At 39.0% G+C, this 72,089-nt stretch overlaps 3 protein-coding genes and 2 pseudogenes across 3 annotated transcripts in view; 3 read left to right on the top strand and 2 right to left on the bottom strand.

The window, feature by feature from the left end:
• Window positions 1-12,923, bottom strand: part of LOC139949946 (ATP-dependent RNA helicase DDX54-like) — a 19,034-nt gene extending 6,111 nt beyond the window's left edge. The window contains exons 1-12 of the mRNA XM_071948533.1: window positions 12,615-12,923; window positions 11,978-12,104; window positions 11,348-11,418; window positions 9,146-9,334; window positions 8,261-8,448; window positions 7,552-7,735; window positions 6,575-6,706; window positions 5,391-5,601; window positions 4,091-4,222; window positions 2,238-2,459; window positions 1,505-1,578; window positions 409-588 (exon numbers count right to left, since the gene is read on the bottom strand). Coding sequence (XP_071804634.1) covers window positions 409-588; window positions 1,505-1,578; window positions 2,238-2,459; window positions 4,091-4,222; window positions 5,391-5,601; window positions 6,575-6,706; window positions 7,552-7,735; window positions 8,261-8,448; window positions 9,146-9,334; window positions 11,348-11,418; window positions 11,978-12,104; window positions 12,615-12,767 — 1,863 coding nt within the window. The 5' untranslated portion in view covers window positions 12,768-12,923. The remainder of the gene's footprint in view (window positions 1-408; window positions 589-1,504; window positions 1,579-2,237; window positions 2,460-4,090; window positions 4,223-5,390; window positions 5,602-6,574; window positions 6,707-7,551; window positions 7,736-8,260; window positions 8,449-9,145; window positions 9,335-11,347; window positions 11,419-11,977; window positions 12,105-12,614) is intronic.
• Window positions 12,924-17,707: 4,784 nt separating this feature from the next.
• LOC139949727 (uncharacterized) lies at window positions 17,708-29,823 on the bottom strand. Its single transcript, XM_071948232.1, has 7 exons — window positions 29,669-29,823; window positions 27,401-27,718; window positions 26,548-26,607; window positions 25,348-25,491; window positions 24,632-24,763; window positions 23,332-23,404; window positions 17,708-22,407 (listed from the first exon to the last, which is right to left on the bottom strand). Exons 2-7 carry the CDS (start codon window positions 27,695-27,697, stop codon window positions 22,220-22,222), a joined length of 894 nt encoding a protein of 297 aa, XP_071804333.1. The 5' UTR covers window positions 27,698-27,718; window positions 29,669-29,823; the 3' UTR covers window positions 17,708-22,219.
• A 5,482-nt stretch (window positions 29,824-35,305) lies between these two features.
• On the top strand, window positions 35,306-41,454 carry LOC139950144 (uncharacterized; annotated as a pseudogene).
• Window positions 41,455-48,272: 6,818 nt separating this feature from the next.
• Window positions 48,273-53,108, top strand: LOC139950145 (uncharacterized). The gene is made up of 3 exons (XM_071948771.1): window positions 48,273-48,645; window positions 50,318-50,500; window positions 52,831-53,108. The coding sequence occupies exons 1-3, from the start codon at window positions 48,273-48,275 to the stop codon at window positions 53,106-53,108; spliced, it is 834 nt and encodes a 277-aa protein (XP_071804872.1).
• Window positions 53,109-61,438: 8,330 nt separating this feature from the next.
• On the top strand, window positions 61,439-63,102 carry LOC139950146 (uncharacterized; annotated as a pseudogene).
• The last annotated feature ends 8,987 nt before the right edge of the window (window positions 63,103-72,089 follow it).

Here is a 72,089-nt window from a genome sequence, read left to right on the forward strand (position 1 = left end):
TTTTCCCGCCTTCCTGCATCAGCAAGCTAATTCGCATCAACAATACTTTTAAGCAGTATGCAGAATCAGAGTCCAGCTTTCTCCAGAAGTAAATCAAAGAATATTGATCGAAACGTACAGTTGAAACCAACGGTTGTTCAGAACCGTTTTCAGAACCACCTTCTCATACAGAGATAGTCATGGTGTTACCGCAAACCTTTCCATATCGTTTTTCCACCGCGCAAAGTTTCAAATCCTACACTGTACTTGTAATAATTTAGTTTCAAAGAACTCGGAAAAGTACTGAGTATACAGTGCTCACACACATCGGTGTAAAAACCAAAATCATTAGATATGACTTGTTCACACTTTCAAACTTTTTCTTCAAACTTTTATTTTGCAGCAAAATGACAAAATGTAGTATTTTACCTCAATGTCTTTATCTGTACTCTGAACCTCCGGTAATCTTGATTCTCCTGTAGCCCCTCCGTCAGTCTTTGGAACCGACACAACCCGGTTCTTCTTAACGATTTCTCCATGGTAACGCCGCTTTGATTTCATGATCTGGTGGGCGAGGCTTTTTGTGGATGTAGCGATTTCAAAGATTGTCTGCAGGGTGATGGAAAACAATGAAAACACATAAGGCAATATACATGGAAATCTTGTGTGTTACATACGTGTAAAAATCTCTTTTGGGAGATAACATTACTAGAAAAATAAGCATCACTCAATGGTCCTGCCAGCCTTTAACATATCAAGAATTTAAACAAATTTGAGAACTCGTGTAATAGATTTTAAATTTGCATCAGGATAAAGAATATTCTGGTTTGACCCTTTCACTGATGTGCATTAGCACTGTGTTCTAAACACTTTGCCGAGTTCTATGAAAAATAATTTGAACCCAACCAATTAATAACCCGCCCATTGCAAGGGTTGTGGGCTCGCATCACACTCGAGTAATATGCAATGTGATTTCTTTTTTCACAGAACTTGGGAAAGTACTGAGTATACAGTGCTAACACAAATCACACATGTATTGGTAAAACCAAAATTAAAGTTAGAGACACTGGAGACTATTGGTAATTGTCAAAGGTTAGTCTTCTCACTTAGCGTATCTCAACATATGCATCAAAAAACAAACCTGTGAAAATTTGAGCTCAATTGGTGGTCCAAGTTGCAAGATAATAATGAAAGAAATAACACCCTTGTCACATTAGGTTGTGTGCTTTTAGATGCAATTTGATTACGAGACCTTATCTAACTCTGAGGTCTCAAAATCTACATTCATGGAAAATTACTTCTTTCTCGAAAACTATGTCAATTCAGAGGGAGCCGTTTCTCACAATGCTTTATACTACCAATCTCTCCCCATTACTCGTTATCAAGTAAGGTTTTGTGCTAATAATTATTTTGAGTAATTACCAATAGTGTCCACTGCCTTTAAACATTGGTAAGAAGTAATAATTAAAAAATTTTTTTTTTTTTTACATCTATCAAGAAATATTCCACAAAATGTAGAACTTACCGTCTTAGGTTTGTAGTTCTTGATATTATCTACAAGCTGCACTCTTTTATTTTCCTGCTTGTTGTCCTTAATGTCTGAGAATAAAGTAAAAACATCATAAGAGTGAAAATATCTATTTCTCCCGTTTGGATTTATTACTAACTTTTTCGGTGTCATAATGTCGTACATGTACAATTTTGTTCTAACACAGAGTGAGGATTCTGTATCAAAACTCATTCACTGGGAACCAAAGAATGGACACAGGAAACAAGGTAGACCAAAGTTCACCAATGACCAACTTTGATTTTTGACGAAAGACCATGGACAGCAAATGCAGGACAAAACCCTATGGAGAGCCATCACAGCCATGTTTAAACTCTGCCCAGAGAAAATCCAACCAGCTCTGGCTAGTCTATTCACCCTTTCTCTGAGCACTGGACGATTACACCTCGGATGGAAGAAAGCAAACATTGTATCGATCTTCAAAAAGGGTAATAAAAAGGAACTTAACAATTATCATCCAGTTGCACTGACGTCGATTATCTCTAAATTACTTGAGAGCATCGTCTGAGAAAGTCTCCAGGATCACATGAATAATTACAGTTTATGGACCAACTCGCAATATGGTTTTCAACTTGGTCTTTCATGTGACACCCTCCTTCTAAACTGCACAACAGAATGGCTCCAAACCTTGGACAAGACTCACTAATGGTATTTCCGGACATCTCTAAGCATGGACCAAATCAAAACTTACCCAGAATAGGATGGTATCCAATTCCCATGATGCCCATCTCCTTGACTCGTTTCAGGCTGGCTGTGGATGGGTTGGGTCTGGTCTTGAGGTAGTGTTTAGCGGCATTGTTACAGGCCTTCTGGAGCCCCTCTAGTTCCACTGACTGGTTGTGATAATGAGCAACGAGTTCCCCTTCCTCGTCGATGATGCTCTGAGGGACACGCCCAATCAATCCGTCCTCATCTACAAGAGTGGATCAAAAGATTGATAAGTTTTTCGCTAACAACTATTTTGAGTCATAATATTACCAATATTGTTGAATGTTGGAATGTAACCTCAACATGACGCACTGAAGATGGGAGCAGTCTATGGAGGACGAGTAGAGTGTTACACTATTAATAATCCGTACGCAGAACCGTTCTGATGTGATTGCGTGCAGTTTTCGAAAACGCTGTTTTCAAAAAGCTACAGATGGTGCAAGATCCAACTGTCCAAAGCTTTGTTTTGCTTTTTTCAGGCTGATTGAAGATCCTGGGTTCAACAGATCCCTGTTCTGGGCCCACTTTCATAGATCTGCTTAAAGACACTAGACAGCTTTGGTAATTTTTAAAGACCAGTCTTCTCACATCGTGTATCTCAACATACATATGCATAAAATAACAATCTGGTGAAAAATTTCAACTCAATTGGTCGACATTTTAATCTCGCAACTTTGTCGACCAATTGAGTTGAAATTTTTCACAGGATTGTTATTTTATGCGAGATTAAAATGGAAGGAAAAACACCTTTGTCACACAACGTTATCTTTCATGCTTGATTTTGATACCGCGTACACGAGATCTCAAAATCAATTCAAATGTTTTACTGAGAAATTATTTCTTTCTCAAAAACTACATTACTTCAGAGGGAGCCGTTTCCACAATGTTTTATACTATCAACAGCTCTCCATTGTTCGTTACCCAGTAAGTTTTAGTGCTGACAATTGTTATGAATAATTACCAATAGTGTCCATTGCCTTTAAAGGGTTTAGGCTCTTTTTGTAGGACACAAAACAAAAAGTCCACAGATTTACATTAAACTTACATGGTTTGAAGATAATGATGGTAGAAAGCTTCCCTGAAAATATTACCTGCTGAGGAGCTTTAATTTTAAGCATGTACAACAAATTAAGGTGACTCTACTGAAAACACTGCTTTGTGATTTTATTTTGTTTTCTTTGAAAAAACTTGAAGACCAATGAAGCTGAAGCTTCCACAGGTAAATTGAATTACATACATTTTCATTACCAGTGAGTAGAGATTGAGGTGAGCAGCCCAAAACTAGGTCTACAAAATGTACAAAAACCGTTTAAAAGATGCTAGATCCAACAGACGCCTGTACTGGGCCTTGTGCTTCCTGTACAAGTTTCCATTTCATAGCGCTGCTAACCATAAGCACACAAAAATGGTTTGCAAAACAAATAAAGTTCTTGTAAATAAAAAAAATTAGTTTTTGGGGTTGAACAAAGAATTGACTAGAGTGGGATTCGAACCAACGACCTCCGGATTAACGTGCCGGCGCTCTACCAACTGAGCTATCTAGCCCTATATTGGCGGTGTCCCTATTTTGTCACAATATCCTTGTTCGGGGGTGCCAGTCAGAAGCCATACAACCGTTAACTGCCGTGTAGCCAGGGATCACACCCAAATTACGATACAACCTGGGAAGCGGCAGCTAGGGGATCACCTTAAGGGGATGCCGGCACGTTAATCCGGAGGTCGTTGGTTCGAATCCCACTCTAGTCAATTCTTTGTTCAACCCCAAAAATCATTTACAAATTTACCCAGTCAGTTTCCCTTGTGGTTTATATTGATAAAAAAAATTAAGAGACCAACCCTCTGTTTCGTGGGGCGAACCCAACTTGAGACTTCTTCCAAGAAAGAGATGAAGATCTAGTAAGTAAGGCAGCTCATCTGGACCAATCAGTGAGTAGGATTTACCGCTCCTTCCTGCTCTAGCCACACGACCTTGAAAAACACACAAAACAATGACGTTATATGAATGTTAGTTTGTATCGGGTATCAAAAATATACATATAGAATTTGAAACTTTGCATGGTGGAAATACGATACAGAAAGGTTTGTGGTAACACCATGTAATGACTATCTCTAAATGAGTTGGGGTGGTTCTGAAAAAAAACCGTTGGTTTCAACACGACGTTCCGATCAGTATTCTCTGATCGTCTTCTAGAGAAAGCTGAATATAATTTGTTTTATACCCATACAATGATGTGTGTTAAGTGCTATTATATATTCCTGTGTTCTGTGAACAAAAAATCCACGGGCAAACCACTCGGGTGGGACTTGGAAACCAAGATCTTTGCATTGCTAGAACTCGGAGCTAGCCCGTTGCCTAGAAGCAGCTCGAATTTTTAGTGCTAACACTGTGAATAATATAGGGTGCGTTCGTTTAGCTTCCCTGGGTCAACACCGGTGTGTGGCGTTTTTTTTTCCAGGACGAACGTGGGTAATTATCTGCACACGTTCGTCCTGGAAAAAGAAAACACCACACACCGGGGTCGACCCAGGGAAGCTAATCCAACGCACCCAATAATAATAATATATGCCAATGGTGAAGAGGGGGGGGGGGAGGTACATTGTATTTGTGAAGTATATCAAAGTCGCATACAGAGTAAGGAAGAGGGGGAATGAGTGCAGTCAACTAAAGTCACCCAGAGGTGTATAAATGCAGTTGACAAAAGTATGTTAAGGAAGAGCGGGTATGAGTGCAGTAACATATAAATTATTACTACTACAAATCTGTGATACGATGTCTTTGCACCAAAGATTATAGAGCGCCGAAGGCCCAAGATGAGGAACTGAAGCTATATCCATGTTGGAATGTGAAATTCGCATGGGCGCCATTTCAGCAAGTGAATGTTTTGTTTCCTATTGATAGGAATGGTCATTGTCTGCACTGATCTGCACTGATCTATTGTTGTGTCAAAAGAATTACTTGCCGAAATGGCACCAGTGGGATTTCACATTTCAGCCCGAGTTCTGCATCTTGCTCCTTCGGTGCTCTATAATCTTTACTTTGCACCACCGAAAACACTGGGCTACAAAGATATCTGCCAGCACCCCCCCCCCCCACCCCCCTCTCCAACAAAAAATAATAACAATAACCTTGACTTACCAACTCGATGAACGTACAGCTTTGGCTTGCCAGGGAAATTGTAATTGATAACATTGTCCAGCATTGGAATGTCTATACCACGGGCAGCCACGTCTGTCACCAGCATGACTTTGGTCTTCTTGTGGGTAAACTTGGCCACGTTGATCTTTCTTGCAGTGTGATCCAAGTCACTGTAGGTGTACGTGCAGTTAATACCGGCCATTGTAAGGATCTGAGGTGGAAATGAAAGGAATGATTTTTTTTATCGATGAATTTCTGCAAATTTATTTTAAAAACTAAACTGAAATCAACCAGCACAAATCAGTCATCATAAATAAATTGGAGAGTTTATGCATTCTGATTTATCAAAATGTGATTACACATGTTGTAATAAATCACCATTGAACTTTTATTAAAACTTGATGAAGACCAGTTGAATAACACTAAATACATGTAGTATGCTACCCCTGAGCTAATAAGAACTTCAGGAACACATCAGTGGCTGATTGTTTACAAGGGGGAGGGGGAAAGGGGGGAAGGGGGACAAGGGGGCGTTAAAGTTGCCTAAACTTCTAGAAACTGGGAAAAAAAAAAAAAAAAAGGCAAAACAATTTTCTCCATACATTGTGGTTGTTTAACTGTTTTGTACCATTTTCTAAGGTACACCCATGAGTTATAGAGAAGCAACTATAGTAATGTGCCAGCTGAGCAACACAAATAATAGTAATAAAAATAATAATTTGGGGGGCTAATCGTCCCTACTCGCAGCTAGAGCTGAATTGCGAAGGATGCGGCTACAACGTGTTCGAGAAGCAGGCATGCAAGGGCGCATTCAGCTGCCAGCCACATCAACCCATTATGGCCACGGAGCACAGCCAAGATCGAAAGTGTTTGATTTTTTCCTGAGGGAGGGAAACCGGATGGTCTGGAAAACCCTCGTGGCACAGCAGAAAACCAACGCACAACTCAACTCACATATGGCCCCGACCGGGAATCGAAACGGGGTCACCTTGGTGAGAGGCGAGCGCTTTACGCACAAGCCAACCGTGCCACCCAAAATACATGTACCGTGAACGAAGAATCGAACCCACACTCGCACTGCTCTTCAGCGCTCGGTCAATACACATCACTACCAATAGGAGGGCTAGTTTGGCCGTGTTATTCTCATTTAGTTCAGTGTTTTGGGACGTACGGTGAGTCCTCACCTCTTTTACATATTCCACGTGGTGTTTGGTTGCCATAAAGACGACGGTCAGATCGTCCGGCTTGACCACCTCCCGTAGAAGGTGCAGCAGGACGGCTATCTTATCAGACTGTCTCAGGAAGAAGAAGGAACTCTGAAAGGAATAAGATGAGATAATGTTAAATCAACAGTTTAATCATAACATGCACATGTATTATGGTGACATATTCCAACATCGTTTCTCATGGCGCAGTACGGTAATAATATTAATAAACAGCATTTAAATACTCTCTACTTACTAAATTAAGTTACAGCGCTTACAAAAAACAATAATACAAGAAATTAAATAAAAATAAATAAAAAACTAACTGAATAAAGTGAAATAAAAGCCACTTGTAATGTCATTAATTGATTAATGTTAAAATAGGTAAGTTTTGATAATTTTCTTGAATTTGTCAGTTGATTTTGCATTTTTGATTGGAAGTGGTAAACTGTTCCACTCCTTTGCTGCAGTGACTGTGAAACTTCTATCACCAGCCTTGTTATGGGTGTGTGGGACAGTCAGGTGGAATGGGTTGGAGCTGGACCGTAGGTTAGGTCTTGAAGAGACATAATGTAGAACGCAAGACTGCATGCAATCTGGTGACTGGTTGTGAAATGATTTGTAAACAAAAATTAATAACTTTTATTGAATTCGCTTAGAGATGGGTAGCCAATGCAGTGAGCAGCAAAGGGGTGGAATCCTGTCTACGGTGTATTCGGTAAGCTCTTGTAAATGGGTGAGATTTGAGTGATGTCTTAAAAGTCGTTGTGTAATAAGCTTGCCTCTCATAGTTTGTTTGTGCTTAATTGCACAGGAAGATAAGTCCAACTCATCAACAGGATTTAACTATATAAAAAAATCCAAAGCTCTAGGTTCTAGCCAGACCAAACCCATTATTTTTAAGTCGGGTTCGGACGCTTTGAGAACTAGTTTGGTGTGACCCAGCCTTTACCTACCTTGAGTTGATCTGATATCTTGGTCTCGACGTCCAGTCGTATGAGGGTAGGGTCGTTCAGTCCAGCTTTGGCAAACTCAACGAGAGATTTGGGCAGCGTCGCTGAGAAGAGTAGCGTCTGACGATGCTGCGGCAGAGAGTGTAGAATCTCACGGAGCTGCTCGGCGAAACCCATCTCGAAAAGTCTGCAAGATGCAAAGAGAAACTATTATAAAAGACTTGAAATAATCAGGGAGAGAAAATTCAATTTCAATAGTCTCTTCCGCAGAAATAGGTTCATCTGAAAAACTGTCTTGGACAAGGAAGTAATATTTGTACTTTCGGAACATTTTCTGGCGAGTTGACTAACTAATTGAAACCATTCAACTGCAAGGTTTGTGGAAGTTTGAGATATATCGACTAATCTAGGTCACAAGAAAAAAGTGAAAAAACGATACACTTTTTGCATGAAATCAATAATAATAAAAAATAAATAAAACCCTCACTGAGCGATAAACTCCAAATGGGAAATTAGTTTTATTGATTTCTCACCAATTATGACATTTCAGACAGAAATATATCAAGGGATGGTTTCTACTATCGTTAAGTTGGACCGTGTAAGTTCTAGGTAAATCTGTTATCTTAGCAGTTCTTTTTTTAATACCAATTCCGTAATTTTCCTTTTAAAAATGCTCAGACAGTAGAAGGGGTAACAAAGGTCTTCTCCTTACCTGTCTGCTTCGTCAAACACCACATACTCAATGTACTTCAACCTCATCTCCATCTCAACCAAGACGTGGAGCAGACGTCCCGGCGTCGCGATGATGATGTCAGGGTTCTCGTGTAACGCTGCAAACTGATCGTCAAGTTTGTCCCCACCGAGGATTACTTCCGCCTTTAGGGATGTGAAACGACCGAGCTGGCAAGAGTCAAGAAAACAACAACCATAAATTGACTTTACTTTTGGTACTGAAACCAAGGATACATTATAAATGACCTTACTTCCTGTGGCTGAAAAAAAGAAGAAATAAAATCATATATTTCCCTGACTCACTTGAATTTACAAAAAAACTTGAAACCCTTTAATACCATGTTTTTGTATATTATATTTTTGGTAATGGAACAAGTATTACGTCATCAATGAACTTCTTTAGCTCGCAAGCCTGAGGAAATCTGTCGACAGGGTGCTTACTACTGTATGCTCTTCCATGGTATGTGTTTTTGGTTCTTTTAATTGCACCGCCCCTCCTAGCACCCGCAACCTACGCCTTAATAGAGTAAAGTATCTTGCTCAAGGACACAAGTGTCACAACCATGACTCAAACCCACACTCTGCTGATCAGAAAGCACCAGAGCTCAAGTCCGGTGCCCTTAGCCGCTCAGCCACGACAACCCACAGTTGCATAACAGATGAAAGTTACCTCTTTTGAAAACATCAGTGTCTGAAGTTTTCTGGTTTCTTTTTAAATGTGCACCACTCATCCTAGCACCTGGAATCTACGCCTTACTGTCCCTTCCAATCTAAACTCTGCTAATCAGAAATACCAGAGCTCAAGTCCGGTGCTCTTAATTGCTCAACCACAACGAGCCACAATTTTGTGACAGATTAAACTTACCTCTTTTGAGAACTTCAATGTCTGAAGCGCCAGCTCTCTGGTTGGAGAGAGGATGAGGGCTCTCGCTCCAGACTTGGCTGATCTCTGTTGGAGTCTCTCGAACATGGGGAGGAGGAAAGCCGCCGTTTTACCGCTGCCTGTCCTTGCCATGGCAACGACATCTTTACCCTCCATGATTATGGGGATACACTGAAATATTCAACAATGAAGTGATGTCAATTGAATTGTACCCAACTTAAAGGGAAGGTATGTGTTTGGTTATGTTTGCAGCCTTCCTTTTTTTGTCAATTTCTTTGTTCAGGAGGATGCCATTCAGTAGTTATACAACCTGTAACTGCGACATATGTAGCCAGGGATCACACTTCATTTGGTATTAAACCTGGGAACAGGCAGGAGAGGAATCACCTTAATAATAATATCGAAGTCTTACATAGAGCACATATCTAACAACAAGGTACTCAAGGCGCTGAGTATATATACATTACACTTTCAGAAAGGTACATGTAGGTTATTGCAGTGATGAATTCTGAGACCCAATTATGTAGCTCCTCATACGGGTTTACAAGGTGCTACGTTGCATACAGCAGCCACAGCCAGGAACACCGGGGCGAACCCCTTCTCTTTTCAATAAGTGCACTAGGTTCTTTTACATACATGCCCTACACAACACATGGGACCAACGGCTTTACGTCCCATCCGAAGGACGAAGCAATGGTTGTGTCTTGCTTATAGCATTTGGGTACTTTTTGTAACACAAAACACAATGCCCACAGATTTGCATCAAACTAACATTGTTTGAAGATAATGATAGTAGAAAGCATACCTTAAAATATTAGTTGCCGAGGTGCTGTAGTTTTTGAGAAATGAGTAAAACTATGTCATGAAAATGCGTTTTTATATGCTAAAATAACTTTCGTTTCAACTTATAAACCAAAAGGGAAAGTTACTGGGTGAATGTTAATTGATTTGGGTTTGACTAAAGACAAATTGGCAAAAGTGAGAATTAAACCTGCCACCTGCAGTTAATGTGCAAACACTCTACCATGTCTACAGTACAAGCTGAGCTAACCCTAATGTTTGTGGTCTCCCTATTTTGTCAATATCTTTGTTTGGGATTGCCAGTCAGAAGCCATTCAACCTGTAACTGCCGAGTAGCCAGGGATCAACCCAAGGGATCAACCTAGGATGCGGCAAGAGAGAGTTCACCATAAGGAATGAACTTTTTATTTGAAGTGTCAAGTAATAAACCAGAAGGGAAACTGGCTGAGTAAATATGAATTAATTTGGGTTGAACAAAGACAAATTTAGTAGAATTGTGATTGAACCTGTGACCTGCAGATTAATGGGTCCGTGCTCCACTAACTGAGCTACATGTATCTTGCCCAAATGTTGGCGGTCTACCTATTTGGTCAACATCTTTGTTCAGGGGTTGCCAGTCAGAAGCATTACAACCTGTAACTGCCCTTCATCAGCCAGGAATAACAACAACGTTTACGATACAACCTGGGAAGGCAGTGAACACTATTGCGAGTAATTTAAAGTACAAATTTTTAATAAAAATAATCAAAATAGTTTTTAGCATAAAAACTTGGTTAATTTGGTAACGCGCATGGAGAGCTGTTGATGGTATAAAACATCGTGAGAAACAACTCCCTCTGAAGTAACATAGTTTTTGAGAATTTGTTATTTCTCAGTAAACGAGCATCTGAAAGCAAACAACTCCGTGTGACAAGGGTGTTTTTTCCTTTTTTCACAGGTTTGTTATTTTGTGCATTTGTTGAGATACACCAAGTGAGAATACTGATCTTTGACAACATTACCAAAGGTGTCCAGTGTCCTTAAAGGATTTGGGTACTTTTTCAAAATGTCCATAGATTTACATTAAACCTACATTGTACAGGGTTTGAAGATAGTGATAGTGGAAAGCTTCCCTTCAAATGTTACTTACTGAGGTGCTGTAGTTTTCGAGAAATGAGTAAAACAATGTCATGAAAATACGTTTGTAAATGCTTACAATAATTTTGGTCTCATGAGACCAAAATTATTTTCATGACATTGTTTTACTCATTTCCCAAAAACTACAGCACCTCAGCACGTAATATTGTCAGGGAAGCTTTCTACTATCATTATCTTCAACCTGTGTAAGTTTAGTGTAAATCTGTGGACATTGTGTTTTATGTACTACAAAAAGTACATACTAACCTTTCTCTGGATCGGTGTTGGAATCTTGTAACCCTTCTTCATTATTCCGTTAAACACTGGATGACATAAACCTGCAAGGACACAATAGCTCAAAATATAAAAACTTGACATATTATTAGAAAATACAAATAAGGTCGTATCCAAATTGGCAGCTACACATGCACAGCTACGACTATGACTGTTTCTGAGGGCTATTACTAAGGACGTCCTGTAATTCAAAGCATAACAATGCCCCAATCCAGCCGTAGACGTAGCCACCAATTCAGACACAACCTTAAGTTGGTCTTTGAAGAAAAACAGGTGATGACAGGCTATCTGAAATTACAATTACAAAAAAGAACTTTCAACTGATTTTGGCGGGTTGGTGGCTGTTTCGGCGAACAAACAGTACATGTATACAATTACATGAAGTTGGTACTCGCTGTCACCTTGCCAAACATGTATGAACTCAACCGTCTTGGGCAAATATACAGGGAGCATTTGCTTCTGTGTTCTCAGCTGAAACTTTCACAAAATATAACTTTTACTGTCAATGTCATCTTTCTTTATAATTTTGCCTAAAAATCTGCATTATGTTGTAAAAAAAATAAAAATCTATGACCCTGTAATATTTTATGTGAAATGTCTCACCCATCGACTGGAAACCTCCAGATTTCTTCTTCTTCCTGTTCATCTGTTTGACGAGTTCTCTTGTATCGGGCTCTGCATCTGAAGTGTAGCCGTCCAGCTTAGGAAAACCAACAGACACTCTTCCAGGCTGTCGGGGGGGGGGGGGGGGGGTGGGGAGAGCATGAATTTAATTTCTTAGTTTAATAGTTGGAATTATTTTATATAAATAATTTACTGTAAAAACAGCCATGGTGATTACTCCTAGAACTATTTCGGTTTCGTCTGATATCATCCCCTGTAACGGGAGACGACATGTCGCTGCAAATGTTCAACTGAATGCGAATTATTTAAACTAATAAAAGGCCTAACGTAATAATATAGTTGTGTTGCAAATTTGTGATAAATTCAAGATCGCATTCACTTCTGCAGGAAGTATAAACCGGGTTCGCATGTTATGTATATTTATTATGGTAAAAGAAGTAATGGATAACTTTCCGTATGGCGCCACCACTTTTTCACTCATTTTTACAAAAAGTGATATATCATTGTCAATCAGGTAAATTAGATACTATATTATTTTATTTCGAATGAAAAAGTGGTGGCGCCATACGGAAACTTTTCCGAAGTAATAGTAATACTTGTGGTATCCTAATTTTACCTGTCTTTCTGTGGGAGCCACTGTATCTGTTTCCATATCAGACTCCATTCCGGATTCCATTCCACTGTCGTCAATTTGTTTGGGTTTTGAGTCTTTCTTTCCACTCCCTGTATATCGCCTGGCAGCCCTTCCTTTATTCTTATTTTTGCCCATGACGAACAGAAATACTTGGTGCTTTACTTGTTATAATTGCAAATAAACGATTACATACGGTTCATTATCAATAAAGCTGAAATCTACGGCAGTTTTTCAGTCGATATATGATGAGTGACTGCGTTTCCATTCATCCACATGGCACACACACAGCATGCACGACCAGGCTGAAGGGCGCCACCAATTGGTTCAAAATAACCAATGTCACTTTTTGTTTGTAGCGCACCCCCATTGAAACCCAGAATAATGAGGGAAGATCATTTTAAAGTGATTGGAGGCCTATCCAAAAATACCCTCAAAATAGTTATAACTAATTGTCTGTCTTATGCAATAAAGATGCAAATGTGCAGTAACATCTTACCCTCAGTTTTCTGTTTTTATATTTGTTGGGGGAGCTCTGGGGTACACATGGAATTAAAATAAATTGAAGTGAGAGAGAAGAACTTTGAAATTTGATTAGTCCCAATGTTCTTAGAGCCAAATGAGAAGCGAGAAGAGAATACATTCCAGGGAAAACCCATGCAGTCAAGTAGGAGACTGAAAACCCAATCCACTATAGTGTCCATCAGAGTGGGATTCGACGTCCCAGAGGTGGAAGGCGAGGAATTCGAGAACCACTACACCAACCTGACATGTTGCCCAACTACAGTATCAAGTCCTTTGCTTGTACGTCGTGCAAGGGAGAACCAAACAAAGCCTAGCTCACAAAAATATCCAAAAATTAATTATCTTGCACTAAAAAACACCAAGATAAATATTGGACCCCATTCATTTCAACAATCCCTTAAAATGTTAACACTCAATTTTGATTGACATAAATTTCTTTTAGCATAATGCTTTTGTTTTGAAAGGGCAATATGGAACGCCAAAGAGGCATTTAATCATCGGTGATGGTCGTTTGCAACCGGTGATCAAATTAATGTTGACTGACTTGTCAAACATTTTTAGAAGAGTACCATTTTATAACTATGTAAGGGGGAACGCAACAAACATCAAATTAATTAGCTCTTTGTAAAAAAATAATAATAATATTAACAAATCGGTAGGAGAGGGTGGGTTAGGGTATCTTTAGGCCTTTTCACACGAGGAAATTAAGGGGGGGGGGGCTCTTTGATATGCTAGTATGCAGCTCATGAATATTATGTATATCTTTCGTCAGACATCAGACAACACAGGATGTGAAGTAAATGAATTATTCATTTTGACGTCCAATCACGCACTTCTCTTATCACAACCTTTGGACCCTATCATGCTCACTGAGCGTCCGTGGTGGTGGTGTGATGTAAACATGTCTCGTCTTTCGCGGGCATTATGGTGATGAGTTGACCTTGGGAACTCTTCGCTTATTATAGTAATGAGGTCAGTGACACATTTTACGCACAAGTATCACCGATGATTATTTGCCTCTTTGGCGTTGGCGCCACGCCAAAGCAGCAAATAATAATCGGTGATGGTATTTTGCGTCCGGTGCAAGCCTATTTCAAAACCTATGTTTGCAGATTACGCCACTCACCAGTCTCGAAGAGTCCCATTGTATAACTATGTCAGGGGGACGAAACAAACATCAAATTAGCTAGCTCTTTCTAAAATGTAAAATAACAACGGGGTAGGAGAGGGTGCGGAAGGGGATCCATGTCCCAATTGGTTGTCGTCCTCCAGAAATGGTGTGGGAATACAAATATTTTTAAATGTTTTTTGAACAACTAATACGAGTCTGTACCGATAATTTTTCTGAATTTCATGATTGCTCTATGAAATTATGACAAAATACTCTCATTTTGTTTGACAAGTGACCCTACTCAGATTTCTCACATTATTCGCTTTTGTTTGGCCATGGTTGGTGTGTCTTTGTATGCATATAGTTCAGGGAATGAAATTTTGCCCCTTTGTTCAAAGGAGAAGTTAGCTTTGTTCAGAGGAGAAGTTGAAACTTTAGATACGGTAGATTTACAGATTGAGTTTGGAAAAGGAAATCACTAGTTTTTGTATGAGTATTTGAACTGGAGATTTCCAAATTCTAGAAGATGTAGACATACAGATGATCAATGAAGTGGGACCAGTCACTCAAGTTGTCCCCACGCCTTTGGGTATTGTTAATTTATTGTTTCCCATAGCCACTGCACTAAAGCTTAGTTCTTATTAAAACGTGGTACGGTTTAACAATTTTATAATGATTATGCAGCCATTGGTTAAAGATACTATACTACAGTACAGTACATGGACACAGGAAGACTCCTGCTGGGGACGTCCAGAGATGGGTGTTGATCGGGACATTCCTCCATGATTGGGAGATAAACTATGAGATAAACTGGTCAAGTGATTGATTATGTTATCAATGACTCAAACAGTCAGATACCACACCGATAACATGTTTTCCTTTTCCAAACACCTCCACCCCCCCCCGACACTGGATTTGAGACAACTGGAAAAGCAAAACAGCTTTAATTCGAACGCATGAAAATTAAATTGACTGCTCATTTGCCGAATTTGACCGAGAAAACCTATATTTGCACTTTCAATGTCATTCTGGGCATATTCCTGGAACTATTCTGTACAACAAATCAGCTTGTTAAGAGCTAGAATCTTACCATCAAATGGATGATTTATGAAAGTGTTTGATTTGGAAAAAACCTCCGCGGATTTTTAAGGACTTTTAGTATGTTATTCGATATTCATATCCTGAAAGGAAATCAGCTTGTATTAAGCTAGTTCCGGGTTAAATCTAAGGGGTCTTGTCAAAACTCATCCTGGACAGACCACAGGACGAGGCTCGTCCGATGTCACATTTTTGTCGGACGGGCCACAGGATGGGAGTTCATATGGAACAAGGTTCCACACGATGAAATACTACAGTACAGTACATGGACACTGACACTGGATACTGACACTGGATTTGGTTAAGAATTTCTCGCTCCTGTATTATTTCCGCTTTAGTACTTTATAACACCTGTTTCGCCTTGCGCCCCCCCCCCTAAATTAAGAACTTTATACAGTACGTTTTTCACATTGGATTCAATTAATACATGCCTCTCCGTTTAAAAGGAAATATTTGTATAATACTTTACCTAGCCTTTTATAAAACGTGTTGAGTGCGTCCCGGTTTTACTATATCTGTGCTTGTCCTAAAAAAACACATTCATATGATGCACATAAAAATTATGTTTTTTCGATCAAAAACGGTTTTTGAGTGGTCATAATGTTCTCACCTCCGGGTCTGTTTACACGGGGCTACTTGTATGATTTCAAATTTCCCCTTACACACAAAACTATCGGTAGAGACTCTTGTTCAAAAACATTTCCCTTCACTGAATATTACTATTTGTATTTCCCCGGCATACACCATTTCCGGAAGAAGAAGACAACCAATTGTGGGACATAGATCTGCTTGCACACCCCCTACCCCTTTGTTATTATTATTATTTGTTAGAAAGAGCTAATCAATTTGATGTTTGTTGCGTTCCCCCTTATAGTTAAATAGGTACTCTTCTAAAAATGTTTTGCAAGTCAGTCAACCCGCTGGCGAGTGTAATTTATTCCTCCATGGTGGTGTGAACTAGAAAATAACAACAATCTACACAATCAAAGATTTTGAAGTAGGCCTGCACCGACCGGACGCAAAATTCGGATATCCCAAAATTCCATCACCGGTTGCAAAAGTTTACCGATTGCAAAAAGCCACCACCGATCCCTAAAGTTGACCGATTGCAAAAAGCCATCACCGATCCCTAAAGTTGACCGATTGCAAAAAGCCAGCACCGATCACTAAAGTTGACCACCGATTGCAAAAAGCCATCACCGGTCGTGAATATGCATGACCGATCGCTATATACCATTACCGATCATGAATATGCATGACCGATCGCTAAAATGGACCACCGATCGTGTTTTATCACCGATTGCTAAAGTTGATCACCGATCGCATAGGACCACCACCGATGACAAATTTGATCACCGGTTGCATAAGACCATCACCGATGATTAAATGCCTCTTTGGCGTTCCATAGGGCAAGGGCACCAATGCATTTTCTCTTTGAGGAAATTTTAATTTTCTACAGGAACCTTTTAAAGGGCACAAAGGCAAATCGCCTTTTTTTTAGTTGACTCCATCAGGCCAGCCTTCAAAATGTAGTTCATGGGGCACAAACATTTTATTGACTTGTCAACAAGTCATCAGACTCTGTAGCTGTTCTTTTTTTTCTTTCAATAATGCTCTTAATCATTATTTAGCTTTTATAAAGATATATCTTGAGTTATACAAGTTTAAAATGTTGATGTGTTGTAGTCGCTGTACACCTCTGAAAAACAGTGTTTCACTGTGAGATCTCCCCAGGGAAAAAAAAAAAAAAAGTAAATAAACAAATAGCCACAACAGACCTCTTTAGGTATGCGATATAAATGAATCAAATAATCAAAAACACACAAGATAATTAGTGAGTTAAGCTTTGAATATAATCATAGTGCTGTGTTTCATGAATATAACTGGAATGTGTTACAAGCCAAAAAGCAAAACCACGTACATGTTACTAAAATGGAATCACAGGCAGTACTGGGATGATAAACCTTTAAAACAAAAGTCAAAGTAAAGTTCTTGAAAAACCTTTAAAAAAAACCCTTTAAAATTAACAAAGCCGTACACAATATCCGAGTACAGTTAGCACTTTTTAAAGTTTGTTAATTGATAGAAAGAAGACATGCAGGGCAAGAACTTGAGACTGGTTTATAATTACTAAGAATACAAAGCAAATTTGACGTCACAACTCTGTGACTTGTGAAATTCAACTTCCCTTGATATGTGTCACCCTAATAATCTACATATAACCAATTGTTGATTTGTCAAAATCATATTTTCACTGAAACCCCAAAAGGAATACTTCCCTTACAATTATTTGAGTAGCACAGTGGCAATTTTAAAATTTCCCAATGTTCACTTCTACATAATGTATTTTGTTTTGGGTTGAAAAACATTGTAAAATTACCTTTTTTAATTTTGGTCATTCATCTTATTGTCAAAACTTTACACAAATTTAATTATAGAGCCTTGCTCAACGATTTAAACCACACAGGGAGTTGTATAATACTGATGACATACAGGTTTATGTACTGTAAATTTAGAGTCATTGGCAAAATCAATAAGTTTAATGGATAGTTTGAAAGACTAATTAATTTTAACTGCACAATATTCTAGGCCTAAAAGTAAACATTTCAGGTTTGACATGTCCAAGAGGAATAAAAACACTCAAACAGAAATTCATGTACTTGGGAAATAAGTGTAAACCACACAAAAAATAAAAACTATATATTGGAATCTACACAGAGTGCTTAAATTTTGGCCATTTTGCAAAATAAATTCCAAATCATATTTCTTTGAATAAAACTAAAAGTTAAAAACACTAATATTTCACTGCAGTGCAAATATAATCCTATAAATACATAAGTTGTCTATAAAGGAATACTTAACTGTAAAGACAAAGCCATTAACAAAAAAATAAATTGCTTCAACAAAAATTGTGTTTCTCTAAAAAATCAACTGAAAATGTACTGGTGAAAATATGAACTCAAACTCAACACCTGTCCTCGGTAAAGTAAGCCAAATTTGAAAGTCGGTGTAATATCATTTTTTAAAAAGTAAATTTAGTTTTGTTATTTCCTTTCATGGCTGTTGCAGATACTTACATTATATACCAATACAGCGCAAACTAAGTTTTTAAAATGGTTTGGTCCTTAAAGAGCTACTCTAGTGGTTGAAAGAGTGAACGATTAGATAATGAGATTTGAACTAAAGCTTTGGACCCAAATTCAAGAAAGGTTTGCTGAAGTGCGGAATAGAATTTGAGAGTAGCGACTTGGTCTTTATCAGCTGTTTGAAACCATGCTGGGTCATGGCCTTGCAACAAAAAACCCTGCCTTTAGCTTGACCGTTAAACACACTGCAACAACTCTCTGGGTTATATTTGTTGGTCAGACAGTTTTAAAGGGTGTTTCCCTTTGCTTGCACAGTATTGATTTTGTGGTCAATCAGCGCAGAGAATCGGGAAACTGACAAATTCGAAATTTGCCTTAAGAAAAATTAAATAGATCAGTGGTTACAGGGTGAGTTTATACATGTAGGCCTACCTTGGGGACCAATAGAGCTAATTTTGCAATTTTATTGGTAAATGAATAACAATTTTCTTCAAAGGGTGGTTCAAACTGTATTACAAGGGATGGACAATAATACAGTGTAGGACTGACAACTTGGACGAAACATAATTCCTTTAAAGGAACACGTTGCCTTGGATCGGACGAGTTGGTAAAAACAAAAGCGTTTGTAACCGTTTTTTATAAAAGCATTATGGTTGGAAAGATGTTTTAAAAGTAGAATACAATGATCCACACAAGTTTGCCTCGAAATTGCGTGGTTTTCCTTCTACTGTGCGAACTAACATGGTCGGCCATTTATGGGAGTCAAAATTTTGACCCCCATAAATGGCCGACGTGTTAGTCGAAGAGGTAAAAGGAAAACCACGCAATTTCGAGGCATGTTTGTGTGGATCATTGTATTCTACTTTTACAACATCTTTCTACCCATATGCATTTTATAAAAAACGGTTACAAACGCTTTTCAAAGACCAACTCGACCGATCCAAGGCAACGTGTTCCTTTAACTTTTCATTCCACGAAAGTTGTAGAAAGCATCGCAACACATTTGATAATAATAATATAAATAATAATATTGAAGTCTTATATAGCGTACATATCTACCAAACAAGGTACTCAAGGCGCTGAGTATATACAAACTCTCAGAAAGATAGGTTATTGCAGTGATGAATTCTGAGACCCAATTATTTAGCACCTTATAAGGGTTTACAAGGTGCTACGGCGCATTAAGCAGCCACAACCAGGAACACCGGGGCGAACCCCTTCTCTTTTCGATAAGTGCACTGGGTTCTTTTACATGCAAGGAAAATGTTGTAGAGCCTCAACCACAGTTGTTTAAATCTGAATATATCAACCTAAATGCAACACAAATAATACAAACAAGCAAAGTGCTCAAGGCAGTAATATTAAACTAAAATAATTACAAACACACATTCAAGTCTGGGTAAAATGGTTAACAATAACATAGCTCATAGTTCCTTTAAAATAGTTTAGCTTCACACGTCGCTAATAGTATTCAGTAAATACTGAGTAATATAAAGTATAATTTTTTTCCTAAAATTCCAGCCCTTACAAATAGGCCGGAAATCCAAGAGTCGTGATGCGTTTTGGACAATGCGTTGTGGTAAAATATAAAAACATGCCAAGCAATAGCCTACATATCACTTTTACATCATGCAATGTAGATGTTCATGGAACTGAGTGCGTTGTTTTGCAAGTACTTTAAATTTCACGTATGGTATTGGGCACTATGCATAACGCACTGCACAACGCATGGCGGACACACAGATTTCCGGCTTTGGGATACAACATGGCAGACCTGGAACTTTGTGGTCAAACCATCATAGCCCTGGTTTTGTCCTTGATCGTCCTTGATGTCTCCTTTCGAAAAAAAAATAAGAATAAGAACACACAAACGCAGCTCTGTGTTGCCGTCACTGTGTGGACATTCCTTCGTTTGGTATGCTGTTCTTTAACACTATAAATACCACTTTGTGGACATGTTTGTAATTCCACATAGCGTTTCAAGTGAAGTCCAATAACATGTATGTGGACCTCTCTTTTGTTCTCAGGTCCACACAGCTTTGTTTGCCCATGATTTCTAGATCATGTAAATCAAGGACTTTTCTTTGCAATAAGCATCATCAACTGGCGACCGCCATGTAAAACAATTGAAAAGTGCACACATGTACGCGCAGCGCGTGACTCTCAGCCAATAGTTACTCTTTACTCGTGCACATTTCATCAAATATGGCGGCCAGGGACGCCTATTGCAATTCATCTATCGTTCGACTTATTTTTAGTGATGTCCCAATTGGTTTTGTACACGAACACAAAGCAAGGACGTCATTGCTCTGTCAAACACCCACTGAGTATACAGTGCTAACACACATCGGTGTATGGGTAAAAAGCAAAATTAATACCCAGATCTCTGTTGTTAATATATCCTTGGTTTCAACGGGTAGAGGCGCTCAAGCACCGAAGTGTGTAAAAAAAAATACCTGCAATCGGGGACCACATATTGTCCATAAGAACATGTAGAAGGGCAGTGAGGTTATCTCATCCAAATTGTAACGATTTAAACATTTTTAGGCACAATTTCCTCATAGCGCAAAATACCAGGCTGACATGAGAACTGGTTGGTCCAACTTTACGTGTCCAAGAATAAATGCATTTTGTAATAAAATATTTCACTTCTAAAATATATATATTTCTCTGAATATAGGCTTTTTCAAAATTCTGAATCTGAGTAGCTGCAATAAACTGAATACTTCCTTCATAATTTGGCATTTTTATTACCACTTGCCAACGGCCCATTTTCACGGTGCCTCTTACTACAAAATCTATGCTTACAGTTACTTACAGTGCCCTGTAATTTGAAGGGCGGTGGGAAGTTGCAAGCACAACATTCTTCATTAAGCAGATCTACAAACCTCGCTCCTGCTGTTGATGGATTGGTCAATTCAACAAGTGTATTTATCCCTTTCACTATAACCAAGTGGGATCGTCCTACATTTTGTAAACTAAACTAAGCATGGTAAGGTTTAAAATAAACCATTCCATAAGAGCAGCAACTGCACATTAACTTGTTGTCATGGTTGTGGTGTGACATTGACCCAACTTCATAAAGCTGTTCAGCAGAAAATACTGCTTAACAAATTTCTTTTTGCTGAGCAAAAAATGAGTGGGGCACCAGTCGCAACAATGTAATGTTGGCTGGTAACCTGTTCTGTTTTAAAGCAAGATTTTCCTGTGCTTAGCATGTTTCTTCTGCTTGCAGGCTTTATGAAATTGGGCCCTGGTTTTACTTGACCCATTAACTAATTGAACCTAGATTTCATGTAAAAAAAAAATTCAACCCACAACATCTCCCTTCCTCGTTATGATTATTCCACACACAAAATTACACACATTACTCTTTTTAAAGTCCATTAAAAACCACACACTATATTCTGAAGTGTTTAATATATTTTACTTTGTTTTGTGCAAAACAATTTGGATTTGGTCAAAATGACAGGCCACTTAGATTTAATACCTACTCATATTGAGTATTAATTTCATACCATGTACTTTATATGTGAATTTTTTTTCTTATAAATTACTACTACTTCTTGGGGAATACGTTCTCAACATTATCCCTTTATCATTCTTTAAGTTCACCTTACACTCCCCGCATTATTATAACATTTAGTTTCAAAGATTCTGAATTCTTCACATGATTGTCATTGATATGGATTTTCGAGTTTAAAGGTTACTCGTGCTACCTGTAATCGGTCTACCGCCCCCTATGGCCATCTCTTACCAGTCCATGTTTTTTACGCTTGCGGTTCCGGCAAGGAGGTCCCCGGTTTTTCCTGGTACGGAGGTGGAACTGCATGGAGTTGGTTGACACTTGAAACCTGCTGGGGTGCCATGTTGGGGGGTGGCATGTGGTAGGCCTGCTGGGGTGGTGAAATGGCATAGCCCTGGACCTGTTGGGGTTGTCCAGGCTGTTGCATGTAGGCTAAAGGGCAGCAAAAAGGAAAACAAGAACGGAATAAAAGAGGTGTCATCAGAGTGTGGCGTTTGTGGCCGAGCGGTTAAGAGAATCGGACTCAAACTCTGGTGATTCTGATCTGTGGGTTCGAGTCCAAGTCTTGACTAGGCCTGGGCGAATTATTCGAATATCCGGTTAATGGCGAATAGGTTTTCCTATCCGTAACCGCGAATGCCTTTTTTTTCTTAACCGGATATCCGCATAGGGCGCGAATACCTATTTATAAACCGGATAGTTCTGTAATTACAACCAAGTAACCGGATATTCTTTTAATATCCGAATATCCGCGGACGTCGGGCGACAACTGATAGAAATGTTTTTTCTGAATCCTTATGAAACTTCTATTAAGACAGCATAAAACAGCATAAATAAAGTATTTAACTATGCTCACCTCCGTGAAGAGTTAAAACAATGACATTTCTGACGTAATTTGTTCAAAGATTACGAAAGTTTTCCTTCACGTAGAGTCGATCACGATCAAAAGAAAAAGCAAATCGCCATCTTTAAATTAGATCCGGTTATTTTTTATGAATGAACCGAGTGACAGTCTAAAACTAATATCAATCCGCCCATACGATCTCATTCACAAACGAACAGCGCCCTCTAGCGGCAAAAATAAATAAAAAATAGCGCCCTCTAGCGGCGAAAAAAACTATTCGAATATCCGGTTAATTTCGGATAGTTGGCCAGCGGTATCCGAATATCAAAATTTCACTAATCGCCCAGCACTAGTCTTGACACCTGTGTCCTTAAAGGCAGTGGACACTATTGGTAATTACTAAACATTGTGAGAAACGGCTCCCTCTGAAGTGACGTAGTTTTTGAGAAAGAAGCAAGGCCCAATTTCAGCGCACTATACAAGAACAAGTTTGTATTAATATTTTAACTTACCTTGCTGGCCGTATGGTTGGGGTGAAGTCATGATGGTCATGACGTTCCCTTGGTTTGGAACATGGTAGTGAACCTGTAAAGAAATGGTAGAATAAACTTTGTGTCATTCAAAGATACATGATGGAAAAAACTATTTATTCATTTGTTTTAAACCTTAAAAGCGAGAATTTAAAGCTGGACCCACTGGGCGCAATCGGAAGGCAGATTGTATTACGGGTAAATAACTGTATTTGGGGGGCACAATTCTTTTGCTAATGGTGTGAACAGATGAATAGATTTTCTCTTGACCAACACACTAAAGATTGAAGCACTAAAGCTTGAAGGATTAGGTTTTTGTGCACATAGTAGGACTTTGTGTGCACTTTATTATTGGTACATATACATGTACATAGACTAATCAGCTATCCCACACTATTTCGTCAACCTCTAAGGTCACCCACCCAAAAATCATCCATCAACAGACACATTGTGAGAGGCATATCACAAACCAGGGCCCAATTTCACAAACAAATTTGCTTAGCATGAAATTTCTTCCTTGATAAAAACAGGATTATCAACCAAATGTCCATGTGATTTTCCGGATTCGCAAACAACGGCTGAATACCAGTAACACGCAATATGCAACAAATGGAAATTTGGTTGGTAATCCTGTTTTTATCAAGGAAGAAATGTCATGCTTAGCAAATTTTCGTGCTTAGCAGCTCTATGAAATTGGGTCCAGGAGCTCTATGGTGAACAACCAAGAGTTAGCACTAAAATTAGGACAAGCTGGCTGAGCTTAGCAGGTCACTGCCTCAGACATACTGAGCTGGTAGTGAGGAGGCTTGTGCTATGAGCCCCTACTTAGGGACAAACCACCTATGTGGACACCTTGTGAGCCAAGACTTCCCCCCTGCAACGGGAGGAGCTGCCTACAGCAATGGGAGACCAACGTGTTTGGAGGGCCATCATTCGATGCTCTGCATCAACTGAATGAATCGTATCCGCTCACGTCAGCCGTATTAGCTTTTGTTTCGCAAATAGGTTAGGTGTCACTTGAGGGCGCTCGCATTCATCATTCGAGAGTGTTTTTCGAACAAGAATGACCGATCTGACCGATAGATACCCCGTGTATTTCACTGCGTTTTCTTATAGTTTTGCTCTCAAATGACGTGTATGAGCTCCTGTATTTGTTGCTTAAGTGTATGCAAAGTACGATAGTAGCGGATATGCGTCACGTGAATACAAAAAGTGTCGACTAATCAGTATCTGTATGTGAATCCATAGACTTGCAAAACCTCTCTATTATCTCTCCACTTACCACAGTCTGCTGAGTGGCAACGGTGCCATAGCCACAGCTTCCACGGCAGCAGATAGCAGCTGCAACGATGGCTACCACAAACTCAATCAGAGCAACAATGCAGCCAATAGAGTCCACGATAATGCGGCCATACTACAAGAAACAATAATCATAATAATAATACTATTTATCTTTGTCGAGAAGACGATCAGAGCATACTGAGATTATCAAACCTTACTACATGTATATAGTATTTTCACCATGCAAAGTTTCAAATTCTCCTAAATAATAATAATGCCGCATTTAGTTAGGTGCACTTTCCTGTAAACCATTCAAAGGCACCAGTCGAGTAGAAGTTCAGTTAAAGTATTGTCAAATTTTTGGGAAAGCAAGCATGAACAAGTGTAAGAATTAACTATAGGTAACACCAACAGTAAACAACCATGTCATAATTCTCTTTTGTGAGAGTGTTGGCTCTGAACTCCTCGTATCCAATGGAGTAGAACCTTTTGCCACAAAACAGATGGACAAGTTTTCTAAGGAAAGAAATTAAACAAGATTATAGGGCACCCTTTGAGGAAACTGTACATTTATACCAGAGAATTTTAAGGGGCACCAAGCGCCTTTGTCGCTCTGTACCCTTAAAATGCTCAGTACAAATTTACAGTTTTTCCATAGGGTGCCCTTTACCAAGGAGAATAAAATTGGTTGAAGGGGGGCAATTAAACATTATTTACCCAGCTGCTACAATCATTATAGTAGTCCGAGTAGAAATAGCTGCCGCAATAGAAGGTCTCGGTGAGAGCAGCAACAATTAAGATGATCATCAACTGAAAAGCTGCCAGGGAGGCCAGTATAGACATCACCAGATGAGCCACGATCTAGGATCAACAAGTTGAAACATTGTAAAATTTCTTTTTTTGGGGGTTGAACAAAGAATAGACCGATCCCTTAGGCCCCGCCCACGACGCACATGTGAGCAAGAGCCCATGAGCCTCTCCAATGCCTTTCTGCACAACTCTGCCGCGCGCCAAGCATACACGCACGCATGTCGTACCTCATTTGTCGGACCTTCATTGCGTTGTGATTAGTCAATACGCTATGGGGCGAAGCTTAATGGATCGTTCTATTGACTAGAGTGGGATTCGAACCCACAACCTAAGGATTAACGTGCCGGCGCTCTACCAACTGATCTAGTTAGCCTTTTAGGGACACCGCTAACATAGGGATGCCCCCAACATAGGGCTATAGGCCTAGAGTTCAGTTGGTAGAGCGCCGGCACGTTAATCCGGATGTCGTTGGTTCAAATCCCACTCTTGTCAATTCTTTGTTCAAGCCTAAAAATCATTTAAAAATTTCCCCCGTCAGTTTCCCTTGTGGTTTATTTTGATATTCTAACATTTCGGTGGAACAACGAAAAAATGACAGAGTGGGACTCTAACCACCAACGACCTCAACTTGCCGGTGCTCTACCAAGTGAGCTACAATGTATCTAACCCTTTCTTGGTGAACTCCCCTGTCAATATCCTTGTTCAGGGGGTGCCAGTCAGTAGCCATCAACTATTAACTGCCATGTAGGCAGGGATCACACCAAAATCTTACACTTTGTATTGATTAAGTAAATAAATAAAGTTATAAAAACTAAATCAAAAACAAAACCTAGTTGCAAATTGAGGAGGTAAACTCCCCAAAAAGTTGAATCTGAGAATCATTGTTAACAGTACTGTTTTTCCAACTGTGATTATAAATTCTTCCTGCATGGACATACAATGTATCTGCTCCTACGTAATTTTCGGCAATATCTCAAAAACACTACAACCTTTTTAGATGAATTTTTTGATACAGGTTAGTTTTATAGTATATCTACAAACTATAGGATTGAAACCAAGATTGGGTGTAAATTACCTAGCGTATACAATACCATTACTGGTACTTACCGCACAGCTGTTCTGATTTCCAGCAGATGCAATACCAAGAATACCAGCCACAATAAAAAACTGCAAGAAAAGAACATTAAACATAATAAATAATACAAAATTTTGCATGATGTAACCTGGACTTGTTTCTCTACATCTAGGTAAGCAATAACAATATTCATTTCGGTTTTACCCCACTGGTGTGTTACCGTTAGCACTGTATAGATTAAGAACTTTTCTCACATTCTGTGAAAAAGAATCACAGGCATATTACTTGAGAGGGATTCGAACCCACGACCTTTGCAACTTTTGGGGTGTGGCTTACCAACTAGACCACCGAGATTGCCCCCTAGCTAGAGGCAGCTCTAATTCAATGGTTCTAGCAGAACTCAGAACAGTATTGAGTATACAGTGCTTACACGTATCGATAAAATGGGTAAACCAATGGGTGCATTTGATTAGATTCCCCACATTGACCCCGCGGTGCTCTCTCTGGTGAGCCCCTGACTAGAGCTAAACGAACGATCACTCACCCTCCTGTGGGGACATCATGCACCCGGGGCCAGCCCAAAAGTGACCCAATCTACAAGCAGGGCACTTGGGGCTGACCCTGGTGAGCCCATGGAATGACGTCAAAGCTACTTGAACGTACCGGGGCAGAACGGGGTCGACCCAGGGAGGCTAATCCAAAGCACCCAAAATTTAAATTCCTTATTGATGCAAATTCCCATCTCTAAAACCAAAATACCTTGTACAAAAATGTACAGACAAATTTTTCTAACAATGCCATCGGATGTTTTGGATGGTGCCAAAATACCCCCCCCCCCCCCCCCCCCCCCCCCCCCCCCGAGGAAAGAATGTAAAGGCGACATACACAGATCCCACTCCAGATAGGGCTCCCCACTTCCGCAATGGAACAACCCAAGACGATAGCCGCAATGCCGATGGCGACTGAGACCACTCCACACACCACCTGGATGTAACCAGTCTGACGGGCACCAGAGACACTGTAGCTACTGACAACAGCACCGCTGACGTGGGGCTGGGCCTGGACTGTTTGGTAGGTGACGGTCTGCTGCTGCCCTTGCTGCTGTCCCTGCTGTTGATGAGAGATACCCTGCTGCTGCTGGGAGTGCTGAGGCTGAACCCCCACAGTGTGATGGGTGGTCATCCTGGTGGTCCTGGGAGGGAGCTTTGATTTAATAATAATAACAATAATAATAACAGTAATAACAATAATAATAATAATAAGATATAGAAAGGTTTGCGGTAACACCATGTAATGACTATCTCTAATGAGTTCGGTTGGTTCTGAAAAGAACCGTTGGTTTAACTCGACGTTTCGATCAGTATGCTCTGATCGTCTTCTGGAGTAAATAATACGAGACATTTATATAGCGCTCTTACACGAGGTACCACAGCGCTTTACAAGAAACTAAACAATAAGCAAATAAATAATGGCACTGATAATGGAAAACAAGTTTTAAATGTTTCTTGAAAACTACAAGTGACTCAGCGGAACGAATTTGATGAGGGAGACAGTTCCAAAGCAGCGGAGTGCACCTTTGGAACTGCCAAGCGAAACAGGTCAACTCGTACCCAAGTCAACTCGTACCCAAAATATTGTACCCAAGTCAACTCGTACCAAAGTCAACTCGTACCTAGGTCAACTCGTACCCAGGTCAACTCGTACCCAAGTCAACTCGTACCCAAAATATTGTACCCAAGTCAACTCGTACCAAAGTCAACTCGTACCTAGGTCAACTCGTACCCAGGTCAACTCGTACCCAAGTCAACTCGTACCGTACAACGTACGTTGTATGCCGAAACGGAGAATTTCCGTGCGGCGTGATTTTGTAAGCGATGATGGGAAATAAAAATTATGTTCTACCATCATATGGAGCTCACTTTTATTAATAATAATCTCACGAATTTCGTTTTTAATAATGTTTGTTCATCTTATTTCTGCCTTTTTTCCGCTAGGATATTCATTCAGATCCATTGTGGTTTCTTTTAAATTCCCGTGTTGAAGGGTCGCCGTGAAAGGCGTTGAACAGATCAGATGCACACTAGTTCTTCGTATCAAGGAGGTATAAATATTTCGACCTCCATGTTCATAATGAGACCGATTATTTTCAATGAAAAAAAAAAACGCAACCCTTCATGTTTACCTTGGTGTGTTCCCAAAAGAAAATTTCATGGTAAGAATTCATTCAATTCATTCATTTGCGTTATGTTCTTATTATCTTTTTCCGAATAAAAAAACCCAAAAAATTCATTCTAACTCCCCACCGATAGGGCCTAAGTAAAAAAAAACTGCAACATGAAAAAAAACCAAGAAAACAAAATCATTGCAACAATGAATAGCTAAATGTATGATTAACAATATAAATAAATAAATTAAACTACAATATTTATCAATACGAGTAAAAAAAAATTGTAAACATTTATTTGGGTGCGAGTTGACTTGGGTACGAGTTGACTCAGGTACGAGTTGACTCGGGTACAAGTTGACTTAGGTACGAGTTGACTTGGGTACGAGTTGACTTGGGTACGAGTTGACTTGGGTACGAGTTGACTTGGGTACGAGATGACCCGAATTCCTGCCAAGAGTGTACTGTCTGTACCAGAGTGAAGGCCAGCCGTCGATTTCACAAAGAGTTAGGACTCGTCTTATCTCAAGTTAGGATGAGTAACTCGTCTTAACTTAAGATTAATTTTAAGGTCCACATGCTACAGTGCAGGGTTGGGACTTGTCCAAAGTCCTAAGATTAGTCTTAAGTTAAGAAGAGTTTTGTGAACGCGACGGCTGGTTCATTCAACTCCTGCACATTGAGAGGTCTAAATTTATTCATTTTGGTTTTCTACAAAGTAACCAATTAGTATTTTAAAACATGGTCCATGGGGGATGGAGCTGAGAGGCCCAAGTTTAGGGACATAAAATTAATGAAAACAACAGATGAAGTTAGAATAAATTCAATAAACAATAAAAAAATAAAGTTAAAAATCTGAGAATAAGACTAAGAGCAAAAAATTAGAAAGCCATTACAATGTAGGGTTGATTTGCTGACATGCATAGATAACGGCAAACTAATACAATCTTTTAGACAGCTAGCCTTTCTTACGTTTCAAGAATACTTACTTTTCGTAGGAAAAGAAATTCGTGATAAAACTTTGACGGCGTCTGATGTTTTAGTTTTCCCACAGTGCGTCGTATTATGAGAATTATTGGTTACGCCTGGTATCATGCAATGCAGCAGATGTTCACAATACACTAGTCAGGCAACCAGCGATGCAGCTTGATGAATGACGGTGTTTTAAGATGACATTTCACTTTCGAGATCTGTTGTAACTAAACGAATTTCGGTGACAGAATTCAAAACAAATGGCAGCAAATCTACTTAAATGGATGGTTTAATCTTCGAATGTGTACTATAATGTCATTTAGCTAGTTTATTAATATTTACAAAAGGGTTTTTCTTTTAAATGAATTAGAAATATTAACTGTATGTTATGGCATTAATAAAACACCATAGATATTTCCTGGTATGAGTGTGTAAACAACAATGACGTCATTTTGTGCGCAACGCACGGATATAATGTGACCTTTGGCCTGGTAGGCCTACTGTACATTCACACAGTGGGCTTTTCTTAGATACTGACTGGTCATTTTTCATTAGAAAGTAAACAAATATTTGTGCCAAGAGTTAGTTTGAACCATGAAACAAGTTTAGGGATGTGCCTCCTGTCATGCAGGGGAAAATCTGTCTGCGGAATGCTGCGTGCTTTAGCGCAAGTGGAGGTCAGGATGTGAAATATTCAAAAGAGGGCGCTATCAGTAGAAGTTTGTATTTTGAATTGGTAACAACCCGAATGGGTAAAGCTAGGGCGCACAATGTCCACCGGTGTGGCAGGAGATCATGTCACCACGACGGCTCCCTCTGTGACATTAACGGTAGTTTTTAAGAAAGAAGTAATGTCTCAGTAAAATAGTTGATTTGATTTCGAGACTTCCCGCGTGATCGGGTCTAGTTTCAAAATACTGAAAGGCACCTGGAAATAGATTTTTTTTTCCTTCAAACATATGTTCCTGAACAATAAAATATTTTTTTGAGTAATTGTTTTTGACGATTTATATGTTTAACAAATTAAATAAAGTTGTGTGGGGGTGACTCCGCCTACCCCTTTTGAGACGTCAATCGAGGAAGACTTTGCCACGATCGAACATCGAACACACGTACGTGCGAGTACATTAAAGTCCTGGACGTGAGTTTGTACGTTTGAAAAAGTTTTTTTCTTGCATTTTTCCGGCAATGTCAACCAGGTGTATTGCTGCTGGATGCAGCAAAATAACTAAAGATGGTGTCAGTTTGCCAAGTTTCTGGTCCGACGTCTTTTCCAGCGATGTGCGGCAAACACTTCGAGCCGTCGTGCTTCGAGAATCCGGAATACTTGACATGAAGGGAAAAGTTCTTTTCTAAAACATGACGCCATCCCAATATTTTTTCCAGCTAGTGGGGAAGTCGAAGAAGGTACCTGAAAGACGTAACCAACCTAAAGGAGCATTTGCCTAACGTGAAAAAAATCAGGTATTGTTTCAACTTTGAGGGCATGTTTTTAGCTTGCGCCAAGCGTCACTATGCTGTGTTGGCACTGCATGCGATTCATCGCGCCTCGATTGACGTCACGAACAGCGCCCTCTCGGGTCGGGCTTTTTTTCCAATTTGTAAATAACATGGAAACTAATTTATGTAAACCTTAGTTAGTTGTTTATTCATATTCCACTCATCAAAACACATATTTTAGTGACAAAAGCTTTATTTTGAAAAAAATACCACTTCTAGGTGACTTTAAAGCACACAACTTTGTGTGACAAGGGTGTTTTTTCTTTCATTATTATCTCGTAACTTCGACGACCAATTGAGTTCAAATTTTCACAGGTTCGTTGTTTTGTGCATTATAAAGAGATACACCAAATAAGAAGACTGGTCTTTGAAATTTACCATTTGAATTTATATGTTAATGCTGAATGCGCTGTTGCACAAGGTGCTACATAATTGGGTTATCAGAATTCAGAACTTAATTCAACAACCTGTTTTACTGAAAAAATTACCGAATTTGACCGATCAATCTTAGTGCTATGAGAAATTAAATAACGAAAGTGCATGTGCTTCCGCAGCCAAATCGCGTGACGAAGGATATTTTTGCACCTTTGAATACATAGAAAGGACATAAATATAAAACAACCAATTCTTATATAGATGATTTTGTTTAGTAAAAAAAAAAAAAAGTAATGCTTGTAAATCATTCAATTTCATTTCGATTCAGTAACACTTTTCTCAATGATGTTGTTCATAAAAAAAAAAATAATAATATGTTGAAATTAATATCAGTAGAATGGGATAATAAGGATTTGGTTACAGTAAACAGCAGATAAACAGGATGGTTCAGTTAATATAGCAGTACAATTATGAAACTTTTTGCTTGTATTTAGGCTCATTTTGGTTTTGTCAGGATTCGTCAATGATGAACTAAAAAATAGTATACAATTCCTTGCAGGGAATCCCAGTCACGTCTTTGAAAGTGCTCGTCAGCAATTTTCTTCCATAATAACACTATTTGTTTAGCAAAGCAATAAATACACAATTACCACCATGATTAAGGTTTGTTTTCTGCTGGCAATTGTCACGTTTTCAACCTTAAAGGCACTGGATACTATTGTGGTAAATGCTTAAAATTATTGTTTACATAAAAACGTACTTGTTAGCGATCATTAGAGAGATGTTGATAGTATAAAACATTGTGAACAACGGCTTCCTCTGATGAAGTAACGTCGTTTTCGAGAAATAAGTTATTTCTCACTAAAATATTTGAATTTTATTTCGAGACCTCAGAATTTGATGTTGAGGTATCAAATTCAAGCACCCGTAAGCACACAACTTCGTGTGACAATGGTGTTTATCTTCCATTTATATTTCTCAACTTCGACGACCAATTGTTATGCTTTGCATAATAATGTTGAGATACACCAACTGAGAAGACTGGTTTATGACAATTATACTAAAGATGTCCAGCGTCTTTACACGGCGAATAATCAAGCCCAACCTTGACTGTGCCACGGAGAGATTAAATGGGTACGTGGATCAATAAAACCACCGGGTCTCCTTTATCATGGACGGAACAGTTTCTTTTGGTTTTCTTTATCATTCGGTAATGAAGCACTTTGATCAAATTAAGAATTCGTTTATTTTGGTGACAGCGGAACCTCACCAGCGTTAAAAGTATTCTCTGTTCCTGGAGAGTACTTCATCAGCAACATCGATAAAATCGTTTAGCTTGGTAATTGGTAATAACGGTGCGGCACCACTGTTATTAGTAATTATTACGTATCCTTGGAAAGGCAATTTCAATGTTAATTAACAATTCTTAAAGTGATACATAACCATAACATTTTAGCCAATATTAAAATTAGTGCACAAAGAAATTTTGTTGTCCAGTGACTGGAGGGTGTTAAAACGGACTGGTCAAGTCTGATGCTGACATTTCGTCATAGGGAACCATACAAAACGGCTCTTGCAATGCGGGTAATTTTTGGCAAAGTCGTTTTGAAGGGTAAGTTCATTGTTTTAAAATGATACAGTAAAGGTATACGGTAACACCATGTAATGATAATCTCTAAATGAGTAGGAATGGTTCTTAAAAACACCATTGGATTCAACTTGACGTTTTGATCGGTATGCTCTGATCGTCTTCTAAAGAAGGACTCTGATGCTACACACTGTTTAAATAAAGGCAGTGGACACTGTTAATTACTCAAAATATAAAACCTTACTTGGTAATGAGTAATGGGGAGAGGTTGATAGTATAAAACATTGTGAGAAACGGCTCTCTCTGAAGTGGAGTAGTTTTCGAGAAAGACATTTTTTCAAAGAATTTGATTTCGAGACCTCAGATTTAGAATTGGAGGTCTCGAAATCAAGCATCTGAACGCACACAACTTCGTGTGACACGGGTGTTTTTTATTTTCTCGCAACTTCGACGACCGATTGAGCTCAAAGTTTTTACAGGTTTGTTATGCATATGTTGAGATACACCATCTATGAAGGCTAGTCTTTGACAATTACGAATAGTGCCAGTGTCTTTAAGTATACTGATGATGCGGATTAGCTTGGTGATGCTTGGTGTAAAATGGTATACATTTGAAACCCGCACAATATGGTACTGTACTTTAACTGTTTTACTTCAGCAAACTTTTGCCTGTAAGACAGTGTACACTATTGGTAATTGTCAAAGACCAGTCTTTTCACTTGGTGTATCTCAACATATGCATAAAATAAAAAACCTGTGAAAATTTCAGCTCGATCGGTCGTCGGAGTTGCGAGATGAAAGAAAAAACACCCTTGTCAACCGAAACTGTGTGCATTCAGATGCTTAATTTTGAGGTCTCGAAATCAAATTCGTGGAAAATTACTTCTTTCTCCGAAACCACGTCACTTTAGAGGGAGCCGTTTTTCACAATGTTTTATAGGTACTATCAACCTCTCCCCATTACTCGTTACCAAGTAAGGTTTTATGACAATAATTATTTTGAGTAATTACCAATAGTGTCCACTGCCTTTAAACAATATTATTCAGAAATGTATCCGTATAAATTTGCCTGTCAATACTGTTATTTAATGGCATCATATAAGGAAGAATGTAAAATTGTCATTATAAGAGAGTTATGGCCGCCATAATCATGAAATATTAAAGTCAAGCAAAGAGAGCTGTAGCGCATAAAAACTGCAAGGTTGAAAAACATAAAAAAAAAAAACTTTATTGAAAACGATAGAAATGTTAGTACAAAAATAATTATTTCAGCGAAATTCAACAATGTGTTGCCACCATCCGCATTAAGAAAGGGTCGTTGCCGACCCTGATATAGTGGTGCCGGTAAATATTATTGCGCCAGCACAAAAGAGCCCCGCTGGACAAGTCGACGGTGAAAATGTTTGTTTATGCGCAACCATGTTGACAATTTTGACATGGCAAACGAACAAAAACGCAACGGCAGCGGATTGGCTTGCGGGCAAGGAACGGCGATCGCATGCAGGCGACGTTGGATCGCAGGGTCGATGACATTATTTTGGCCAACACATGTTTGTGCGGGTCCTAAACACTAATAGTCGAGTTTGGCGTTCCCACTCTTCACAATGTTCTGGTCATCTACTCAGCCAACGACTACCAACAAAATTGTGACAACCTCAAAACGACTATTGAGACGGAATCGCACGGCATGGAAACGTTAAGCGACTGATAATTGCGGCCGATATGCATCATGGAAATGAGGGTTGCGTTCTCCAAAACAATCTGAACGGAATTACAACGAATGTTTTTTGCGGTCACAAAAGTTCAAAATTTGCCGACGGACGCGACTGACAATTTCGGCAGTCAGTGGTCGGTAGCGGATTCGTCAGTGACAATTGACGGCAACACACGATGATTGGCGGCAAATTCAAATTCGTCATAGAGGAGAGAGAAAGCTCGTGTCAGCTGCTATAACGTCCCAAAACACGTCTTATCAGGTTATGCTAGATTTTACAAGTTATCGGTAGAAATGTACATGTTACTAAACTACGTATTACAGTGGGAAATTACCTGTTTATTCTGCTGCCACCTAGCGTTCTAAAGTCTTCCATTTCTGACCAGTCTAATTTTGTGACAACCTTTGTTCCAAATGCACGAACTTCTCGATAAGATAATTGTTTTCTTATCTGCAGATTAAAGTCGCGACTGCATTATGACTACCATCTCAAGCACTCTTTCCTTGTTGACAAAGTTATTCCTGATGGTTGCTTCTTCTGATGTTGTAAATGGAGCGTGCCAACCTGCAACGCATGTCTACCAAATGCATCAAGGAAACATCTTTGCATTCTATCCTAGCCCAATGCAAGACCACGCACTCATCGATACAATCTACCAGGTGAGAAAAGCAAGTTCAGATGTGGTATGCGCAGTACACTGTCTGCAAGATGAGTCCTGCCAGTCATTCAACTTCTGCGATGACAAAGTCTGTCATGCTCAAAGCAGGCAACTACTCGGTAGGGTCTGCAATTCAGTCATCATCTGGGTGTCGTCACTACGGGGAGGAAGAATGGCAAACTGAAGGTAAAAACACGAAATGTGAAGTTTTAGTTTTATACTAGATATACAAGTCGAGATAAGTTGGATTTGAAACTTTGCATGGTGGAAATAAGATATATAGAAGAGTTTGCGGTAACACCATGTAATGTAATAATCTCCAGAAGACGATCAGAGCATACTGATCGAAACGTCGAGTTAATCCAACGGTTCTTTTCAGAACCACCCCAACTCATTTAGAGTACATGGTGTTACCGCAAACTCTTCTATTAGTAACCCAAAATTAGCAATAATTGCAGCAAATCTGGGAAAAAATTGGAAAGAAGCTGATTTCAACTGATAATGGAAGGTATGGGTGTCGGTTACCACCAAAAAAAAGTAAGGACCAATTAGGGTTGGGGAAATCGTTTCCCCGGGGGGTAATTAAAACCCGGGGGTTAATTACCCAAAATTTGCCCAAAGTATGTTGTGTTTGGTATCAAATGAAAGGAAATTTAATTTTAAACCAAGTATGTGATGTTCATTTTGTCATTGTATCATCCTGTGAAAAGTTACGCTTGATTTAACATGAGGTGCTTGCTAACACAGGATCAACAAGGTCATTAAAACACATTCTAATGTTAAAACCTTAAAACTATTATTTTACATTACTTTGTGTTGATCAAAGTGTACCACACTGTTTGAGGGTTCAAATTAACTTGGTTCAAGACATTTTAAGTGGATACTACTGGTACTGACAAGCCAAACGTGACAGAAAGCCCATTAAAGACCCTTTTTACACACATTTTAGTCCAAACGGCTTGAGTGGCAGTTTCCTCTTCATCGCTCAGTTATTCAGTGTCTGTAACATCAAAATGTCCGCAGCACACCCTACATGCAAACACACATGACATGCCAGCTTTTATGCTGCTACATTTCATGGTTTGGTACTGCATCTCCCCTTCCTTGCAGTTGCAGCAAATTGTTGTTAAAAGATTTCTTGGGTGATACTCCGACAAGCATCTTGAGAGTCCCAATTTATTGTTGGTATCCAACTCCCAGCCTCTTCCAAGGGGCTCAAAGAGAGGTTTTGAGATGCTTCAACATCACAACTTGGAGGTGTTCACGAAGGGAGTGTTGTGCTGTGGCATTTGGTGTTGGTGGTAACTGATCAGGATCTATTTTTTCCTTGGCTGCTTGCTTTTGGCAACCTTGCCAGGACGTAATGTGGTCAGTGCATGTCAATGCATTGTCACATAGCTAACTTCGAAGAACGTCCCAGTAGTATCATGAAGGCACCTCCATGGTAGTATGCGGTAGTTAACATCCGGAGGCAGTGAGGGAAGCTGGAGAGAGAGTTTAAAGTGGATGAAGACATTTTTTGCATGGCTTTTCTAAGAAAATAAAGCATTTTGAGGATCTTCAGAGTTGTTGCTGGCCAGATCGGTTCCCTGAAGGAAGAACCACAGCAGGTATGCTGACAGTTGGAGTGGACCAGACAACCCCTACCCAAGAAAGCACTCCCCTCGTAACCCGACATCTCAACATCGATAGGATAGAGGAAACTGAAGATAAAAGTCAGAAAGATTTGAAGATCTTGACAGCTTTCTCAAAAGCATGTGACACCAGGGACGTCAGTCAAAAATCCCTTACACTGTAAAAAAAGAAGCTAGGGTGCCTGTTTAATCACCGTAAACTTTACGTGGAAGTTTTGTAAAATTGTGCCTTGAAGGGGTAGTTTACAAAACCTCCACAGTAAAATTTACGGTGCTTTACCTGGCAGCATAGGGCGCCAGGTAAAGAACCGTAAATTTTACGGTTTTTTTGTACAGTGTCAGAAGCAAGCTCACAACAGCGACCCAAGATGCCCCAAAGATGCACCCACAGACACACTAGCAGCTCAAGGGCCACCATGCCGGTAAATCAAATGGGCGGTTTACTGAAGAAGGAGTTTCGCATTATCAGCCAGTACGGTGAATCGGGTCACGATGAAACCTTGTTCCAGCATCTCAAAATTGCTGAGGGTAGAGAGATACATGTTGTTGGTTTAGCCGAGCAGAAGAAGAACACGGAAGTTGGTAGAGTGCAGGAGGTGAGTGCCGTCAAGACCAACCTGATGAAGCAGCTCAAACAAATTCAAGCTTGCTTGGCTGCTCTCAAAGCCACCTTAACCAAAACAGCAGAGAGGCCTAAATGCTCCAAAAACACTGCCCTCTCATGAATGGGGCTGTAACGACAAGCCAGTAAATGACCTGAATATGACCACTGCTTCACCTGTGGTAGCTCTAAGCACTTCAGGAGAGGCTGCAAACAGCGACAACCACCCCAACAGGCAGGAGACGGCAATGTGGCGAACGGAGGGGATGAGTAGCCGTCCTGACACCCAATCAATCTCAAGAAGTCCAATGTCCTCAAAACCAACCCAATTAACCAAAACCTCTATACACTCAGTGATGTCTCAGAGAGTGCTGCCCTCATGGCAATGTCAGCTCAGCAACTACCACAAGGTTTGAAACTGACCAACTTAGTTGGCCGAAGTGCACCACCCGGTGTAATCTAGGAAGAAGACCAACCTAAGTCCTAGGCTTTGTGGGATACTGGTGCCCAGGTTTCCCTAGTGTCAACATCATGGCTCAACCAGAACATGTTCAACCAGTGACTGACTTGCTAGAGAACAGTACTCTGCTGAAAACGGCAGCAAATAATTCAACTCTTCCTTATGATGGCTTTGTTGAGATGGAATTTCAGCTACCAACAGGTTGCCATCGCCCCTGTTGGTTCCAGTGTTGGTAACAAGTGACCCATTCTTACCCAAATCACGGCTCCTACGTTCTGGAAGAGTTGTTACAAGATCCCAAGTAAACGTTTTTTTGAAGCTTTGCATGGTGTGAAGAATAAGGATGATAGTTAACTTGCAGGTTTAACAACACTTGTCAAGTTTCAAGTTAAATTTCTATTTATTTGAAACCAAACACAACATACTATTAAAGGTTCCAAAAGCAAGCAGCCAAGGGAAAAATAGATCCTGATCGCCTACCACCAGCACCAAACGCTACAGCACAACACTCCCTTCGTGTTCACCTCCAAGTAAGGGTATGACAGTATCTCAAAACCTCCATACTTGGGCCCCTTGAAAGAGGCTGCATGTGGAGTGTGCTGTGGACATTGCTCCAATGGAGCCAATGTTACAGACACTGAAAAATGAGCAATATAGAGGAACTTTGCTATTCAAGCCGTGGTGGCCCTTTAATGTGTTTAGGGTCTTAATGAGCTTTCTGTCACGTTTGGCTTGTCAGTACCAGTAGTATCCACTTAAAATGTCTTGAACCAAGTTAATTTGAACCCTCAAACAGTTTGGTACACTTTGATCAACACAAAGTAATGTAAAATAATAGTTTTAAGGTTTTTACATTAGAATGTATGTATGACCTTGTTGATCCTGTGTTAGCAAACGCCTTATCTTAAATCAAGTGTAACTTTTCACAGGATGATAAAATGACAAAAAGAACATCACATACTTGGTTTAAAATTAAATTTCCTTTCATTTGATACCAAACACAACATACTTTGGGTAAATTTGGGGTAATTAACCCCCAGGTTTTAATTACCCCCCGGGGAAACGAATTCCCCAACCCCAATTGGTCCTTACTTTTTTTTGGTGGTAACTGACACCCATACCTACCATTATCAGTTGAAATTAGCTTCTTTCCAATTTTTTCCCAGATGAATCCTAATATAGGGATACTATATATCAAGTCGAGATAGAGAAGCGAAATAGACGGGGTTCTTGACTAGTAATAGTGATAAGTTCGCTTGCGGAGAGTCCTTGGCTTCACAACAAGTTAACAAATGAAATGAAATGAAATGAAACAGATAAAAAATAACAAAGCCAGTGGGTGGCAAGGGGGAACAGGTGACCATCACCTCTATACAAAGCCGTCCTGCCACAAAGAATGTGCCTAAACCCTTCTTTAAAAACCACCGTGTCTCCGTTTATAAAAAAAAAACCATCCCCAAAAACAAAACACAACGCCCATCCCACAGAGGCGGGGGAGGTGGGCTTGGGGGCTTGAAGGCGGGCCTGACAATTTCGGACGACAAAAAGAACAACGGCATTGTGACTCCCAGGTGCAAACGTCATCCGCTGAGAAGTCAGAAACAAATTTCTCCCTACACAATTTAAGCAGAAGAGTATTTTTTATGGTGACAAGGAGACATCAGACTTGACTGATGACAGCGAAAGCTAGTTCCAAATGGGGACAATCCGCTGAAAATAAAAAGACTTGATAAAATATCATATTTTTTATATATTTGGTTTATGGTTCTATCTGACAAAAAGCTATGAGATAGAAAATTCATCGTTACGTAACAATATCAATATCGGTGATGACAACTGTGACAAACCCAATGGCGACGACGTTTAATTTGAGAGTAAAACTAAATTTAGTGTTATGTTTTGTTCTACTTTTTGGGGGAAATATTCTCGATTATCGAACGTTTACTCTCATCTTAGGAACAACTATACCGAGGGAGTTTCAGTATGTGCTCAACATGTATTTCATCGAGTTAAATCTTTGAGTCTTCAGCTGCCGATGACGTCACCTCTGCGACTATGGTTTACAGCCAACAGTGGTGTAGATGTCCACATTTGCGTCTGGTGCGATCGACCCGTTGTTTATAGTTTGTAAGTGTTCAATTTATGGTTGCCTTTTTCAAAGTTTATCCGAGTTACTCGTCCTAACTCGAGAATAGACGAGTCCTAACTCTTTGAGAAATCGACGGCTGGTTCTTGATAATTTACCTCGACTTCGTCTCGGTAAAACTATCAAGAACCAGGCCTCGGCGGTTCGTTTTGGTTAAATTATCAAGAACCAGGCCTCGGCGGTTCGTCTCGGTTAAATTATCAAGAGCCAGGCCTCGGCGGGTTTAAACCACTAGTTGGAAACCTCTTCACCACTCATTGATTCCCTTATTCGCATCAGTAGCTTCAGCAACTTGCTCCCTCTTCACATCCCTGACTCATCATCAATCAGCTCGTTCAAGATTCAGTAAAAAAACCATATCTTTTCAGACAATGTTAAAGCGTTTTGAAACGCCTGTTGAAAGCGCTATACAAATGTTATTTATTTTTTAGTATGATATAGAAAGGTTTGCGGTTACACCATGTAATGACTATCTCAAATGAGTTGGGGTGGTTCTGAAAAGAACCGTTGGTTTCAACTTGACGTTTCGATCAGTATGCTCTGATCGTTTTGTTCTGGGTTTTTTTTCTCCCCAGAAGACGATCAGAGCATACTGATCGAAACGTCGAGTTGAAACCAACGGTTCTTTTCAAAACCACCCCAACTCATTACATGGTGTTACCGCAAACCTTTCTTTATCGTATTTCCACCATGCAAAGTTTCAAAATCCTAATTAGTATGATACACACATTTATTTGAAGGTTCAATAACATTCTTGTAAAAGTCGATGAACAATCATGTGACGATGATTCTATGGTATTGTATAATAATTTTTGTTTTAATCAAACACTTGAATGCAGTTCTTTACAATGATACCGGTGCGTTCGCCAAACGTGTTGAACCCGAATTGGTTGAGTACGAGTACGAACTTCTTCCGGCCGGCGTGAATTACATCGAAGGACCAATCCTGATCACGTACGATAGCGGTCGTTTGGATGTGGCAACCCAAGGAGTGACCGGATTTGTTTTCACACCACCACCGCATCCCAACGTGTTTGTTAAATTTATAGGCCTTACAACTGCGGTTGATTTGAACTTCACAGAGCCATGTATTAGTGATTATGATCCAGAGTTGACACAATACTAAGGCTCAAACCAGAGATGCAACTCTTTATTTGAAAAAATAGGAAATTAATTGCCGATCCCAATTAATTTGTGTACAGCGTTTTTCAGATGTGTATGACACTTATTTGGAAAGAAAAAGATAAAATCAGCTGATCAGCTGAAAAGTTGCATGCCTGTAAAACAAATGATTGTTTAACAAACACCGAATCATTATTTTGTGACTTGTGATTGATGTTTTCACAATTTCCTTTTTTTTTAATGTTTGACTTTATCCCCTTTACGTTTCTTTTTAAAGTTTTAGACCTAGAACGAATACGGCAACATGCGTTCTTTGCTGAAATACATAACAACAAATTCTGCACTGTAGGCCTATAGATAAAGTGAGTCACATGAGATCTAACAAATTTGTTATGTGTAATTAATTTGAATAAATTTGGTTCCGGTGCTTTCCAGAAAGATTCGCGAAAATCTCAGTTACGTCATCACTCATATACGCTGTCAACGGCAGAAGTATTTCTTTTTTTTTTACCTGGAGAGAGTCGGGGCAAAATGTGAAAAAATATATTAATATAAACAATGTGTAGAGCAGTTTCAAAGCACTCTCACCAAAAAACATTTATTTCCTTATTACTAGGCCTGTTATACACTCTAAAAATATATTAGTCAAAACAACGCTAATTAGTCGTATGAGACATGATTTTGACTAACTTGCATCAAAATCATGTCCCTTATGACTAATTAGCGTTGTTTTGACTAATATATTTTTTACAGTGTAAATACTAATTTGCAACTTATAAAACCGGTGGAAAGTCTGCATATAAGGGGCCCTTGGTGTCCCGGGTGTTTAGTTGGTGGTAATTTAAACTTTCTCTCGTCTGAGTTAATGTTTTATAAAATAGCAATAAACTCTTTGTTTTCCTTGTTCTTATATCCGCAATACTTGTGTGGGTAGGCTTACACGTTTTACATAGATAAGATTAAAACAGGTCAAACTTTGTAGAAATACTGTAAGTTCTTTATAACATTTTGCACGTTAACAACCTCGTTAACAACCTCGTTTCCGTGAATACAAATAAAATTAAATAAATTAAAATAACAACGGCAATTTTTGTTCAAAGGTATTGACATTTTATGTTTTCAAGTTCTTGATCAGAACTTCTACAATTTGTTCATTATTTGGAGGGTATATCAAACACTGGCGTTTTTAAGTTGTTGATCAGAACTTCGAAGGTTTATATATTATTTGGAAAGTATTACTTGCGTAAACTCATTCCACATCTGATTAATTCGGCAATAGCCTAAAATTTGTCTGAATTTTAAACAATAAAGTAACTGTAGTGGCTTTCTAGAGAGAGTTGTATTGCTGATGCACGCTGTTTATGAACTTATTTTATCCACTTACGCAGTTTGAGAAACCTGAATCCTTGATGAGATGAAACCAAGTTTACTGGTGAAATTGTCAATTAATGTCTCCAGTAGCAGGCATAGGCTAGATCAGAATGAACTTTTGAAATGATGTTGATGTCACCTAATAACGAACAAAACAATCAAAGTAGCCACGTCAACGGATTGTGATGAAATAAGCAAAGTCGTTTTTTAATTTATAGATTCACCTTTGACATTAATATTTGTAGTGTTAGCACTTTTCAATTAGCAATATATTGTTTCGATTTCTGAAAAGTACAGTTATAAATTTGTCAGTTGAAGTTTGTATATTTCTTAATGGTAGAGCTCATTATACCAGGCTCAAAACATGGACACTCAAACTTTAACAGCGATTGTTTTTCTAATCACGTCTATCACGTATGTAATAAATGTATACCAGAAAAAAAGGGAATTGAAGAATATCGCATTAGTATCGTGATACTATATATATAGGCCCCAATTCATTATGTTTTATTCAGCGGTTTGAAGGAAGGTTATACCTGGTAAAAATTAGTAACCATACAAATCACTTGGTAAAAAACACTGCCACTAATGATAGTTAAAACATTTTTTTTTTTGAAATGATTCCCTTCAAAAGAATATAGTTTGAAAGAAACGGATTCAAACACAATTTACCTGAGAAATATTTCTGCATAAAACACCTCTCAGAATGTGCATTCAGATTACGGATTATTTCTTTTGTTATTAAGAATGAAATATATCTCACCAAAATATTTGAATTGTTTTCGAGACCTCAGCGGAGGTCTCGCAATCAAGCATCTGGGAGCACACGACTTGTGCGACAAGGGTGATTTTTCTTTCATTATTCTCTCGCAACATTACTCTCTCGCAATTTTCACAGGTTTGTTATTTTATGCATATGTTGCGATACACAAAGTGAAAAAGGCTGGTCTTTGACAGTAACCAAACGTGTCCAGTGCATTTAAGTACAATTTTAGTCAATTCCCGGTGTTTCGATCTTAAAAAATTATCAGCACAAATGTAATGGAAAATAAAGCACTGAAAATCAAATCAGTTTGTTTATTTGTATTCTGTCAGTGACGTTGCATAACCTTGACCATGAGATGAGTTGGTAGCCTTGTATCTGCATGAAACATCTCAATAATTGATGAGTTGAACCAAAGTGTCTATGGTTTTGTTTGAACTTCTGAGCATTCTTATTGATGCTTGACATAATATAGAGAACCTGAATCACTGCTGATGAGGCCACAAGACTCGAATTTAAATCAATACTTTGATCATTGAATTGAAAGAAGAAAATCCCCTTTCAAATGATCTGTTGTGTTTTGCTACGAATTCAACGCATGAAACCTCTGATATTTAGTTCTGCTACCAAACTTAAGGTTTTCAGCCAATAAATTATGCCAATAATCAAGCCAAACCTTGACGCCATCGCCGAGAAAGTTAGGATAAGTGGCTTAATATAGCCATTGTTTGCCTTCATGGCATGGCCAGAATCGTTTAAGTGGTTTCCTTTAGTCATTCCGTCGCAAAGCAATGGAGTGAACACAATTTAGTCAATTAATTTGGGTTGAGTTGCGTGGCACTGGCCCCTCAAGTAATTAGTTGTTGTTTATAATACAATTATTACGGGGTTAACCAAGCAACTAGACCACGGTATTAAAGCCAAACCTTGCCGTTGACACCAAGCAAAGTAAGGAAGACAGGGTTTCAGTCAAGAAATTGGGCCGATATTCAAACCAACCTTGCCACCGTCAACCGAGAAAGTAAGAGGCAGGGTTTAATTAAGAAATCCGGCCGACCACCGTCACGTACCAATAATTGGCCTAACAAACCATCGCCCTCCTTTCCTTTTCATTCCGCCACAAAGCATTTTTCACAATTTGAGTAATTAAGGTTGGTGAGAACCCCACTCAACAGCGTTTATTATTCTATCCTTGGCGTGGTAAACTGATTGAAATATAAGTATCCAAGATTTATAACGACACTGCTCAGTTTCTTCACTGAAGTCAGCGCCTGCAGCGGTAACCAAAAGATTCTGCTGTGTTAGTGACTGGTCGTTAACACAGTGGTCAAAGTTGATCTGATATACACCTGTCGTTATATTGGTTGCGGATCAAACAGCTCTTGCATTGCTTTTTTGAAACAGCCGCTTTCAAAGGTAAGTCATTGTAACAATTGTTTAATTTTGTTGACTCTATCTGAACGCCTTGTTATGAAAATGGTACCGGGTAATAACGTTCTGTGAAATTATGTTGTCTGAAAAGCCCGGGTGTATTACTTGTAAATCAATAAAAGTATGTGTCTTAAAAAAACTCAAATCATTGCAATTTTTGAGATTAAAATTTTGCCGGATTTCCGTTTGCTAATGCTGATGGGCTTGTTACTTGCTGTTAACTCAAACGGCTTATTAACATCGGACTGCAATGTCCTGACATTTCAACCCTAGCAGAGTCTTTCTTGAAAAGCCTTGAAGGAAAGCCTTGACTGTTTTTAGAAAAAGAAAAAAGAATTACAGAAGAAAAGATTGCAGTCACTTCCTCAGTTAAAAACCATGATGGTTACAAAACAGAAGATCTACAGACCCACCACTCCACCGAAAATGGCAAACTATGGGTTTGAAGAAAAAGGGGGTAGAGTATATATGCAAAGTAAATTTGACGTCAGGGAGAGAGAGAGACAATAAAGCTCATGAAGTCGGAAAATCCAAACAATCTGGAACTTGATAGACGATTGCAAAAAGTCATAAAGCACAAGAGGTGGACAAGATGAGTACGGTTGAGAAGTTTATAATTACAGCAGCAGAAGGTCATTACACTTACTCTTTGAAGAATTTATCAAAGAATAGCAAGAAATATAATATATATTTGGTTTGCGGTAACACCATGTGTATATCTCCTTGCCAGATAGGGTTTGTTCTTTATAGAGAACTGTCTATTAACTATATATTTCACTACCGCAGAGTAGATTTTCTTTCAGATTTTTGGGGAAACTTCGAAGCTCTGAAAAGAGCTGTGCTTTTATACAAGTTACTATACTAAGAAATGAAATACAAAAATGATCAGAAGTAACAGATGAACATTAAAAATTGCTAGTCAGTTTACTTCCAAAAAGGCGGTTGGATTGACGTCAGTGCATAGCGTCTACAATCGAAACCTTGAAGTCTAGGAATATCGTCGGTTAGCTTTGAAAGCAACCGTCCTCCCTTTCAACTCACTATCTTAGGGTGCGTTCGTTTAGCTCGACGCCCTACAGCGCCCTCTCTTCACTTGAACCGTGAACAGCAACCACAAAACGTCCTTTCTTTTCCAGTGTTTTATTTCACATTTAAGACCGACCTGTGTTATAAAACACATATTGACTGGCATAATTCGGTAACTAGTGTACGTCTATTCCCCCTCGGGCATGTGAGTGACCAGAAGAGGGGCCTATTTCCCTCGGCCGACTAGTGATCGCGCGCGCGTGTTTTGCGGGAATAGTACCCGGGCGGGCACAAGTCTTTTACACATATTGACTGGCAATGAGGTAACTAGTGGACGTCTATTTCCACGAGGGACTTTGAGTGACCAGAAGAGCGACCTATTTCCCGAGGCCGAAGGAAATAGGTCCCTCTTCTGGTCACTCACAGGCCCGAGGGGGAATAGACGTACACTAGTTACCGAATTATGCCAGTCAATATGTGTTTTATAACACAGCTCGGTCTTAAAATGTCAAATAAGAACAGAAAATTTTTGCGTAGTTTGTGAACGGTTCAAGTCTAGAGAGGACATTGTTACCGCGGGCACTATTTGCAAAGACTAGTGCCCGCTCTGGTACTATTCCTGCAAAACACGCGCGCGCAAGCACTAGCCTATATTAATTCATCCACGTGACCGTATTTCAGCCAACCAGAATACAGAACAAGCAAGAGGTGTGTTATAATTGAAAATAGTGCCTGGTTACAGCGGCCTCCATGTACTGCTCAAAATTAGACCTGTAACTTTCATGAAAGTCATCTTTAGAGTATACTGACAGCATCTGTTAAATTCTCAAGAGCACTGAAGACAATGTCTTTAGTGGTGACCAAGAGATTGTTCTTATTGCGAGTACTGATCTAAGTGGTCAATGTGCTAGTCAGCTACAAAGACCTGTCGCCCCCAATTGTGTATTTGAACTTCCGGGACCATTATGTTCCCAACCTTATGGAGGTTTACGTTGGGGAGATTTTGTTTCGCTCATTATTTTAGTTTAACGTAATTTATGAACATGAAAAGAACATAAATTATGTTGTTGAAAATGTAACACTATACTTAGCAACGTATATAAAAGTAAAATTAATTTTACAAAATAACGAAGAAAAACCGGTATTTAAACTTGTCCTTAGGTCAGGCACTTGAACAAAATAAATTTGTGCCCATCTCTGATCACGAAACTTACGCAGACGCTTGTTGAGGTCGCGCGGGGTGAAAAGCCCTTTCATTGGTCGTTTATGCGTCGGCTGCACAGACATATTTGTATAATACCTAAATCTGGGGGTCAGCTCATCCTAAACAGGCTCTTTTGTTGTTTTGACTAAACGCCGGCTTGGCGGTCGGGGCACCATACCCACAAAAAATAGCAGGCTGCCATATCAATCGACGATGTCATCGTCAGCCAATCAACGTGAAGGAAAACAATTCTGTCTAATGGTTGCTTTTTTCGTAACGGGAGTTTTGGACTACCGGTGGAAATCGCTGTATCCTGACTGGACTAGCCACGATCCGGTCTTGCTTTTAACATTTCCAGGAAGAATATTAAATAATCTATCCATGTATACTATTTGGGGACTGTTGCCGACATCGATAACGGGACAATCTGCCGTGTTTTGTGACTTGTTTTCTTTATTTTGAAGCAATTTTTTCACGTACAAATTTACCTTTTTAAAATTCGAGGTGCACCGATTTTTTAATACAAAACGACAGATATGCTCTTCATTTCAATTTACTGCTAAATAATTTCTGTCAATACTTTTCAGAAAAGGCCGAAAAAGACTGAATTTCAGAAGCCCTTTGGACTTAATTAATAAAAAACCACACAGAAACACTGCAGATAAAACCCGGCTTTTAGTCTTATTAACGCACGGGCTGCGGATTGATTGTAGTGAGGATTGATAAACCCCACACTAATTTGACTTTCAATCTGTCGACGTTTGCCGCGTCCTCTCTGTTCTGTTTAGGTAAGTTCGTAAAACCCTGACACATAACATCACTGCAGACCAATCAAAACGCATATATGGAGAGCTTACGTCACTGCACGTTAGTCCAATCAAATCATTGAGTCAAATAATATGGGTTTGTAAGACAATACCAGTCTTGACCTTGCACGGATAAAGACAGGGGGCCAGTCTAGTCGAACCCCGACCTCTAAATAAGTGAACATTTTTCTCTGTTTCAGATTAAACGTTTCATCAGCATTATGACTGTCATCACAATCACTCTTTCCCTGTGGACTAAAATATTCCTGATGGTTGTTTCGTCTGATGTTGTAAATGGATCGTGTCAACCTGCATCACGTGACTACCAAATGCGTCAAGGAAACACACTTGCATTCTATCCTAGTCTAATGCAAGACCACACACTCAAAGATACAATCTACCATGTGAGAAAAGCAAGTTCCGATGTGGTATGCGCAGTACACTGTCTGCAAGATGAGTCCTGCAAGTCTTTCAACTACTGCAATGGCAAAGTCTGTCAGCTCAAAGCAGCCAACAACACCGTTACAAAGGCATCGGCAATTCAACTAACCGATGGGTGTCGTCACTACGGAGATGAAGAGTTACAAACTGAAGGTGAATTTAAGAAATGTGACGAAACAGCAGCTGTGTGTATAGTCACTCCGGTGATTTCCTCACATTGTCGCATTATTTTCTTTGATTTTGTTTTCTTCCTTAAAAAAATGCTTTTCATAAGATAATTTCTAGTTACAAAACATAATCCCGGTCGTGACACTTGTGTCCTTGAGCAAGATACTTTACTATAATTGCTTCTCTTCACCCAGGGGTATGAGGTTGATATTGTGAATGAAAAGCTTTCGGAGCGCCACGGCAGCTCGGGGCTGTATACTCCCTAATGGGAGCTGAGAAAGATTAAAGGGATGTTTATTGGCCCAATGACCAGGGGACTACCGTAAAGCGCATTGATACAGTTTATTGTGAAATGCGCTATGCAAGAACTTGTTATTATTATTAACAACGACCACAGCGTTGCAGACACGACAATGGTGTGGATAAAGAGTTTCAAAGCGATTTTTAAGTAACTTGCTTGAAAAGTCTACCTCAAGTGTCCTATGATAAATCACTTTTTTTCTGGAGGGGGTTTATACTCGAAAATATGTTTTTCAATCATTTTCGTTTATCAATTCCGTAGTAAACATGGTAAGCAGGACTACCCAATGCTACCCAGTAATCATTCAAATTATTTTTTTAACTTAAACTACAATGCAATTTTACGTCTTGCTTAGTAAGTAAAGTCTCTTTACTGAGATTAGGGTGAAATGTTAAACCAAAAAGGGATCCTTCTGACCCAGAAATGACTGTGGCCGTTGCGGACCCTTTAACGGATCAACTTTGTTCGGCATTTCTTTCCAACATTTAAACTAAGTGACTAATGTACTTCCAAATAAAGTCAACGGCAAATGAAGAAAAAGTTTGATTTTTGTTTCCCCCCCAAAGAAAAACCCAACCCAAGCAACTAAAAGCAACTGATAAATACATAAACATACGAAATCACACTAATATCTTAAATTGGAAAAAAGAACATTTGAATTATTCAGAAGCCCCGTCCCAATCACATTACAAGCCTCATTTTGGACATTTTACAAAAACAATCTACCACAATTCGCCAGCTTTGACCGGTTGCTTTTTTGACCTACTGGTTAAATGTTATGTTAGCTAAATACTGAGAGGGTGAAAATAAATGCAATATTATTTTGAGCGTTTTACACAGTTAAAGGCAGTGGACACTGTTGGTAATTAGTCAAAACAATTATTAGCAGAAAACCTTACTTGGTAACGAGTAACGGGGACAGGTTGATAGTATAAAACATTGTGAGAAACAGCTCCCTCTGAAGTGACGTAGTTTTCGAGAAAGAAGTAATTTTCCACGGATTTGATTTCGAGACAATTGAAAGCACACATAATGTTGAGATACACTAAGTGAGAAGACTGGTCTTTGACAATTACCAATCGTGTCCAGTGTCTTTAAGCAATGTATTTTTTTACTGGTGATTTGTTGATTCTCATGCCGGGCTTTTAAAGACACTGAACACTATTGGTACTGGTCAAGGACCAGTCTTCCCAATTTTTGTATCTCAACATATGCATAAAATAACAAAGCTGTGGAAATTTGAGCTTAATTGGTCGTCAAAGTTGAGAGATATGAATGAAAGAAAAACTCCCTTGTTACGCGTATTTTGAGTAATTACTAATAGTGTCCACTGCCTTTAACTCTTGAATATTTTAGAAACAACAATTGAGGGAACTTCACTCTGTGCTCAAAATACGCATCGGTTTAAAGGTAACTGGGAGCTTCAGGTGCCGATGACGTCACCAATGCGACTAGCGTTCACCGTCCACATGGAAAGCTTTGTGGATGTGCACTTTTCGCTTGATGTTTCTGGTACTCGTGAAAAGATGTACTTGGTAGGTAAGTGTCACGACGGTTGCCAATATAAAGTGTCAACCAAATTTAATCAAAATCTTTCAAACAATTAGTATCATAATGGTAGCTAATGCTGACTTGATAAAAGGTACCTGCATTTATAGCACCTTTGCATCGTGTTGCTTTCCCTGTAAAGTCAGGTCACCCATCCCAATCCATTCATGCATGTAAGTCTAATTCACCAAGATTGATATTAACACAACCCAAATAGTTATCGATCACTCACATGGCATATTTTTGCAAATTTACTTTAAAGACACTGGGCACTGTTGGTAATTGTCAAAGACCAGTCTTCTCACTCGGTGTATCTCAACATATGCATAAAATAACAAACCTGTAAAAATTTGAGCTCAATCGGTCGTCGAAGTTGCGAGATAATAATGACAGAAAAAACACCCTTGCATCTGTACGTGATGTTGTTTAATACTTCATATGTAGTAGTTAACGCACGTACTCTGACGAATTAAATCTGACCAATTAGCGACTTCACTGGGTTGATGAAAACCAGAAGTCAGCAAAATAGTTGCGAGATAATAATGAAAGAAAAAGGCCCTTGTCGCACGAAATTGTGTGCTTTCAGATGCTTGATTTCGAGACCTCAAATTCTAAATCCGAGGTCTCGAAATCAAATTCGTGTAAAATTACTTCTTTCTAAAAACTACGTATACGTTACTTCAGAGTGACCCGTTTTTTACAATGTTTTATACTATCAACCTCTCCCCATTACTCGTTACCAAATAAGGTTTTATGCTAATAACTATTTTGAGTAATTACCAATAGTGTCCACTGCCTTTAATGTCCGGAATTTCTATACACGGTCAAATCATGTTAAGAAGTGTGTTGGATAAATTATTATGAACATGAGGTACTTTACTGTACTGTAACACAAAGGATTAAGTCGTCGGCCCCTTATTACTAACCTAATTAAGAGAAATAATGTGATGCGATTTTTCCTTTTTAGGTTGCAATAGCTTAAAATACCAAGCTAACTTCTTTCGGGAGGCGCAAACCTTAAAGTCACCTGGAAGTGGTTTTTTGTCAAAAAAAGAAGCTTTTGTCACTAAAATATGTGTTTTGATGAGTGGAATAATATGAATAAATAGTTAACTAAGGTTCTAAAAATTTGTTTCCATTTTATTTACAAATTTAAAAGTAGGCCTGACCCGAGAGGACGCTGTTCGTGACGTCAATCGAGGCGCTTGTATGGTATGGTGTATGCTGGTACTCAGTTATTTTTGCATTGGTTTAACACAGCGATGTGAAGAGTACCAGTTATATAGTGAGTAGAGTAGAGTAGAATCCTACTCGTACATGTACCGTAGGAAATCTGTTCACATATCTTGCACCAATTGGATATATGAAGAGAAAATGTGTAGTCTGGCCCCGTACACTACGTCTGGGTACCTGATCGGTATGATGCCTACGCACATAACTACGGTCACGAGCAGACTGCACGCCCGGTATGGCTGTTGTGCGGACGGTCCACTCGGATTACCCAGCACGGTGAATCGCGTGCAGTGCCAACACAAGATAGTGACGCTTGGCGCAAGCTAAAAACATGCCCTCAAAGTTGAAACAATACCCAATTTTTTTCACGTTTGGCAAATGCTCCTTTAGGTTCGTCACGTCTTTCAGGTACCTTCTTTAGCTGGAAATATTGTTGGGATGGCGTCATGTTTTAGAAAAGAACTTTTCTCTTCGTGTCAAAATGTGTGGTGTATTCCGGATTCTGGAAGCACGACGGCTCGAAGTTTTTGCTGCACAGCGCTGGAAAAGACGTCGGACCGGACCACTTTGCAAACTGACCTCATCTTTAATTGTTTTGCTGCATCCATCAGCAATTTATGTGGTCGACATTGCCGGAAGATGCAAGAAATAAACCTTTTTTTCGAAACGTACAAACTCACGACTAGGACTTGCATGTACTTGCACATACGTGTGTTTGATGTTCGATCGAGGCAAAGTCTGCCTCGATTTACGTCACCAAAGGGGTAGGCGGAGTCACCCCCAAACATTAAAACATGTTTTAAACATATAAATCGTTACAAACAATTACTAAAAAAAAAAATGTTTTATTGTTCATATACATATACTCAAATGTTTGAAGAAAAACAATTATATTTCCAGGTGACTTTAAATGTTCAACTACGAATTATTTGACACTCACTTTCATAATGAGATTCGTATGTGTAAACTTAACATAAAAAGGTCAATACATTATGCCTTACAAAGATACACTCAAAAGCTAATTCTAAACGTTGCCAATGATAATACTGTTTATAACGTTGCTATTACTTGTAAATACTTGAATGCAGAGTTGGGCAGTCAAGTTGGAAGGTTCTTCAAATGGGACCCCTCCTCTCAAACAATGAAATTTCAGAAGGGGATAGCCGGTAATAGCATCGGAGTACCAGTCATCATAACGTACGATAACGGTCGCTTCGAGCTCACAATCCGAGGTTCTACAGTGGCCTACGACGAAGTATCTGCACCTCAACCCAGCTGGTTTGTTAGTTTTGGAACCTTTCCTGAGGCCGAGTTCATTTTCACCGAGCCATGTATTAATGATTTCAATCCACAGTTCATATCTTAACTTGACACTGAGGTTATCGCGCAGTCAGCGCAGTCAGACTGTAACATGGCATGTATACAGATTGTGTCTATACTAACGGTACGGTTTAATTTCACGAACTGTTTTACAGGAAGGGGACACTATTGGTAATTACTCAAAATGACTGGTAATTTATACTCAAATTAATTATAACATAAAACCCTACTTGGTAACGAGTAATGGGGAGCTGTAATAGTATAAAACAATGTGAGGAACGGCTCCCTCTGAAGTGACGTAGGTTTCGAGAAAGAAGTAATTTTCCACGAATTTGATTTCGAGACCTCAGAATTAGATTTTTGAGGTCTCGAAATCAAGCATCTGAAAGCACACAACTTCGTGTGACAAGGGCCTTTTTCTTTCATTATTATCTCGCAACTTGTTTGCTGACTTCTGGTTTTCATTAACCCAGTGAAGTCGCTAATTGGTCAGATTTAATACGTCAGAGTACGTGCGTTAACTACTACATATGAAGTATTAAACAACATCACGTACAGATGCTGTTGCTTGTGTTGATCAAGGAGCCTTGATTTTACAGTTATTTCTGGGTATAGCAACTATATGCCTTCTGTAAACGGACTGCGACGTGGCTCAGTTTCTACCAACGTTATACTCTCTATACTCCTTGTTGCAGCTGCCAAAGAAGGTAACTGTTAAGTTTATCAATTCGTCCTAATTGTAATTGTGAACGGTACGTTTCAGTTATTCTTTTACCAATCTTGTAAATAAAAATCTAACTCGGTTTTTGTCAGGCAATTATAAACAAAGCCATTTATACTGCACCAACCACAACTCCATTAACAGTTTTTGCTACCGTTGCTGAGTTGCTTGTTTTTTCTCGCTGGCAGGTAACGAGCTCTTAATTTTTTTATTTTTGTTTCTCATTTCAAACATTATTTAGTAACTTAGTTGCTTCTAACATGCGATGATGTAAAAATAACAAGTCCAGTTACTTAATGACAATCATATAACTGTTTTCTGTCTTTTTTAAGAATATATATTATTATAGTAAACATGGCATGAAACGAACGTTATATCACTAATACAAAGAGTTGTATTGCTGATGCACGCTGTTTATGAACTACTTTTATCCGATACTTGTGAAATTGTCAATTTATGTCTCCTGCCGCAGGCAAAAACTATAGATCAGAATAAACTTGTGAGATGATGTTTACAAAACAAACAAAGTAACCACGTCAACGAGTTGTGTCGAAATAAGCAATGTTGTTTTTTAGATCATAATATTCAATTCTTTAAAGAAAAACAAATATTATTTGTGGTGATAACACTTTAAAGTTAGCAAGATTTAAACAATGCAGTTATTTGCCGTTGAACTGAATAAGCACATTTTTTCTGAATGATCATATACTTGTATTTAAGACAAGATTGTATTATTTGTTCAAGTAATTGTTTTTAATTTCTGAAAAGGGCAAATCTAAAATTTGTTGGTTGCAGTTTGTATTCTTTTTAAATGGTGAAGCTCAATGTCCTTCCAGGCTCAAAACGTGGACATTCAAACTTAAAGGAACACGTTGCCTTGAATCGGTCGAGTTGGTCTTTGAAAAGCGTTCTGTAACTAACCGTTTGTTGTAAAATGTATATGGTTAGACAAATATTGTAAAAGTAGAATACAATGATCTACACAAATATGCCTCGAAATTGCGTGGTTTTCTTTTTACCCTGTCGACTAACACTGCCGGCCATTTATGGGAGTCAAAATTTTGACTCCCATAAATGGCCGACCGTGATAGTTCGCGACGTAATAGGAAAACCGTGCAATTTCGAGTGATACTTGTGTGGATCATTATATTCTACTTTTAAAACATCTTTCTAACCATATGCATTTCATAACAAACGCTTTCAAACGCTTTAAATAGACCAACTCGTCCGATCCAAGGCAACGTGTTCCTTTAAACAACGAATGTTTTTGGAATAACGTCTATCACGTATGTAATAAATGTATACCTAGATAAAAAAAAAAATAAAAAAAAAATAAAAAAAAATTAAAAAACTACTCGAAGAATGCTGTAATATCGTAATATTGCATACACTTCAATAAATTAAATAAGTAACGGGCATTTTCCTTTACTATAAAACATATCCCATTAAAAGTCTTAAAATTTTTTGTTTACTTTTTTTGTTTAACCTAGTATGGAATGAACGTATTATTGAAAAGTGAATAGTTAATGGTTATTTCAACACTTTAGTAGAAATACTCAAGATTTATTGACCAAAATAATCACTCGGTAAAAAGCATTAAAGGCAGTGGACACAATTGGTAATTACTCAAAATAATTTTTATCATAAAACCTTACTTGGTTAGTAATTGATAGTAAAAAAACACTGTGAGAAACGGCTCCCTCTGAAGTGACGTAGTTTTCGAGAAAGAAGTAATTTTCCACGAATTTGATTTCGAGACCTCAGATTTAGAATTTGAGGTCTCGAAATCAAGCTTCTGGAAAGCACTTAATTTCGTGTGACCATGGTGCGACAAGGGTGTTTTTTTCTTTCATTAATATCTCCCAACTTCGACGACCGATTGAGCTCAAATTTTCACAGGTTTGTTATTTTATGCATATGTTGAGATACACCAACTGTGTGCAGGGTCTTTAACTGATGATAATCAACATTTCGAGAAACGAATCCTTTTAAAAGAATATGGTTTCAAAGAGGGATTCAAACACAAATACTCAAGAGAAATGTTTCTGCTCAACACGCCTCTAAGAATGTGCATTTAAATTACGGGTTATTCTTTCAGCGTGAACATCACCGTTCAAAAATGTCAGCACTATTTCAAAATAGCTATCCCAAATTGAGAATAACATTTTCACAAAGGTAAGTATTGATGTATATATTAACTAAATTAATTAGGATTAAAATCAAAATCAAACGGTGACTTAAACCGAATTTTTTGTTAGCGTATAACGGTTATACTTTGCCTATAAAAGTATAAAGTAATTTAAAGGCACTGGACACTATTGGTAATTACTGAAATACTGATAGTATGATTTTTTCGAGAAACAGCTCCCTTTGAAGTAACGTAGTTTTTGAGAAAGAAGTAATTTCTCACCAAAATATTTGAATTGTTTTCGAGACCTCAGCTGAGGTCTCGCACTCAAGCATCTGGAAGCACACGCCTTTGCGACAAGGTTTTTTAAAATCATTATTCTTTCACAACTTCGATGACAAATTGAGTTCAGTTTTTCACATGTTTGTTATTTTATGCATATCTTGCGATACACAAAGTGAGAAGTATGGTCTTTAACAATATTACCAAACGTGTCCAGTGTACAACGTAGTCAATTCTTTGGTGTTTGTATCTTATTAATTACCTGCACAAAATGTCAAAGTAAATAAAGAACTAAGATCACATCATCACTTTTGTTAATTTTTATTCTTTCAGGAATGTTGCATAACCATGAGCATGAGATGCGCGGCCCTGGCGCCTCAAACAATTGTTGTCACTGATGATAAAAAGAGGGGGTTTAATCCAAGCAATTAGACCAGTGTTCAAGCCCGTAACCAAGAAAGTAAACAATCACAGGGTTTCAAACTAGAATCTATGCCGATATTCAACCCAATCTTGCCGCCGTTAATACCAAGAAAGTACTCATGACAGAGTTTCAACCTAGAACTTAAGTCAGTATTCAAACCCAACCTTGCCGCCGTCACCAAGAAGGGAAATTACAGGGTTTCAAACTAGCAGTTAGGCCAGTTCAAACCCAACTTTGCCGCCGTCACCAAGAAGGAAAATTACAGGGTTTCAAACTAGCAATTAGGCCAGTTATCAAACCAAACCTTGCCGCCGTCACAAACAAAGGAAAAATTACAGGGTTTCAAACTAGCAATTAGGCCAGTAGTTAAACCAAACCTTGCCGCCGTCACCGTGAAGGGAAATGACAGGGTTTCAACGTACCAATTAGGCCAGTAGTCAAGCCCAACCTTGCCGCCGTCACCAAGAATGGAAAAATGACAGGGTTTCAACGTACCAATTAGGCCAATAGTTATGCCCAACCTTGCCGCCGAGAAAGGACCAATGACGTGTTTTAACAATACCCTGCAGTAGTGAGATGAGGGGAAGCGTATCAATAACTTTGTTCAATTGAACTTTGTTCAAAAGTCCGGTTGTTACGTTTTCTAAGAACACATTTTAACAAGGACAGAAATGGAAGCGCTTATCATTTGATGAGGAGCTGCCAATAAGGGAAACCAGAATACAGGTTAACAGGAAAGTTATGACAGTTTCGTGATACTGGTCCCGTTGAGTATGCTGTCCCTATGCATTGAAACTTTTTAACCTCTCCCGTAAGCCACTAGTTTGAGCATGCGTAATTCATTGTAATCATATATTTACGGTGACGATGCCGTAATTTTCGGTGTAAGTCGAATGAAAGCAACATTTTCATCAGATTTAAGGCAATGATTTAATATGCTTAATCTAAAATTTTCGTCATTTACAGTCGAACATCAAATCTTGAATACAAAAAAGAATTAGCACCATTATGCAGATTGACACTTTCATATAAACTGTTCAGTAATTGACAAATAATAAGAAAACTAAATACTAAGTGCAACTAAAACCCGAAGTGAATAACCGTCGGCCATTTTAAGCGTCCAGTATTCCCTACACAAGCTACATTCAAACTCGCTGTATTCAATGCACTACCACGCTATAATAAGTGTGCACATTGAGCATACACACAAAACAGGCTAAAGCCCACGCCATACAGGTCGCCCCAATTTATTTGTGTTTTAAACCATCATGCTATGAAATCCCAATATTTATAACAGGCCCCTTTAAGGTTGCACTTGTTCGTACCTTGACGTTGCCATTTCCTTGAAGAGAGTCAGTCGATCAATTTCCGCTACAGAGAAGGTACACTGGATCGAACACTAGATGACACTATTTCAATCCTTTAGCCCTTATTTAACATGGCCCTGCTGTGTGCGAAACCAAGGCTTCGCGGCTCCAGATTCGGCTCGGGCAAACATGGCCCCGCGGTTGTTTTGACAATTGCGCGTGCTTTGCGTACGTGCTCGGGGCTTCAGACGAGAGGGCGGAGCCTGAAGCCGAATCCAAAATCCGAAGCCGTGGTTTCGTAAAGGGCCTATTTTGGCAGCCTGGGCTAGACAAGAAAGGATGTTTGGTTTTTACTATTGTCCAGGCTTCCCTGTACGTCTACGAGTCTGTCTACATGAGTAGTGAGCTTCAAATTAACAAAGGGACATTTTAATCTCAGTCTGCCGCAAGAGAATGCGGTATTATGAGCCATTTAAAGCAATGAAAGGCAACCCTCTGGTTAACGTAATATCTCGTTCAGCCATATTCGAGACGTGAAAATCTACTATGAGCAGCTCGCTCACAAACTCCATGGTATGTGCTTTGAAGAATTAATAGGGATCTCACTCTATTCAAGTAGCTGCTGGGAGGGTTTAGAATGGTCTACCACGTCCGCGAGAGCCATCCAGATATTCATTTTCAAAGCAGTCTTAATGGAACGTTACATAATTGTTAAGAAACAAAAACGTGAAGATCACAGATTTACATAAAACTGATGATGATAGTAGAAAACATCCCCTGAAATATTTCTGTTTGAAATGTCATATTTGATGAGAAATAAATAATCTTATTTCGCGTCAGAGAGCGTTTTATTATTTTTTGTTTTCGCATCGATGCAATGCAAAATTTGTAACTATGTTTTACACTATTTTCTCGTCACCCAGAGGGCCGATCGATCTCAAACTCCTACAGGTTTGTCAGTTTATGTATATGGTGGATTACATAACGCGCTTACACTGACAGCAACTGTTTTGTTATGTAAAAAACAATTCCCCTGTAATGTTCCTTCAAAACACATCTATTTAATATTTAAAGATGACTGTTGATAATGCATGAATGACAAAAAATGAAACTGGTCATTCCGCACGCGACCCTCGGCTGGTCTGAGGGTCAGCAAAACCTTGAGGTACGGGAAGGTGGTCGATAGCTTTGAAAGCAACCGTCCTTTCAACCCCCCCCCCCCCCCCCCCCACTGTAGATATTGATTTAAGGGGTGTAGCTGATAAAAAGCAACGAGTCACTCAAATTGACATTGAATGATAATTTTGTTTCTGGTTGTACAAGTCACATACGCTCCCCTATATCGTGGAATTTCAGATGAAAAGCCTTTTATCTTACAGCTGTTTTGTTGCCAATTTATAGTTATTGCTCTAAACCAAACCCCCTCCCAGTAGTGAATGTTGAGGCTGGACAACGGTATCTTCAGAATGGAGCAATGAATAAAGTTGCAATCTTCTTTCAAGAACTGGCAAGATATTTAGGATTTGAAACTTTGCATGGTGGGAATAAGATATAGAAGAGTTTGCGGTAACACCATGCAATGACTATCTCTAAATGAGTTGGGGTGGTTCTGAAAAGAACCGTTGGTTTAACTCGACGTTTCGATCAGTCTTCTGGAGAATGCAGGAAGACGATCAGAGCATACCGATCGAAACGTCGAGTTAAACCAACGGTTCTTTTCAGAACCACCCCAACTCATTTAGAGATAGTCAGTACATGGTGTGACAAGATATTGTTTATGAAACATTTAGCCCGTACTTTCCTTCCAAATATGAGTCCATACAAATCGGACCTTGTGGATTGTTAAGATGGCTCCTCTAAATACGTGTTTATGTACCTTTAATTGTAAGTTTGATGTAGTTTTATCTTTTTATCTTCTCTATTTTTGGAGGTTTTGCGGAAATAAATAAATAAATAAGTTAAGGATGCCGCGTGATCTAGTCAGTGCATCGGGTCCGTACTTTAATTAACGAAACCCTGAAGAAAAATGATCGATTAGCTTGAAATTCAATGCTGCATATTCTTCCGCGTATATTGATTTTGTTGTTTTCGGCTATAGGGCTACCTGAAACCGCCGTATCGAACTACCTATTTTGTTCTTCCGGGAAAAATCACGTTTTCAACCAAGCTCCCTTATTCTAGATTTTAAAAAATCACGACAACAATCAAGGTCTGTCGTTCATGAATCTGTTATATAGCTAGCTGCTCACAAGTTTTGAAATCATTAAGGTTGGCGACGGCAACTACGCAGTCAACACTTAAAAATTTTGGCTCTGCAATTTTAGTGTAACTGCTACGAATTTGGCATAAAATACTACTAAGAAGATTTAACTTCAAAGTATATACTCTCAGTACGTGTTGATTTCTCATGTGCACTGAAGACAGAGTAAGAGATTGTTCTTTTGACGAGTTTGGATCGAAGTGGTCATTGTTTTAATCTGCTATATACTAGGACCTGTCACCCGTAATTGAACCGGGTTATATTGCGCATTGTTTGGTGATATTTGGCACAGCAGCTGCAAAAGGTAAGTTGACATAACTTAGATTAGGTAAATCATTGTTTTATTTAACAATAGGCCCATGCTTTTCTCTTGTTTTCAAGCAGTGACTGAGCTCCTGAAGACAAAACACTTATCGTGACCAACAATGAAATTTTACTCTCCTGAATGAAAAAAAGCATCCTTTATATACAGAATTAAAAGCTACGTGTTGGTACAGCTGTAATTAAGAAAGTCATTAATAAGACTTCTTTCAATTCCTTTTGAAATTACTGACCTCGCGCCGCGTTTTTAAAAGAAGGTTGGCTTTAACATAGATGCCATTTTTGTAAACGTGAGATACTTCTAGATATTATGCACAAACTCTGTAATTGTTGAATGGCTCAGTTTAATATAATATGCCAATTAAAGCCTCGTTTTAATATGCCCGGAATGTGCCAGTCAGCTCATACAAAAAACAGCGTCGCCAATCGATAATAACAAGTATCATGATATTTCTCTTTCTCCAAACAGGCGATAATTAATGTTTTGCTACCGCCCGCGTGTGTTTCCCGCTCGTTATTTTGTAAATGACACAAGGTCACGTGGTATGTGTGTTGCCACGCATCTGGAACTCTCTACCACTTAATCTTCGATCTTGTCTTTGTACCGCAAAATTCAAGTCTCTTCTCAAAACTAATCTTATGTCACAGGTTTTCAATGACTAATTTTGTTGTGTCTGTTTTTCTTTGTGTTGTGTTTTTGTTTTGTTTTGTTTTGGTTTACTGCGCCTTGAACACCCAGCAGGGTGGATATGTGCGCATTACAAGTCTTATTATTATTTATTATTATTATTATCTAGAGCCCTAGAACTCCCAATCCCGCCCGAGCCAGACATCTGAATGAATGCAAATTTTACACAACAATTACATTTTGAAATGGACTTTTTGAAAATGTTAGCTTGTTCTATCTGTTGCAGATAAAGTTGTGACTGCATTATGACTGTCATCGCAAACACTCTGTCCCTGTTGACAAACATATTCCTGATGGTCGTTTCCTTCGATGTTGTAAATGGAGCCTGCCAACTTGCATCACGTGACTACCAAATGCATCAAGGAAACATCATTGCATTTTATCCTAGTCCAACTCAAAGCCATGCCCTCAAAGATACAATCTACCGGGTGAGAAAAGCAAGTTCATACGTGATATGTGCCTCACACTGCCTGCAAGATAATTCCTGCAAGTCGTTTAACTACTGCAATGACAACGTTTGTCAGCTTAAAGCAGCTAACAACTCCATAAAGGGATCGGGGATTCAGCTATCGTGTGGGTGTCGTCACTTCGGCGATACTGAAGGTGAAAACATGAAATGTGACAAAACATTTTCTTTGTGGTTTTCTTTTCTTTGTGTTTCCTCTTAACATAACAATGGAAACGACAATGGAACCCAAGCGCTCACAATTACAATAAACTACAGCATTGTGGATAAATATTTTGTTACCGATTTATATTTATTTTAACTTCACTGGGTAAATTCTGGCACCTTTCCCTAAACTTTTTAAACTAGAAATATTTTCTGTCCAAATTCGTCAAAAGGACATGCAGAAATTGTTAATATCAGCCCCCACCAAAAAACAACAAAAACAGTAAAACATTATTTAGTACGAAAATACACGGAGATCCTCTTCACCAAGTGCCTTAACAGTCAAGAAAACAGTATGTACACCAACGGACAGCCCATGCTGTATTATTATATTTTTAATATGAACGTATAAAGTACAACTCTACAGCAAACCATTTGAACTATAAATGTACCGGCTTTGACCGACTGGCGGGATGTTATGTAAGTTTTATACTGAGAGACGCCAATGAATATTGCTACTCTTAACATTTTACACAGGTAAGTAAATTATTTGTACTGTATTGCTGATTTCTCGATTTTTATGCCAGGCCTTTTACTCCATTTCTTTTCAGGAACATTTGAGGGAACTTCACTCTGTGCTCAAAATACGTATCGGTTTAATGGTACCATGGAGATTCAGGTGCCGATGACGTCACCAATGCGACTAGAGTTCACAGTCAACACAGATACATTTGTGTATGTGACCTTTTCCCCCAGTGGGCCCGGTACTCGTGAAGCGTTGTACAAAATGGGTAAGTATGAAACAAAGGTAGTCACGCTCTACAAAGCGAAATTGTTTTAAATTGAAACTAATTACAACCGTTTGTGTAATTTAATATAACATACTAAATACACTTATTTGAACTGAAAAGCCCACAAGGATAAATCCACAATATTTATTCGTTTCCTTTTGAAATTTATAAAATAAAATGAATAAATGATGACATTGTTCATGATATTTACTTTAATGCAGTGTTGAGCAATGCCTATGGGAGCATCTACAAACGGGACTTCTCCTCTCAGCGATTAAAATATAAGAAAGGGAATAGCGTGAAGTACATCGGAGTACCAATAATCATCACGAACGATAACGGTCCCTTCGAGCTGGCAGTCCAAGGGGTGCCAGATTCGACCCTGACCTATGACGTCACATCACCTCAGACATGTTGGTTGGTTACCTTTGAACCCTCCACTGAGGCCGAGTTCATTTTCACTGAGCCATGTCTTAATGATTTCAATCCACAGGTCACACCAAATTAATGCAAAGAAACAAATGATGGGAAACTTCTGCCAACTACAAAGACTATCAATAAGAGTCTGGCATGCACACGTAATGTTTTATAGAATGTTTCGATATTTGCGACGTTTTACACTAAAGGAAAGTTTATGACCAACAAGTGGTTTGTATTTTCTCAAAAAGTTTTAGACTAGTCTTATCTCTAGTAGAAATGAGTTACCAAGTTTATTGTAAAAAGGACCAGCACCCTTCAGGGTTTAAGCAAGTTGCCCTCCACCTAGACTTTTTTCCTGATGAACTTGTGAAGAGTTGTGAAACAATAGTTATAAGATTTTAAAGATGAATTTCTGCTTCTTTGTTAAAAAGTGAAATGTTCGTGTATGAGCCACCTGTGACAATGCTTCAATACATTTACTAACTTTATCATAATGTCGATCATTTTAAACGGCAGTTCTATATCACTTGTATTTCTGTTTTCATTTTTACTAGTTAATATGTGCTACTATTCCAACCATAGTTGAACGAAATTGTAGAATTAAATGAGACCGGATATTTGTCTATAGACGGTATACCATTGTATGTAATCGTGAATACTAGATTCGTCAAACCTTGTTCTACCAATGCATCGATCAGTATCTTCATGATAACAAACAGCTCAATCGTTTTAAGTACGGTTCTTAAAACGAATCATTTCGTATCTTTTTTAATTCATTGGGTTTTAGGAACATGCGGTATTTTAAGAACAAAGTAAATTCCCTTAATTTGTTTATTTATCGGCACCATTGTAATGGTTAATTATTAAAGCACGAAACTTAAATCAATTTGTTTTCCGGTATTGTTTCGGTGTGTTGCATAACATTGAGCATAAGATGAGTGGTACATTACTCTATCTGTATAAAGCATCTCAGAATATTAGTTTAAACAAACCTGGTGCTGAGTGCAAACCAACGTTGTTTTGTTTGATGTTTTAAGTATAGTATTCATTAAGGCTTGAAAGAATTAAGAACCCGAATTACTGCTGAGTTGGGCTATAGTCAGCAAGGCTCTTTATGGAAGTGTTGGTTAGTGTTGCAGCTTTAACAAGAACAAAACTTGCTCAGTGCCACTGCAAGCGCGCTCTTTATACATTCCTTATGAATTCCTCCGAAACCTTTCCGTTCGCCACTGCGTGGAAAACGCATTGACAAAATCAATTATTTATAAGCCTAACCAAGTGGAGGCGGGTTGGTTCAATGTAAAGTCAAGCAATATCGAATTGGATTCTTCACCCACCACTTTTTCCACTTAAAAATATAAGCTGGTAACAGTTAATTTTACGAAATTCTTCAAACGAAATGGGTGGTATTTCAAGTAATCGTACTCAACTACTGACATTCGGATTTAACCAACCAATAAGTCTTTTTGAGGATGCATCAATACCGTGATAGAAAACACAATTCAATCACTTCAAATCGCTACCCACTTTGTTTTTCTGAAGAAAAAAGAAAACAACTGAAAAAAACATAATACTTCCAATTTTGTTTTCAACTAATGGTTTACATACAAAGTAATAGAGCGGCAGCCCAGAGCACTTTGGTTAAAGGAACGAGGTACCAATATTTGAGTACAGGAACATTTAGTGGATAACCTGACTTAGTCAGATATGGATGTCTGCCAGGGACCCCCCGCTGTGTGTAGCACGTGGACCCCCAACAAAGAGGCAAAATAATGGGCTGAATCAAACATTCTAGGTACCACATGAAATCAAGTGGAAATGGTCATTAACATTATGCTTAGTAAAAAATATCAACCGCCAGACAAATTGTCTGCTGCATTAGGCCTGCCATACACCCCCTCCCCCAAATATTTAGTGTACAAACCTATGGGTTGAAATTCACCAGTTGTCAAATTACCTCAGATTTACATGAAACTTTGTTTAACTGTTCCACTATGGCTAAAATGAACACAAACCAAAAATTAAATCCATACTCCATATCGTTTCCGAGATACAGCCTCTTAAAAAATGCTAAAATCTCCCCCTTTTGGCGCTCCGCCCCCGAACGACCGCGCGTCGTGGTGATATTCTTTTCAAACGTTAAGAGCCCGTAATTTAATAACGACACCAGCTGTGTGGCTAAAAATTGTATGCTATTTAAGTTGTGGCCCTTGATTCATAATTTGGCTGCACTGGGCCTGACAGACACCCCCACCCCCGGGGTAAAACATCGGAGGAACAACCTAAAACCAAGTTGAAATTACCAATAGTCCTAATGCACAATTCTTAACAGAAGACAATATCAGCCGCCAGACAATGTTTTGCTGCATTGGGCGCGGCCCGACAGACACATATACCCTCCCCGGGTTAAACATCAAAGGAACCACCTGAAATGAAGTTGAAATGACCAATAACAATATTCTTAATACAAGTATCAACTGCCAGACAACAGTTTTGCCGCATTGGGCCCGACAGACACCTCCCCTTCCCCGGGGTAAACATCAAAGGACCACCTGAAATTAAGTTTAAATGACCAATAACAATAATATTCTTAATACCAGTATCAACTGCCAGACAACAGTTTCGCTGCATTGGGCCCGGCAGACACCTCCCCTCCCCCTGGGTTAAACATCAAAGGAACCACCTGAAATCAAGTTGAAATGACCAATAACAATATTCTTACCACCATTATCAACTGCCATACAACAGTTTTGCTGCATTTGGCCCGGCAGACAACCCCACTCCCCCGGTGTGGCGGTTTCAACTTTCCGCCGTGTTCAGTTTTCCGAATGACCAAATACGGTAACATAGCGTCATGCGACACCTGCGCGCAGCAACCGAAAGAAGTCAATACTGTTATGCTTTACTGAGTCCCGGAAAACTGAATACGGCGGAAAACTGAAACCGCCACACCGGGTTTTACGCATCAGAGGAACCACCTGAAACCAAGTTGAAATGACCAATAACAATATTCTTAATACCAGTACCAATCACCAGACGAAAGTTTTGCTGCATTGGGCCCGGCAGACACCTTCCCTCCCCGGGTTAACATCAGAGAAACCACTTCAAACCAAGTTGAAATGACCAATTTACACTCTTCTTAATACAAGTATCATAACACGCCAGACAAAAAATTGGTGCATTGGGCACGCCAGACACCCCCACCCCCTTGGTTTAAGAATATTGTTATTGGTAATTTCAACTTGGTTTTAGGTCGTTCCTTTGAAGTTTAACCCCGGGGTTGGGGAGGTGTCTGCCGGGCCCAATGAAGAATCATAAAAATGTCTGGCGGTTGATACTTCCGTTTGTATTAAGAATATTGTTATTGGTTATTTCAACTTAGTTTTAGGCGGTTCTTCTAAAACCCGAGGGAGTGGGGTTGTCTGCCGGGCCCAATGCAGCAAAACTTTCGTCTGGCAGTTGATACTTTTATTAAGAATAATGTTATTGGCCTTTTCAACTTGGTTTCAGGTGGTTCCTTTTATGTTTAACCCGGGGGAGGGGGGGGGGGGGGGGGGGGGAGTTGTCTACCGGGCCCAATGCAGCCAAACTTTTTTCTGGTAGTTGATACTAAGAATATTGTTATTGGTCATTTCAACTTGGTTTCAGGGGGTTCCTCTGATGTTTAACCCGGGGGGGGGGGGGGGGGAGTTGTCTGCCGGGCCAAATGCAACAAAACGTTCGTCTGGCAGTTGATATCTGGCAGTTGATACTTGTATTAAGAATAATATTGTATTGGTCACATTTCAACTTGGTTTCAGTGGTTCCTCTGATGTTTAACCCGGGGAAGGGAGCTGTGTCTGCCGGGCCAAATGCAGCAAAACGTTCGTCTGGTGGTGATTGATACTGGACGTCAAAGAATAGTGTGTTTGGTCATTACTTGGTTTCAGGTGATTCCTTTGTTTAACCCGGGTAAGGGAGGTGTCTGCCGGGCAAAACATTTGTCCGGCGCCTGATATTGTCTTGTGTTAAGAATAGTGCAAAAGGCCTTGGTAATTTCAACTTGGTTTTAGGTCGTTCCTCCGATGTTGAACCCCGGGGGTGGGGGTGTCTGGTAGGCCCAATGCAGCTAAATTATGACTCAAGGGCCATAACTTAAATAGTATACACCTTTCAGCCGCAAAGCTGGTGTCGTTATTAAATTACGGGCTTAACGTTTGAAAGAATACCACCACGACGCGCGGTGTCAGCCGGGGGCGGAGCTCCAAAAGGGGGAGATTTTAGTTTATTGTAAGAGGCTGTATCTCAGAAACGACATGGAGTATGGGTTAAATTTTTGGTTTGTGTTCATTTTAGCCATAGTGGAACAGTTAAACAAAGTTTCATGTAAATCTGAGGTAATTTGACAACTGGTAATTTTCAACCCCTAGGTTTGTACACTAAATATTTGGGGAAGGGGGTGTCTGGCAGGCCTAATGCAGCAGAAAATTTGTCTGGCGGTTGATTTTGTTTACTTAGTATCATGGTAATGACCATTTCCACTTGGTTTCATGTGGTACCTAGAATGTTTGATTCAGCCCATTATTTTGCCTCTTTGTTGGGGGTCCATGCGCCACATGCAGCGGGGGTCCCCGGCAGACATCCATATCTGATTATGTCAGGTACCTCGTTCCTTTAACCAAAGTGCTCTGGGCTGCCGGTCTATAATTACCAATCTCTGTAATTTATTAAGACAAATGCAATAAAGCACTGAAAATCAAATCAGTTTGTTTATTTGTATTCTTTCAGTAATGTTGCATAACCTTGAGCATGAGATGCGTGGAGAATTGTGTCTAGGACATGAAGCATCTTAAGACTTTTGTTGAACAATGACTCTCTGCTTGCGTTAATCAATAACAGTGTCTTCAAAGCAGTTTTAAAGAGTTACACATAAAATAAGAATGTACATCATTTCTCCCTCTCCTTTTGTTTGCAAGACTAAATAAATGGATAGACGTTTACTTTGTTTTCACCGGGATAAATAATATAATTTTTTTCAACCATTGCACCGTTGTGTGTTTAGCATGGTGATCTGAACAAACGAAGACTTAATAAATTCCTCAAACGACAATATCAAACATAAGCAGATAAAGAAAAAGAAACAGCAGCCACAGTGTTCTGTGGCAACCGTACAAAGCTCGTGTTATCAATGAGGAGCCAAACGATTTGCTTTCAAATTAAATGTAGCATCAGTACCTAAGAGAACTAGAACCCAAATAATTCTCTACGTAGTTTCCTTGATATTTGACACAATCAATTTACAATGTTTTTGCTTATACAGCTGATAAACAATATGATAAACAGCTTTGGAGTAACATATTAAACCGACATAACCACACTATCTAACAAAGATGGACACTGTTACCAATGTCTTTGTAAACCAATGCAAAGCTATGCATAAATAGTCGCAAGTGATATGCTTTTATAGACTTTATAATTACAGTTTACCATCATTTGATATTATTTTTTGTAAGCCATTTAAGGGCAACTATTTGTTGCACTCAAGGTAGCTCAGAAAATGAGGATTGCAGTACATTTTTAAGGAGCTAAAATGCTCAAACACAAAAAACGGACGAACCGATTAAAGACTTGGTGGAAGACAATTTATATAGTGTCCTATATTTTAACCCGAGGGGCACTGACAAATAGTACGTCGCTAGAACGTGACTACATGTGACTATTAATTGACCAAGATTGCCTATTTAAGAAATCAACGTCAACATGGAGTCTATTGTTTATCTCTCTTCCGCCCATCCCTTGCAGCAAATATCGGGTTTTTGATGAGCCTGTACCAACTGTTTTTTGGGGGGTGTTTATTACTGGTATAGGCCTTGCATACCAGCGCAAGTCGCTGATTGGTCCGATTTAATACGTCAGAATAAGTGTGTCAATAGATGAAGTAACCAACGTCACGTACAGCGATAGTGATGACGTTACTGATTGAGTTGCATTGATTTAACAGTCATTCCTGGGTATTATACAACTGTGACAGACTCCGATGGGGTTCTGTTTCTACCAACACTGGCTCTCTTACTCGTTGTTGCAGCTTCTAAAGAAGGTAATTCTGAATTTTATCAATTCAACATGTTATTGTGCCGGGCATCATTTTCAATAATCTAATTTAAGAGATTTACTGTTTACAGTGTTTAAACGCCGATGGTGGAATCCTATATAAGATACTTGGAAACCACTCTCAACAAACAACTCGGTATACTTTTTATTTCTGTGAATAATCTTGTGTTACATGTTTTATTTATTTGTAGACCATATTATTAACAATGTTAAACATTAAAACATTTGCTGTGTTTATTTGTAACTGCTTGAATGCAGCGATGGGAGTGGATTCGGCGTCCTTCTACAAATGGCATTCCTCCGTTCAACGGATGAGACAAGTTGGTGAACGTGCCGTGGGGTACATCGGAGTACCAGTCTTTATCTCCTACGATAATGGTCGCTTCGAGATGTCACTCCAAGGGGTGGAAGGTTCTACCATGACCTATGACGTCACATGTACACCTCAGCAAAGCTGGTTCGTTATTTTCTTTACCTATGCTGAGGCTAAGGTAAGGTTTATCGAGCATTGCATTAATGATTTCCATTCACAATTCACACCTTATATATGAATTCCCTGGGGGACTTATAATCGCGCGGCCGCACACAGAAACGGGCCGTTTTTTTAAATATCTTGCCACAGCAGTCCAACCACTAATTCTAACAGTTTTGTTCGTCCCCTACTGAGAGTATGGTTTGTATATTATTCTGTCATTACCAATTATACATTTATTCAAAACATTTTCAAGCGGCATTTTTATCAACATTTAAAATATACGTTTTCCATTGTAGTGTACTCTTGCGTGCTAAAGCGTGCATAGGGCTGAGGAAGCATCGTCCAATCATTCTGCGTGTTGTAGCGTCTCTCGGCCTACTGCTTCGGCGAAATGCTCAATTTTTGTGGTAAACGAAAGAAGAAAATGCCTAACTGTTCCTAAATTCACTGTGTAAATTATGTTGCTTATAAGCACCGTGTGTTATATGTAGTTCAGCTTCCGTTGAATTTGTATCCATGGTTGTAATACTGATTATCAATTATTCAAAATTATTACAATATACAAAAATATAACCAAATGCACGCCATGTCTTTAATTTTCGTTAGCAAAAAAAAATCAAAACAAATTACATTACTTAGTCAGTTTAAAAAAATATTGTCACAATCTTAAGCATCTTTGGCACAGCTTTGTGAATTTGCATATTACAACCAACGTCGTACAATGCTGGCCCACATCTTTCTGTTTTGCACGTTGTTCCGGGAGAAAAATTGAGGGCGCTCTTCATACGGGTTTGAAACATGAACTATGTATGAGTTTAATAGCGGTTCACCGCTACATAACCAGTAGTGGCCTAGTACAGGCAAACCTCCGTCCAAAACTAAAAAAGTTTGCCGCTAGAAAACCAGTTTTGGTTAAAAAAGGTTTTCTACCATTTTGCCTGAAATGGTGTACCTTCCCAAGGCCAGAAATGGCCCAGTACAGCCAAACCTCCGTCCTTGTTTAGACAAGTTTGCCGATATAAAGCCGACATTGTCCCAGTGCGTAAACTTGATTGGCAACGGCATGACGCTTGACAAGAAGAAGGCTAGCACTGGCCCAGTTCAGTTGTGATTCAGTACCGTAACGGAATTGGCCCGATACTGGAGAGTGCCGTATTAGTACTGTGCATAGCCCATTCCTGGTTGAGGGTTGGCTCTTGATATATTTTGCACAATGGCATTTAATCAGCCTAGTACGGTTGAGATTTACACATTTAGGTTTGTTTGTTTCTAAATGCTAATGGGTTACTCTTTGTTTGATGTTATTACATCATGTTGTGTCATAAAATGTGTTTAGTATTAAGTTATATCTGTTAAGTTTGATTGGTAGAGATGTGTTTAAATCAAACGGTATGTATAAAACTGAAGTTGCAAATATATTCATTATATTCTATTCACATTGAGCTTAAAAATCTGTGCCCCAGTTTTGTTTTATCCTAAGTGATTTATTAAAAATTGTGTCATATGAAAATTGTTCTCCTCGACCACTGGTAGGAGTTCATTTGAAGGTCTATCAAAATCAGCAGTGAGCTGGAAGAAAATAAATAGCAGACAAAAAAATCAGAATGTTTTATTGTGAGCCATTTTATACAGGTAACTGTTTCCTGCACGCACAAGGAAGCGCAGTAGAATCTGTTTGGCGCAAACAATTAAATGAGGATTGCAATTTTCAGAGGAGATAAAATAATACACAATGAACAAGACGAATCGATTTTGACATTTAGTTGAAGACTGTTTCTCTTATTATTTTGTCGTAGATATTTCAACCAGTGGAAAATTTAAACCAAAACGTCGCCAGACTGATGGCCAAGGTTGCCTGTTGACAAAAAAATCACCATCACAATGGGGTATATTGTTAATCTTTCTTGCATCAATCCCGTGCAGCAAAGAACTAGTTTCTGATGAGTCTAGGCCAGCCTGTTTTTTTTTTTTGTGGCTGTAATAATTTTTACTCGGTTAACTAGTGCCTCAAACAAAAACTGGTCTCTTCTATGGCCGATTGAATGGGCTGATGAGCTTGTACGAATACTTGTTCAGGATAAAGTGATGCATGATTGGGAAGACTGTGTACTTCCGTGGCCCTATGCTTTTCGTTTTTTTCAAAAAACCGAAGTAGTATGAATGGATCAAGCCGTAATTTTTTGGAAAAAGCAAAGAATGATAATACCGTCGGAATTCGATTTCAGATAGACATGCTTTCTTTCGAAACATACACTGTTTCAGTCGCCGCTATGTCGCTGTTGTGTGGTTTCAAAAATAATGTATTTTTTTTTTACACTTTTTTTCTTTACTGTTGTGTTCCTTGCCCTGTTTCTCTTGTTCTAGCTATTAAAACAATTCTTATATTACTTCAAGTATTGTAGTTGTTAAGCTATTCTATATCATGGATGTATTTAATACCAGCCGCTTGTATTTTCAGGTTGTAAACCAATTAGAGCTATACATGCTATGTAACTTCAGCTGAGTATTAA

Source organism: Asterias amurensis, chromosome 17, assembly GCF_032118995.1.
Source record: "Asterias amurensis chromosome 17, ASM3211899v1".
Classification (NCBI taxonomy): Eukaryota; Metazoa; Echinodermata; class Asteroidea; order Forcipulatida; family Asteriidae; genus Asterias; species Asterias amurensis.

Excerpts from the sequence above, each read along its gene's own strand:
- LOC139949727 (XM_071948232.1), bottom strand. The coding sequence starts at position 27,697 with ATGACCACCCATCACACTGTGGGGGTTCAGCCTCAGCACTCCCAGCAG. Across the intron at positions 25,492-26,547 it reads GAAATCAGAACAGCTGTGCG|ATCGTGGCTCATCTGGTGAT; the intron begins GTAAGTACCAGT and ends TGTTGATCCTAG. Across the intron at positions 22,408-23,331 it reads CCAACCATACGGCCAGCAAG|CCTACATGCAACAGCCTGGA; the intron begins GTAAGTTAAAAT and ends GCTGCCCTTTAG.
- LOC139950145 (XM_071948771.1), top strand. The coding sequence starts at position 48,273 with ATGACTGTCATCACAATCACTCTTTCCCTGTGGACTAAAATATTCCTG. Across the intron at positions 48,646-50,317 it reads TGAAGAGTTACAAACTGAAG|AAACAACAATTGAGGGAACT; the intron begins GTGAATTTAAGA and ends TGAATATTTTAG. Across the intron at positions 50,501-52,830 it reads TGAAAAGATGTACTTGGTAG|AGTTGGGCAGTCAAGTTGGA; the intron begins GTAAGTGTCACG and ends ACTTGAATGCAG.